The sequence below is a fragment of the Osmerus mordax genome, chromosome 26 (assembly GCF_038355195.1).
Source record: "Osmerus mordax isolate fOsmMor3 chromosome 26, fOsmMor3.pri, whole genome shotgun sequence".
Classification (NCBI taxonomy): domain Eukaryota; kingdom Metazoa; phylum Chordata; class Actinopteri; order Osmeriformes; family Osmeridae; genus Osmerus; species Osmerus mordax.
This window is the reverse complement of record NC_090075.1, coordinates 92,919-154,433: the sequence shown is the minus strand read 5'-3', so window position 1 is coordinate 154,433 and position 61,515 is coordinate 92,919. Positions and strand designations below refer to the sequence as shown.

The 61,515-nt window shown below is 47.2% G+C and overlaps 2 protein-coding genes across 4 annotated transcripts; both read left to right on the top strand.

Annotated features, from left to right (window-relative positions):
- The first annotated feature begins 993 nt into the window (after positions 1 to 993).
- On the top strand, positions 994 to 6,780 carry LOC136935750 (histone-lysine N-methyltransferase SETD1B). Its single transcript, XM_067229417.1, has 7 exons — positions 994 to 1,069; positions 3,135 to 3,265; positions 3,674 to 4,422; positions 5,010 to 5,148; positions 5,376 to 5,493; positions 5,962 to 6,013; positions 6,732 to 6,780. Exons 1-7 carry the CDS (start codon positions 994 to 996, stop codon positions 6,778 to 6,780), a joined length of 1,314 nt encoding a protein of 437 aa, XP_067085518.1.
- Positions 6,781 to 7,570: 790 nt separating this feature from the next.
- Positions 7,571 to 30,742, top strand: arhgef18b (rho/rac guanine nucleotide exchange factor (GEF) 18b). Of its 3 annotated transcripts, XM_067229825.1 has the most exons (25): positions 7,571 to 7,577; positions 7,756 to 7,891; positions 8,202 to 8,394; positions 13,147 to 13,214; positions 13,791 to 13,860; positions 15,179 to 15,377; positions 18,025 to 18,128; positions 18,492 to 18,632; positions 18,902 to 19,152; positions 19,451 to 19,576; positions 19,770 to 19,887; positions 20,175 to 20,432; positions 20,641 to 20,717; positions 20,852 to 21,030; positions 21,141 to 21,214; positions 22,201 to 22,386; positions 23,644 to 23,784; positions 23,914 to 24,029; positions 25,271 to 25,339; positions 25,479 to 25,526; positions 25,989 to 26,282; positions 26,613 to 26,762; positions 27,008 to 27,344; positions 27,869 to 27,994; positions 28,481 to 30,742. In XM_067229825.1, the coding sequence occupies exons 2-25, from the start codon at positions 7,805 to 7,807 to the stop codon at positions 28,657 to 28,659; spliced, it is 3,591 nt and encodes a 1,196-aa protein (XP_067085926.1). In that variant the 5' UTR covers positions 7,571 to 7,577; positions 7,756 to 7,804; the 3' UTR covers positions 28,660 to 30,742. The 3 variants fall into 3 exon arrangements, with proteins under 3 accessions (XP_067085926.1, XP_067085928.1, XP_067085927.1); XM_067229827.1 differs by lacking the exons at positions 7,571 to 7,577; positions 7,756 to 7,891; positions 8,202 to 8,394 and adding an exon at positions 10,585 to 10,696 and having other exon boundaries at positions 13,791 to 13,836; XM_067229826.1 differs by lacking the exons at positions 7,571 to 7,577; positions 7,756 to 7,891; positions 8,202 to 8,394 and adding an exon at positions 10,585 to 10,696.
- The last annotated feature ends 30,773 nt before the right edge of the window (positions 30,743 to 61,515 follow it).

The window sequence follows — 61,515 nt, the reverse complement described above, 5'->3', positions numbered from 1 at the left end:
GCACAGCCAGCGCAGTTCACGATCAATCTGTTTCAGTCAGATGATCTTCTGTTCAACTAAAAGCTTTTTGGTGGGTTAAGCTTAGAATTATTATACAGTCATTGTCTCGAACATATTTGTTTTTGTTTGTTTTGTTTTGTTTGTTTGTTTATTCGCATTTATACACCCCAGAAACTTAATAGTCAATATTATACATTATTCAAACTAAACAACATTTTCCAAGATAAACAAATGAAATAAGTCGACATTTTACCATAAATTATCTATATGAATTATAAGTTAATTACACGTGTGAAACAAAAGTGAAAACAAAAGAGAATCGTTGAAATTTTACCAGAAAATACAAAATGAAACTCATTTTATATAATTGAACATAATAAATACGTGATCGATACTAAATATATTTAACAAATTGCAAAAGAAATGAGTCAAAATGATATACTTGTACTTACTTGAAGACTTGAACATATTTGAACATTCTGACTTAGTTTAAAAATCAACGACAGCTTTTTCTATTTTGTTCTCTTTCCTCTCTTCTCAATTACACACACACACCACACACACACACCACATGCTCCCCTCTCACTCTCTCTCTCACTGTCCTTTTCCAAGATCACCTTAGCACCAAACTGTCGTCCTCTCCTCCCTCTTTCCTTTCTCTTCCCCTTTTCATCAAAGTCCTCTGTTGCCTTCTTTAATGCCATGCTCCCTTCCTCCTCCTATCCCTCTCTAGATCTCATCTCTCCCTTCAGTGTCTCCCTCCCTCTGTCTTTCCTCTTCCCTCCCTTTCTCAATATCTGTCTCTTCCTCCTCCCCTCTCTCTCTTTTTCCCTCTCTCCCTCCTCCCCACTCATGGACCCACTTGTTTTGTGTCACTGCTTCAGTAAGTCCTGATCTGGCTCAAGGATACTCCTCTCTTTATCTCCTTCACTGCCTCCCTCACTCTCTGGACTCAAGTGTATGTAAGCTTTCCCGGCCTGGCTGGCATACCTCATGGCAGACTCTCCCCTCAACAACTCCTGGCCCTTGTTCTCCAAGCTCTGGATGAAACGCTGGTCCTTCAAGAGAGGTACAGTTATGAACTCTCTCTGTTAGAGCTTGTCTCTGTTTCAGTTTATGTTTTGCTCAGATGTTGAGGTGGTGTGACAGTGTTCAGAGAAGTCTTGTTTTGGTTACTAGGTAGGTTCCAGTAACAGGGTTTTAGTACTTGCATTCTAGTAACAGAGCTCTAGGAACAAGATTCTGGGATCAGGGTTCTAGTTACTCTGGTGTCACAGGTGCTCGGCTGCCTGAAGAGCTTCTCTCTGATCCTACTTTTTTTATCCTCCATTGATCTGTATCATCTCTGCTTTTCATAATGTGTGAACTGTTAATAATAATGACAGCTTGGAATGAGCCCACTGCAGGGCTGTGTATGGTGTCAGAACTCTGTTCTGTAAGATGCTGTTCTTAGTGTGTCTTCAATGTGAAGCTAGGAACTTTGAACCCGCTGTATGAATGCAAGATCAAATCTCTTCTGTCTGTAAAGGATATGAGATGAGGCTGTCTGAACCGCACAAACAACACCGTTCCTCTTCCTACGCAGTGTAGAGCCTTCTGCTGGGAATAATACATGGCGACCACAGACTGCTTCATCTAAACACTGAGCTAGAAGCTGGTACTTCTGCTTAATTATTAAAAATTAAACAAAAACCAAGTACACTTGATTAAAAGTAACAGTAAGACTAAGTAAGACATTAAAATTAATGATGAATACACAACCCAGATAAACACAAACTTCAGAGTGTGATTCTGCATGTGTTCCTTGTGTCGACGGTCTCCTGAATGCGTTTCAGCTGCACAGCTCTCAAGGCTCAGCTGTTGGATACATCTCTCCTCTCTCTCTCTCTCCTCTCTCTCATCTCAAAGACTGACGGAGTAGCATGAGCTACAAGTTAGTGATCCAGGTGCATGTTCAGCTAAATACCCCAGAGAAATAAGACCTGTGGAATGATTGTCTAAGAAACACCAGATAATGTTTGCAGTGACAGGAAGGGTCGAGGTGGGATGTTGCTCTCCAGATCTGAATCTGTCTTGTCCTAGCTAGCCATTTATTTATTGAACACCTCAGTCTAATTGTATTTATATTAAACCATAGTGTAACTACACTGTATGTCCCAGTAGCACTGACCTCCCCTCCATCCAAGAGAACCTTAAAAGGACAGCAGCATCAGAGAGCAGGGCTGTGGGGTGAATACACACCACCAGACTCCAGCACTGCTGGTTAGGGTTAGGTCATTTGGTGATTTACATCCAGAAGACACATTATTACTGGAGTTCACACGGTTGTTTGGAGAAGTGCATCTTTGGCTGTGAGGAAAGGAGAGGAGAGGAAGGGAGGGAGATGATGTAAATTGAGGAATCTGTTTATGCATCTGAAATGTAAAGCAGCTTTTTAGGTGGGAGAGGCCAACTGAGGTAATGGTGATCCAGAACTGCCAGCAAAATCTCTCTCTCTGTCACACACACACACATACTCTTTCACACAGACAGTAATCACACACACATAACAAAACGCAAACATTGCAACAAATGCCACCATTTCTTTAACACAGAGAAAAGTACATACACAGTACATTACCAACATAGAGATACATAGAAACACTCCCAGTCCAATGTACACACTGGCTAACACAAACATGGACTAAGATAACCCTATTAGGCATAGTCAGTGGTTAGATTTGGGGTTAAGCAGAGCCGGCCCAAGGCATAAGCGAACTAAGCGGCTGCTTAGGGCCCCCGAGCACATTAAATTACAGCTTAATTTCAAAATGGTATATATTGTGTTAATGGTAATATACAAATCCATAGGGGGCGCCAAATCAATTCTGCTTAAGGCCCCATAAAGGCTTGGGCCCCGGCCCTGGGGTTAGGGTTAGCGTCTGCCGTGTCTGACTGTACGTTTTCTGTCTGAGAGCCTGGGCCTGAAGGGTTAGGGTTATAGGTTAGAGCGATGGGGTTTCATCCATACAGCGGCTGTGTAGTTCATAGACTGTTTGTTGTTAAGTGTTTACAAATGTCAGAAGTTATCTACAAATGGTTCCTTAATGGTGCACTCAGCATATTAATAACTGAAAGTTCCTCATATGTTTCAGCCTCAGAGGGTAAACCATGCACCAAGCCCTGTGCCCCGCACCCTACAACCATCTCTGGGCCAGGCTCCGCCTCCCTGTCGCCAACCTCCATCTCTGAGGACAGCTTCTTCAGCAGCACCAATGAGGACAAGGTACCCAGATAGGCTCCTCCCACTCTGGAGGCCTGTTGACATTAGGAACACACCTAATGATTCACCCTGTTGGCTGGTTCCCTTTTTGGGCTGGTGACAATACAAGAAGTCAACACTCCCACTCGATATACCAATTATTTTGAAGAACAATTGTAATCTAGCAAACAAGTTTCATGTGTCAAAACAAAACAGGATGTTGAAAGAAAGTACATACGCATAAAACACGGTGAAATCCTGGAACTGGAGTTACAGTTACTGATCAGTTGCTGATCTGACAACTGTGAAGGGACTTAGTTTGAGTTTAATCTCTTGTTTCTGTCACTATATTTTTCTCGCGCTTTCTCTCTCTCCTCCACCCCTGCTCCCTCCCCCTTCCTTCTGTCCTCCACCCATCCTCCCTCTCTCCAGGACTCCTGCTCGGAGGAGAGTGATTACGACAGCCCGGGGTGTCCAGCAGACCACAGCCTCCTAGAAGACCTCCTCTGCCTCAACTCTTTCAGAGATTCTGAGTTCTACAGAGACCTGGAGGGAGGAGCTTCGCCCCAGCTCAGCCCCTTTGAGCCCGGCCCCCCCTCTGGCCCGGCCCGCTCCCAGACAAACAGACAGCCTCCCCCTCGCCAACAGAGTCCTGAGAGAGGATCTCCTCCTGTGTCTGTGGTGACCCAGTTCAGCCCCAGATCATTTCAGTCCGGCAGCTTCATGGATACCACAGAGGACCCAGTGGTGATGGTCAGCACTACGGTGTATTTGCATGGACCAGAGACCCCAGAGAGACCAGTGAGACCAGAGAAGCCAGAGAGACCAGTGAGAGCAGAGAAGCCAGAGAGACCAGTGAGACCAGAGAAGCCAGAGAGACCAGGGAGACCAGAGAGACCAGTGAGACCAGTGACACCAGAGAGACCAGTGAGGCTGGTGAGACTCGAGAAGCCAAAGAAATCAGAGAGACTTCTGATATCAGAGACCCCAGTGAGACCAGATGGACCAGTGAGACCAGATGGTCCAGTGAGACCAGATGGTCCAGTGAGACCAGAGAGATCAGAGGAGGAGGGGGAAGTGGTGGCAGACCCAGAGAGCTTCCCCTTCCTGGTGCGCTCCATGTCCACCTCCCGCAGGCACAGCCTGGGGGTCCCTCTGTCTCCTGTGGACCTGGGCCGGAGGTAGGACGCCATCTTGCTTTACATGGGGGAGGGGGAAGCTCAGTGGTAGAGGGGGTAATGGGGATGGGTGTAGCTCAGTGGTAGAGCATTTACCTGCAGATCATAAAGTCTCAGTTTCAAATCTCCCTTGTATGTGGCTGTGGATGAAAACGTCTGCTAAGTGAAAATATCAAATGGCAGCAGCCATGACGCAGAACCAAACTGACACCAATCATACCACTGGGGCTGTCATCAAAGACCACTGGGGTCGTCGCCCTAAATGTACACCTCAGTTTAAGGTCCTCACTCGCAACAACTCGAGCAGCACCAGAATAGCAACTTTGCTACCCCACTAAAAACATATTTCATTAATAAAATAAACTATCCTTTCTATCACAGCACACACACTCAAGTTAACTAGTACAAACAGTACATAAAGTGTGAATTAGTATACCTTACTATACTTAAAGCTGTACTTTCTATATACTAAATGAATAACATGTAAATGTTAAATATTCCCTCTTCAGCATATGCACATCAATCTAGTATCTTATGGACCAAAATAAATCGATTAGTGATGCTTACTGTGGTTCAACTCCCTCTGACAGGTTGAGTCTGGATGCAGCTATGGACAGTGACGAGGAGGGAGAGGATCCCATCCAGCAGGCCTTGCCGTTCCCAGCATGCACTGGGACATGTCTGAAGGAACAGCCAGATGTACCGTGTCTGAGGAACGATGCAGAGATGGTACTGAGGATGATGATGAACATGATGAGGATGATGATGAGGATAGTGTAGACATGGTACCGCTGGCTGGTCTCTACTAATGATGAGGATGATGAGGGTGATGATATAGAGTGGAGAGTTAACAGTGCATATAACCTTATCTTACCTGCCACACAGGTCATTTGATGCTAGCTTACCTGCTAAACAGGTCATGTGAGGTGGTGTTCAGGTGTGTCCTGTATCTCCAGGTGTGTGGGAGGATGCTGTACTCACGCTCGGAGATCCTGGCCACGGAGGAGCGCTCCCATGTGGCACGTGTTTCTTACGTTGTGGAGACGTCCAAGCAGGCCGCCAGAGCAGCCGGAGGTAGGTGTGTGTGTGTGTGTACATATGTGTGTAGTGTATGCATGCATGGTGTGTGTGTGTGCACGATGTGTGTTAGTTCCTATCCTGAAAAAAAGAACACATTTTGAATTATTTTAATTAGGTTGCTTCCTGTTCCCTTCTGATTCCTTTCCTTGGGCTTACTGTGTGGTTATTAGTATTAGAAGTAACAGTAGGTACTTACTGTGTGGTTATTAGTATTAGAAGTACCAGTACTTACTGTGTGGTTATTGATATTAGAAGTAACAGTAGGTACTTACTAACCCTAAGGTAAAGAGAGTTGTACCAAGTACTGTGAGATCTAACTGGTTCTTAACAACTTATACATACAAATAGAGCAGTGCAAAATATGCAGTGTGATTACAGATAGGGAATGAGAACATGCAAAATGCAATTGATTAGACTTAGTGTTAACCCTAATACAGTTGATTGACTGATGTTGTCCTGCAGAGGAGCTGGACCCAGAGGAGAACCTTCACTCTGCAGAGGGACAGAGTCACATGTGAGTCCATACACTCCTCCCTCAGACTGCATCTCTTGTTCCTGTTTACACAGTCACTCTCTACTTTATACAATCTCCCCCACTGGAAGCCCTCTCCAGAGTTAGACACCCCCTATACCCTACATGGATTTTTTAACCTTCTGTATTTCTCCTCTCAGATGGAGAAATACACATGAGAGTATTCTTGATGAACCCAGAAACCTCCCAGTTTGTGTGGGCATGTTTTGCTCCTCTCCTCCCTCTCTGCAGTATCTCCTCCAGCCCTCCGCATGGAAGGCCTTTCCCTGTTCCCTTCTTCTGACATCTCTGCTCTTTGTCATATGTCTTCGGACCTGTCCTCCTCCATTTCTCTCTCTCAGCTCCTTAGATGGCCCTTTACATGTAAATATGTGTGTGTCTGAGTTTGTAGTGTATGAGTGTGTATGTGTGTTTAAGTGTGTGTGTAAGTGTATGTATTGTGAGAGGGAAGCAGACAAGGGAGACTCCTCTTTAAATCACAGGATCTGTGCTGTGACACAAAGCAGAAGATACTCTCCCTGTCCCCATCCCCAGGGCCCAGACCCCCTGTTCCCTCCTCCCCACACACATACCCTCCCAACACACACACCCTCTCCCAAGAGCCCTGCACTGGCCCCAACCCCCCTAAGAGAACTGCTCAGCCCCCCTCCTCCCCAGACCTCCAGCCCCCCACTCAGCCCCCCTGTGTTGTTTGTCTCAGGCTGATGGTACAGAAAGTTCTGCGGGAGCTAAAGCAGTTCCATGGGTGAGTAATCCCATGTCCAATCATCCATCACTTCCTACAACCCACTTAGCCCATCTTTCACACTTACAGAACGGGTTGTGGCCACCAGCATGAGAAAGCACTATAAGTGCTAAAGTGTGTGTATGTGCGTGCATGTGCGTTTATGTTTGTGTGTTCATGTGTGTTTGTGATGGCTCCACGTGTTGTGGAATGAGCATGAGGTTGCTTTACCAGTATGGTTGGCTGCTGCGCTTCTTTATAAACCTGGCTCAGCCAACTGACTCCCAGAGGGAGTCAGTTGGCTGAGCGGTGAGGGAGTCGGGCTAGTAATCCAAAGGTTGCCAGTTCGATTCCCGGTCAGGCCAACTGACGTTGTGTCCTTGGGCAAGGCACTTCACCCTACTTGCCTCGGGGGGAATGTCCCTGTACTTACTGTAAGTCGCTCTGGATAAGAGCGTCTGCTAAATGACTAAATGTAAATGTAAATGTAATAAACCTGGGAATGAGCCAGGCACCTAGTTCACAGCTTCACCACCTGGTTCACAGCTTCACCACCTGGTTCACAGCTTCACCACCTGGTTTACAACATGGCCAACTGTTTGAGAGGCTGCCTGAGATGGCCCAGTCTCAGAACCATGCCTGCACCCCCAGGGTTAGGGTCAGGGTTAGGGTCAGGGTTGGGGGTACAACTGGTCATGAATCAGACAGTGGTGTTTAGAAGATGTCTGATGTGATCTGTTCTCTCAGAGCCAAACACAGGAATACCAGATCAGAAAACAAAGATGCAAGTAATGTCACCTGGTACGAATTCCTCTCCAATGAGTAAGTAGCCATCATGAAGCAACCAATCACATCCTCAGAGTCATTAACAACTCTACATTCAAGGAAGTACCAGTTTGGTTTGATAATAAGCCTAATCCATGTGGTTTGCTTGTTGACATGGCCAGTGACATACATTACAAAATAGAAGACTATCTGTACCTTGTTGTCTTCTTCTAAGTGGTCCACCTACTGTGTCTTCTGGTGGACATGAAGAGGAGGATGAGCGCATGGAGAGGGTGGAGAAGGGGACCAAGGTGAAGCGTACACTGAGCTCTCTGAGGAGCAGAGTCACTGGCTCCTTCAACAAAGACAAGGTGAGCCCTGACCACGATCCCCCCCCCCACACACACAGTATGCAACACATGCTCACACAAATAAACACACCACAACCTTTCAATCCCATCCATCTGAGCAACATGATAGTAATTCCTTACTTTAGCTTCCTTGATGTTTATTACTTTCAGATTTCTTAAAACAGAATGTCCTTTTTCAAACTCACAATCCTCTTCATGCCCTGCTTACACTACATGATACAACTTGTATTATATCTCAGGAGTTACTTGAATTGATTAATTGATTGATTGTCTAAAACATTATTTTTGTTTGTACTTTGTTCCTTTGCAGGGTAAGAATCGAGAGAAAGAGCAACAGAGAGATAAGGAAAGAGAGAGGGAGAGAGAGAGGGAACCCAAAGAGAAAGGTTCTGTCCGTAGCAGCAGTGGTGGCCATCATCTTGTGCCTGGCTCCTTCTCCAGCTGTGCCAACTGCTCTCTGTGCAGCAAGACCCTACAGAGGAAGCATGGCCTGCAGTGCATGAGTGAGTAATCCACTGGTTCACACACATACACCTGCGCTTGTGCACACACACACACAGCTCCGCTTGCACAAAAACACTTGCACTTTCACACACCCCTCAGGGCTTCTCATCACTCATGTCTCTTTTACCACCTCCACAGAGTATGTCTGGTTGAAACAGCATTATAATGTGATTATAATACAGTGCCTTGTGATTATTTGTGAAAATTAATCACATGCAAAGTAAAACATGTGGTGACTCTGGCCACCAGCTAGCCTGCGTCTAGTGGCATCCTGCTTCCCTCTCTTATGATTCCTCCCCCTCTCCTCTGAGGAAGTGATGATGAATCTGTTGCCACTCACTTCCTGTTAACAGCATGCTGTTGTGTAAGGAGGGGCATCCGCTTTTTAGCTAAAGCTTGACCTTCAGCTAGAACCTCTCAGAACTAATCTTCAGCTGTGTCGTCCTGGTTCACATACAGAGTTGACATTCTCTTATAATGTAGCCTCTGTAGAGGTATTCCCTGGACTGATCTCACTCTAATGAGTCTGCATGGAATGTTGGAACGCTATGAATCTATGGTTCTAAAGATTCCAACTGACTCCAGCTGATCTTCTGCTTATATTCTTAAGACACCTTTTCCTCTGTCTGCTCGCGTGCGTCCTAACCTTGCTGATACATACAACTCTCCAGTTGGACCTGACAGTTATACAACTCTCCAATGCATGTGTGTGTGTACATGTGTAAGTGTGTGTGCATGTGTGTGTCTGCATGTGTGTGTGCATGCGTAGGGGTATAACTGTAATGGCCCTATGGAACTGGAGGTTTTGAGTTGGTCTGTTGTCACATGTTTGTTACATCCTCCTCTTCAGAAGGGAGTCTTCAGCGACTTGGCCTTCCCTGTAGGGTCACATGGCCTGTCGTGAGGGTGTGCCTCAGGGGGTCACATGGCCTGTCGTGAGGGTGTGCCTCAGGGGGTCACATGGCCTGTCGTGAGGGTGTGCGTCAGGGGGTCACATGGCCTGTCGTGAGGGTGTGCCTCAGGGGGTCACATGGCCTGTCGTGAGGGTGTGCCTCAGGGGGTCACATGGCCTGTCGTGAGGGTGTGCCTCAGGGGGTCACATGGCCTGTCGTGAGGGTGTGCCTCAGGGGGTCACATGGCTTGTCGTGAGGGTGTGCCTCAGGGGGTCACATGGCTTGTCGTGATCACATCTTACACTGTTCACTGTCCAAGAATGAGGAAATTACCTAGTGTTTGTATTCTCTCCTAGGGATGTGTTACACTCCCATAGAGACATGGGAGGCCATTGTTTATCTTCTGGTAAGAGTTTATGTCTACTGTAGGCTACAACTGTGTAACAGTTTCCTATCGTGCGGGCCAGAAGTAATTTTCTTATAAACCGCTGGTAATGGGATCATTAACTAACCTGTGTACGCTATTCAAGTCTTTATATTTAAGACATTTTGTGACATGTCTCTGGGTTCTAGATGTGTGTTCGAGACCTCAAAACAACTTGATAAATAGGTATAGCTCAGTGGTTTGAGCATTTCCCTGCATTTCAAGATATCCCAGGTTCACATGCCCCCCTGAGTGTTGATTTGGCCCAAAGGGTCTGCTTATTGGATATTAATCATATTTAGTTTTTTCCTTCACGAGTATTCTGATTCAAACTGCAGGACAAAACACAAGATAACCTCAGAAGAAACATTGATCCTAACATCTGACAAAGAGAATATTATGGATGACTGTTTATGTTCGTTTGCTTATGAAACAAGTGCCACTGGTCTTACAAGGCACCACACATTCAGTTACTTAGAACTGAGCTGTCTTGTGATTCTAACATTAACCAGTGACAGAAATACAACACACGCACAGGTCTCTAATCTGTAGTTTTCAATGTTAGTTATTCTGTATATGTAAATGTCTTACTAGGCTTACATTGCTTACCCTTTCTATATTAATAATTGTGTTAGTTAACTGTTTATTTTCGTCATAACCGAACACACATTGCGGTTCTTCACAACCTACACATCAAACATAAGATATGAAGTATGGTCCATCTGACCCACATATTATTGTCATGAGAAAATTAGTGAGTGGCCCTTTAATTTTGAACCCAACCCCGAGAGAATCAGCCTGGAATTAGCCTGTGGAATGCGTCGTTTGTCGTTCCCACACAATGCCTGGAGAGTGCAGGACATAACCCTAACAGAGTAAAGAGTGGGAATACCCTGGCTGTACATTTGATCATTGGAGTGCAATGACTTCAGCGTTTCTCGAAGCCAATAATATTCTCAGCCGAATACTTGTATTCCTATAACGGTAAGCATTCTAAGGATTCATTAGGAAAACCGCTACCCCGTCGTTTCTCGCACTTGTTGCAGAACAGTCACGCTAAGCAAGTGCATCATTAGCCAACTAGAGAGCTAGCCAGTGTGGGGTTCCTCGTTTAGAGCCGCTTGTCCGTGTCCACTTGTAGAGCTACATTTGGTTGGATTAGTTTGATCCCGTGCCCCACCTATACTGTACCATCCTACTTGAAAATCACACTTATTAAATGTATTAATGAACATTCAGTGTGTAAACAAAGCCTGAATCCAAACATTAAAACAGTGGACATTTTATCTAGGTATAAATCTTTCCGGACATAGGCCTGAGCACCTGACAAACAATTGTCCAGTTATTCAAACGAGTTGACCTATCTTGGCTGCAGGCTAGTCTGATGTTAGCCTATGCTAATTGTTCACTAATTGACTGAGTTTTCGAGGTTCGGTTAGCTACATATCATCAGAAGGATTGTATATAGTATGTTAATGTACTTGTGATATCTGTAACTTTGTTTATGCACAGTTGATCCAAAGTAATTTGGTTTACTTTAATTTAAAACCCGCTGGAAAATTAGCCAGATGGATAGCTTGCGGGCTACTGTACCCGGGTGATTTCTGAAAAACATAACAAGCTAGTTAGTCTAACTTGCTATCCTAACTAACTTACATTGGCTAACGTTAGCTTAGTCACTAAAATAGCTACGTGGCTAGAAAAACAATTGTGTATTGTGTAAGCTACCTGGTTAGTATTTGGTTACCATACAACGTGATTTGTTTTTCTCCTTTTCAGAATTTAGTAGCTAGCTAGCCAAAACAATGCTCCGATTCTAGACTTCACCGTTTTAGCAACAGGTGGCTGAGTGTTACAGTATGTCATTTGAATAATGTAAAACGATTGTAGCTAATCTAACAATCTGAATGATGTCAGTCTATTTTAGGTAGTGGAAAACGTTGGTTAACGTAAACCCAATGCAAAAAAAAAAAAAAAAAAAACTAGTTATTTTCCACGTTAGGGTTCGCTACTTTAGTTGGGTGTTCAGTGTCAGTCAACATACAGCCAGCAAGCAGTATGCAGTTAGCTAGTAACTTTAGGCCAAAGTGGTCAACACCATCCCAAACCCACTCTACTGACTGTGTTGCGATCTTGCTGGGTCACATGGTGCTAATTGTGCTTGGCAGGTCTGCCACTCCAGTGGCTCCCAGCCTCACTGTTAGCTCTCAGCTTGTTCACGCACCACTGCGTCCCTGCAGGGCTGGGTCAGGAGCCCACTATCCCTTAAACCAGGGTTCTCCAATCCTGGTCCTCGAGGGCCGCTGTCCTGCATGTTTTAGATGTTTCCCTGCTCTAGCACACCTGTTTCAAATGAATGGGTTGTTATCAAGCTCTGTGAAAACCGGGTAATGACCATTCATTTGAATCAGGTGTGCTGGAGCAGGGAAACATTACATTACATTTACATTTACATTTAGTCATTTAGCAGACGCTCTTATCCAGAGCGACTTACAGTAAGTACAGGGACATTCCCCCCGAGGCAAGTAGGGTGAAGTGCCTTGCCCAAGGACACAACGTCAGTTGGCCTGACCGGGAATCGAACTGGCAACCTTTGGATTACTAGCCCGACTCCCTCACCGCTCAGCCAACTGACTCCCTAACATCTAAAACATGCAAGACAGCAGGCCTCGAGGACCAGGATTGGAGAACCCTGCCTTAAACCTTTCAAACCCTAACCTAACCCTTTCAAACCCTAACCTAACCCTTTCAAACCCTAACCTAACCCTTTCAAACCCTACCCTATACCCTTTCAAACCCTAACCTAACCCTTTCAAACCCTAACCTAACCCTTTCAAACCCTACCCTATACCCTTTCAAGAAAACATCATCCGGGTATTATTTTAACACGAGTCACAACGTAATTGTAAGTCCCTCACCATGGTGGCTGGATTATGAAGTAAGGTAGAAGCTACTGCAGGAGGTATTATGGTATGTGAGAACACAGCGGCGCAGGACACAGAGAACATGGCCTGTTTCATGAACATCAACACAACCAACACACTTAGAAACACATGTGCGCCCATCAATAAAACAATTATGCTTCGTGCCAGACTACACACACATGTTGTTACTTGCCACTCAGAGAGAGGTGTGTGGCCTGGTCGGTATTGACAAGCCCCCCAGATTCAGACAGACTGAATCAGAGCGACACTAATAGCAGCATTAGTCCAGGTTGTTTGTCTGCTCTCCACCCCCTTCTAATCACTCTGTTGTTCTCCTGGCCTGGCCTGCATGGATGCACATGTGCACAGGCTCTTCCAACTGGCTTGTTTTTCTTCTTCATGTATAGGAGGTCTCAGCCTCTTTGGTTCTCTGTGTGTGTGTGTGTGTTAATGTAATGAGCATATTAACTATGCAGCAAGAGAGACCTATGTGTCTTGTCTGTGTTTCAGACTGTGCTGTGAACGTCCACAAGAGCTGCAGGACCCTACTGGCAGAGTGCAGCAACAGCAGGAGCAAGGTAAATAAGCCTGATTACAGCAGGAGCAAGGCAAACAGCCCTGCTTACAGCAGGAGCAAGGTAAATAAGCCTGGTTACAGCAGGAGCAAGGTAAACAGGCCTGCTTACAGCAGGAGCAAGGTAAACAGGCCTGCTTACAGCAGGAGCAAGGTAAACAGGCCTGCTTACAGCAGGAGCAAGGTAAACAAGCCTGCTTACAGCAGGAGCAAGGTAAACAAGCCTGCCTACAGCAGGAGCAAGGTAAACAGGCCTGCTTACAGCACGAGCAAGGTAAACAAGCCTGCCTACAGCAGGAGCAAGGTAAACAGGGCTGCCTACAGCAGGAGCAAGGTAAACAAGCCTGCTTACAGCACGAGCAAGGTAAACAAGCCTGCCTACAGCAGGAGCAAGGTAAACAGGCCTGCTTACAGCACGAGCAAGGTAAACAAGCCTGCCTACAGCAGGAGCAAGGTAAACAGGGCTGCCTAACCAGTTGCTTGGGCCTCAGCTCATGAGGGAGTTTCTGCAGCAAGTTTTTAGTAGACTTTTAATCATGCACGCATCCTAATTTTCTAAATGTTTTGTTTCTCCTTTCAGAAAGATTGTCTTCATAGGACCCCATCCTCAGCTTCACCTAACTTAGGTGAGGCTGAGCACACACACACAGGTACATGTGTGCACACATGCCCTTCCTCACATAAGCAGTGTGTGTGTGAGCGCCTGTATGTCTCACTCCATTTCCCTTAGTGTCAAATTAAAGTAGTCTCCACCCTGCAGCCCAAAGGGGCAGTAGTCTCTGGACTCCAGGTTAGTGAAATGCCCCAGTCACCTCAGCCCCACCTAGTTAAGCCCACCTTAATCAGCATCTTGAGGTGTGGAATGAGATCAGTGGTCAGCACGTCTCTGGAGGTGATCATTAGTTTAGAACTTGCACCCTGGCGTTCCCCTGGAAACCTGGTGTGTAGTCTGCTGTTCTCTTTTCTCCTAGAAGGTTCTAGAATTATCGTCTATTGGCCTTGATTGCTTGACAGATGAGTTAGCTAGTGATTTGAAGGTTAATTCTTCATACTCGGTTAAATGCCAGTAAAAAAAATCCCAACAGATATAATATGTATAACAGATGATGTAAACCCAACAAGCTTTAGAGTTAGAAAAAAAAAAATTCATCTGAAACACGGCTAGCTGAATGTAAACACAGCACCTAGAGCTACTGCTTCTGAAACACGGCTAGCTGAATGTAAACACAGCACCTAGAGCTACTGCTTCTGAGACATGGCTAACTGGCTAGCAAAGGCTAAACAGATCCTGTAGACACCTGCTGAACTACTGTCGCTGGACTCCTGGGGCCCCCTCTTCTCCTCCCCACCCCTCCCCTCCTTTCCTCCTCTCCCACTCTTCTCCTTCCTTCTCCCCTCCCCTCCCCTCCTGTCTGCACTTCTAGAAACCTGCAGGGATGCTCTGATGGACATCTGTGGCCTCCTCTCTTTCTCTGTCTTCTTCCTCCTGTCTCTTTCTTTTCCTCCTCTCCCTGTTCCTCTCTTTCCCTCCCATCCTCAGTTCTCTGACCAATAATCAACCTGTTGTTACTGTGCCAGCTGCTTGAGGGAGGAGGCTTGGGATGAGGGATGGACTAAGAGGGGGGGAGTCTGTGGAAGCTTCCAGAAGAAGTGGCTGGATAGTATATAAACTGGCAGCCGCCCTTCAGTCGGTTAGTTTCCTTCTTCCATGGAGCATGGAGTTAGCGGTTAGCACGGGTGCTCACAAGGGGAAGGGGGGCAGGGGAGCCCGCCACAGGGGTTTCCATCCTCCATCCTCCTCCTGGGGAGTGTCTGGGCGTGTGGGCGTGCGTTTTCTGATGCACCGCGATCTACTCACCTGTCGCTTACTAGGATTGCTGCCTCGGTCCTGGCTGCAGCACTGCTACAGGCGGGGCTCTGACCCACACTCATCCTCTTCCTGCTCACTCCTGTCTCGTCTCCCCTCAGCCCTAAGGGACCGGCACCAGCGGCCCCCGCACAGCCTCGCCGCCCCTCCCCAGGAGCCTGATGGCTGGCAGCGTGCCCCAGGCATGACCCTCACGCCGCCAGCTCCCAGCGCTCATTCTGTCGGTTTAGCCAACTCCAGCAGCGACGCTCAGGCCTTCCCCGGCCTCAGCTTCAGGCCCAGCTACACCCACAGCTCAGGGTCAGTACCTGCCGTATCCTCCCTCTTTCTCTCTCTCTCTCCCCCTGCCCTCCTCCCTCTTTCTCTCTCTCTCTCCCCCTGCCCTCCTCCCTCTTTCTCTCTCTCTCTCCCCCTGCCCTCCTCCCTCTTTCTCTCTCTCTCTCCCCCTGCCCTCCTCCCTCTTTCTCTCTCTCTCTCCCCCTGCCTTCCTCCCTCTTTCTCTCTCTCTCTCCCCCTGCCCTCCTCCCTCTTTCTCTCTCTCCCCCTGCCCTCCTCCCTCTTTCTCTCTCTCTCCCCCCCTGCCCTCCTCCCTCTTTCTCTCTCTCTCCCCCTGCCCTCCTCCCTCTTTCTCTCTCCCCCTGCCCTCTTCCCTCTTTCTCTCTCTCTAACCCTGCCTTCCTCCCTCTTTCTCTCTCTCTCCCCCTGTCCTCCTCCCTCTTTCTCTCTCTCTCCCCCTGCCCTCCTCCCTCTCTCTCTCCCCCTGCCCTCCTCCCTCTCTCTCTCTCTCTCCCCCTGCCCTCCTCCCTCTCTCTCTCTCTCTCCCCCTGCCCTCCTCCCTCTTTCTCTCTCTCCCCCTGCCCTCCTCCCTCTCTCTCGCTCCCCCTGCCCTCCTCCCTCTTTCTCTCTCTCTCTCCCCCTGCCCTCCTCCCTCTTTCTCTCTCTCTCCCCCCCTGCCCTCCTCCCTCTTTCTCTCTCTCTCCCCCTGCCCTCCTCCCTCTTTCTCTGTCCCCCTGCCCTCTTCCCTCTTTCTCTCTCTCTAACCCTGCCTTCCTCCCTCTTTCTCTCTCTCTCCCCTGCCCTCCTCCCTCTCTCTCTCCCCCTGCCCTCCTCCCTCTCTCTCTCTCTCTCTCTCCCCCTGCCCTCCTCCCTCTCTCTCTCTCTCTCCCCCTGCCCTCCTCCCTCTTTCTCTCTCTCCCCCTGCCCTCCTCCCTCTCTCTCGCTCCCCCTGCCCTCCTCCCTCTCTCTCGCTCCCCCTGCCCTCCTCCCTCTTTCTCTCTCTCTCTCCCCCTGCCCTCCTCCCTCTTTCTCTCTCTCTCCCCCTGCCCTCCTCCCTCTCTCTCTCTCCCCCTGCCCTCCTCCCTCTCTCTCTCTCTCTCTCTCTCTCCCGGGTTCCCTTCCTTGTTCCTTGCCTCTCCTGCTTCCTTCTCTCCCAGCCTAACCCTCCCAATTGAATGGGAAAATGTGTCCAAACTTTTGACGGGTACTGTATGTTAGAACATATGTGTGACCAGGCCGTTCTAGTTCTCTAATTCTCAACTGGTGTATGGATCCCTATAGTGTGGTGTGGGTTAGAGTCAGTGTGGTGCGGGTTAGAGTCAGTGTGGTGTGGGTTAGAGTCAGTGTGGTGTGGGTTAGAGTCAGTGTGGTGTGGGTTAGAGTCAGTGTGGTGTGGGTTAGAGTCAGTGTGGTGTGGGTTAGAGTCAGTGTGGTGTGGGTTAGAGTCAGTGTGGTGTGGGTTAGAGTCAGTGTGGTGTGGGTTAGAGTCAGTGTGGTGTGGGTTTGGGATCAGACATCCTGTCAGGTCTCTGCAGCTCCCCAGAGTGTCTCTGCTTTCTGCTTCTTGTCATGACAGTCTCAGCGTGGTGGATGCTGTCCTAGATACCTCAACAGATGTGGATGTATTTACCGTCACAACTATTCCTGGCTCCTCATCCCTGCTGATGCACATCTACTACTGTGGATGGACCAGTTATTTATAGCCGACTTGACAGCTTTTTCATGTCTTTGAATTCCGTCTAGCTAATCTGTTCTCTTGGGCTGTCTCACTGCTGTCACATCATTCTGCTGAAAAGGTAGAACAAGAGAGGTACTGTGGAGAAAGAGGTAGAAGTAGTGAGAGGTAGAATGAGTGTGAGGTAGAGAGAGACGGTCATTGAGGAAGCTGGGAGAGCTCACTGTGTTCTCAGCCTGGAGCGAGGCTCATCTGGCAGTGCCATCATGTAACCCTAACCTCGTCTATCCCTAACCCAGTGCCATCATGTAACCCTAACCTCGTCTATCCCTAACCCAGTGCCATCATGTAACCCTAACCTCGTCTATCCCTAACCCAGTGCCATCATGTAACCCTAACCTCGTCTATCCCTAACCCAGTGCCATCATGTAACCCTAACCTCGTCTATCCCTAACCCAGTGCCATCATGTAACCCTAACCTCGTCTATCCCTAACCCAGTGCCATCATGTAACCCTAACCTCGTCTATCCCTAACCCAGTGCCATCATGTAACCCTAACCTCGTCTATCCCTAACCCAGTGCCATCATGTAACCCTAACCTCGTCTATCCCTAACCCAGTGCCATCATGTAACCCTAACCTCGTCTATCCCTAACCCAGTGCCATCATGTAACCCTAACCTCGTCTATCCCTAACCCAGTGCCATCATGTAACCCTAACCTCGTCTATCCCTAACCCAGTGCCATCATGTAACCCTAACCTCGTCTATCCCTAACCCAGTGCCATCATGTAACCCTAACCTCGTCTATCCCTAACCCAGTGCCATCATGTAACCCTAACCTCGTCTATCCCTAACCCAGTGCCATCATGTAACCCTAACCTCGTCTATCCCTAACCCAGTGCCATCATGTAACCCTAACCTCGTCTATCCCTAACCCAGTGCCATCATGTATGCCAGTTTAGACCTAACCCTAACCCTGTGGTTCTCTGCTTTCAGATCCCTGCCAGGGGATATGGACGAGACTGACGTCTTCCGCCTCAAACGCAGCGACGACGCCGTCTCCCTCGCCCCCTCCACCACAGACTCCACCATCGTAGAGGGTGAGTGCCTTATCACATGGTCACACACTCCTGGAGGACATGAGTGTCTACCATTAGGAGTGCTTATACATGTATACTGTAGTTGTAGCTGTGACTGGTTTAATCTGGCTTTAGTAAGCCACACTGGAGACAGTTAGTTTATGCCCAATAGACACCGTGGTAGTTTACTTCTCCTATGGAGACAGGCTTACCCCTGCTAGGAGACAGGCTTAATTTACCCCTGCTAGGAGACAGGCTTTAGTGTTGGACTGTTGTAGAGAGTGCGTGTGCAAAGGGAGTGGGATGCTATGACTTCAGACACCATTTACCTCTACTTTGTATGACCCTGGTCACCTGGTGATGACCTGCGTGTTGTTGCCTTAGATGCGTACTTCTCGGCCGTGCGTGCAGACCTGGAGACTGATGCTCAGGACCTGGGGGAGGAGTCATGGAGCCAGGCAGTGGACCAGACCTTTGTTAAGAAGCATTCCAAGGAGATGGTGAAGAGACAGGACGTCATCTATGGTCAGTTACTGTCTGTCAGACTCACCTGGTTCAAAACGGGACTTTATATTTGTTGTTAATTTGCAATAACAGTGTACTATGTTTTTAGTTCTGTAGAATACGTAATTACTGTGGACTATAATAGCTAAAACTTCTACCATGAAAAGAGATTTCGAGCAAAGCCTGACTGTCTTTGTGTTTCTGTGTGTATATGTTTGTGTCCATGCGTGTGTGTCTGCATGTGTGTGCGTGCGTGTGTCCCTCCGTGTGTGTGCTGTGTGTGAGAACAGAGCTGATGCAGACGGAGATGCATCATGTGCGGACCCTTAAGATCATGCAGTGTGTGTATGTGAGGGAGCTGAGGGACAGCCTGCAGATGGAGGAGCGCCGGCTGGACTGTCTGTTCCCCCGCCTGGAGAACCTTCTAGAACTCCACACACACTTCCTGTTCCGCCTCAGAGAACGCCGGCGGAACTCCTTGGAGCCTGGCAGCGACAGGAACTACTGCATCCAGAGGCTGGCTGACGTCCTTGTCTCACAGGTAGGACAGGACAAACACCCTACATTCATACACAGAGACATACAAATTCTTATTTTTATATATATATTTTGTATTTTACATATTAAAATTGTTAATTCTTTTTAATTGTTTAGTTCTTAGGATTAATTAGACTACTGTACTACTTTACTTTAAGATCCGTATATATTTGTTAGCACCTTCCTGCCACAGTAAATTCTGTGTTTGTGTAAACCTACATGGCGATTAAAACCAGATTCTGATTCTGAAACATGCATAACTTGCTATTCCCTCATCTCTGGCTGTGATGTGTCCTGGTCAGTTCTCGGGTGAGGTTGGGATCCGCATGAAGGAGAGCTATGGAGACTTCTGCAGCCACCACACTGAGGCGGTCAGCTACTACAAAGAACAGCTGCAGAACAACAAGAAGTTCCAGACCCTTGTGCGGGTAAGACAACCCAGAACATTCCAGAACCCTTTCACCAGGTTGCACATCCTTGTTCCTGGAGAGCTACTTTCCTGTAAGCCCTAATTGACTAGTCCCAGATGGTGTTAACTGTGCAGAGTCAGGGTGGAGAGGTCGTGTGGTCTCACATTTAATGAATGGATGATTATACCTCACTTTTTTATTCTCCTCCCAGAAAATCAACAACTTGTCTATTGTACGGAGGTTAGGGGTGACTGAGTGCATTCTGCTAGTCACCCAGCGCATAACCAAGTACCCTGTCCTGGTGGAACGCATCCTGCACAACACTGAGGGTAGGGAGTTCTAACCTTAACCCTGAACTCTAGCTCACTAACCTTAACCCTAGCCCATTAACCTGAACTCTAACTCACTAACCTTAACCCTGAACCCTAGCTCACTAGCCCATTAACCTTAAGCTTAGCTCACTAACCTTAACCATAGCTCTCTATCCGAAACCCTAGCTCACTACCCTTAATCCTATCTCACTACCCTTAATCCTATCTCACTACCCTTAGTCCTAGCTCAATAACCCTAACCTATAGACCTAGTTTTTAAGTCATGGAAAGTGTGGTGTGTCCAGTGGGTACGGAGGAGCATGAGGAGCTGGCGCGGGCGCTGGCTATGATCAAGGGCGTCATCGTCCAGGTGGATGCGTTGGTCAGCCTCCATGAGAAGGCCATGCGCCTCCGCGATATAGCCAACAAGATGGAGCCTAAGTCCCTGGGCAAGATCAAAGATGGCCGCGTGTTCAGGAGGGAAGACCTGCTGGCTCAGGGACGTCGCAAACTTCTGCATGAGGGCACCGTCACCTGGAAGGCCGCCTCCGGCAGACTCAAAGGTCTGTCTGGGACGAGTGTGTGTGTGGCTCTGACAGGGCTGGCACCCCTGTGTGTGTGTGTGTGTGTGTGTGTGTGTGAGTGGGCTGGAAGTCCTGTGTGTGTGTGTGTGTGTGTGTGTGAGTGTGTGAGTGGGCTGGAAGTCCTGTGTGTGTGTGTGTGTACCTCTGAGAGGGCTGGCAGCACTGTGCTAACACTGGTCTTCTCCAGACATGGTGGCTGTGCTGCTGTCAGATGTTCTGCTGCTGCTGCAGGACAAAGACCAGAGATACGTCTTCTCGACTGTGGTGAGTCCACACACACCCTTATCCACCAGACAGGTTAGACAGTACCTTACTGGGTTAGGGTTAGTACCCTACCCTAGTGTACTTGCTCAGGACCCTACCAGGCCCTAGTGTACTATCTCCAGTGTTTTCCCCAGGACAACAAGCCGTCGGTGATCTCGCTGCAGAAGCTAATTGTCAGGGAGGTGGCCCACGAGGAGAAGGCCATGTTCCTCATCTGCGCCTCGTCCAATGAGCCAGAGATGTATGAGATCCACACCGCCTCCAAGGAGGAGCGCAACGCCTGGATGACCCACATCCGGCAGGCTGTGGAGAGGTACAAAGGGAGGGATGTGTGTGCGTGTGTCAGAGTGTGTGTGAGTCTACAGGTGCATATGTGCACACACATTCAGCCCTTCACACACACCCCCCCCTCTCTCTGTCCAGCTGCCCCCCTTCAGAGGAGAGACTCTTCAGCGAGGAAGAGGAGGCCAGAGCTGCCAGGTTCAAAGACTTCCAAGGTAAACAACATCTACACACCTCTCAACCTTATTTGTACCATGGACCGGTTTCATATTTCCCCTAACTAGGCTTGTAAAAAAGCAGATGCTCGGATACTAAACAAGACTAAAATCTGATTAGATACTCAGACAACGGTATCGATACCAAAAATGCCGTCTTCGCCTCCTCCAGTTGACACACAACTTCACACACAGCGCCGCTGCAGAGAGGCATGCACAGCCTATGGCGTCAGATTTATGTCAAAAGTAGCAAAACCATGCGCAGATATGAACTTTTAACTCGTACAATATAAGTAGTCGCTCACAAATTCAACAACCGAGAGATGTAGCTGACACGCCTTCATACGTTAAATCTGCTCACACAGTGAAATTCTGCTTGTGTGCAATGGGGTTCTGCTCGCGTGCAGTGGGGTGTTCTGCTCGCGTGCAGTGGGGTTCTGCTCGCGTGCAGTGGGTTTTAAAGCTACTGCTTTTTAAAATATATATGAAAAAAAAAGTTCTACTTTAGTTATGTTACAGTCTTCTTTTTTTACTATGTTATGGAGTCAGGTGGCTGAGCGGTTAGGGAATCGGGCTAGTAATCTGAAGGTTGCCAGTTCGATATGGGCCGTGTCAAATGATGTTGTGTCCTTGGGCAAGGCACTTCACCCTACTTGCCTCAGGGGGAATGTCCCTGTACTTACTGTAAGTCGCTCTGGATAAGAGCGCCTGCTAAATGACTAAAAGTAAATGTAATGTTAGACAACTTCAAAGATTTTTTATTTTCCCCGTGTTTCCTGGGTATCGAGTTTGAAATTCTAGTATTGTGACACCCCTAACCATGTGTTCTCTTGATTTCCCTCCATCTGTCCATGTCTCCATATCTTCATCATTCTGTCCCTGCATCCCTATATCTCTTTCTCCGTCCATCTCTCGATCCACCTCTCCCTGTCTTCATCTCTCCATCCCTCTCCCCATCCATGTCTCTGTCCTCCCCTCCCTCCCAGTGCGTCTCAGCCAGAAAGACCACCAGATAGCACAGGGCCTGAGGGAGAAGCTGCAGCTGTTTGCAGACATGGTGGAGTGTGTGTCGTCTCTGGAGGACCCGGGGTCTCGCTCCCGGCTGCTGCTCCGAGGAGACGCCTCTGACCTCCAGCAGGGGGAGCAGCTTCTGCAGGGCGCCATCCATGAAGGTAGGGGGGCGCACTCTAGGGGTGGATAAATCATCCTCAAAAACGATAATACATTTATGAGACTTATTCTCCTTTCTACATATCATTTTACGTGGTTGACGCATGTTTCCGGCCCTCCCTATATGATGCTGTACTAGGTAGAAAATTCCTACTACTGGACCACACACAGCTAGCTAGTTAACTGTTGCCGGCTGTTGTCGTACAATAGTCCTTCGCTCCATGCTGGGTGGAGTAACTACTAACTATTGTTTGGGATTGCTAACCAGAATGAAGGGGAGCCCAATTCCATTTTACAGAGTCTTAGAGCTATGCTAGCAGTACCTTTCACTAAAAACTGACAAGATACAGGGTGTTGATATCACAGAAAACATATATATATATATATATATATAATATGTTAGCATCTTGGCCTGTGCCTGTAGTGTTTTATTCTGGAGTCAATCGTTTAGCAGTTTTAGCTAGGCTAGCTGTCTCCCGAAAGCGAACTAGCTGCTGAACTGAACCAGACTTTTACTGTAGATAAACGCGTGCAGGTTTGTGACTTTGTGATGTAAGCGACATTTGTGACTGGCTAGCTAGCTAGTGTTAGTGGAACTTTTCACCACAAAAAGTTAATATTTCATAAAAAGTCTTGGGTTGCCACCTTTAAATGTGGCAAAATAAAGGACAATTCCGAGTGCGTGTGGAAACAATTGTGTTTCCATGGCTTTGTTAGGGACAGGGTCGCTGTCTCCTTGGTAACGACATGAAGTGGGTCGCTCACTACAAAAGTCTATGCCCTGGCCAGTATGTAGGCCTATTATTTGCAATGAAGTTGTCGCTAATTGCAAGTAATATATAATCGAATAGTTATTAGATGGAACCCGAGACAAAGCATGGTACTCTTTCTGTTCCAACTTCAGTCAGAAGTTTTCCTCATTCACCTCGAAATAAAACATTGATGCAAACCCTAAGCAACGGAACTTTTCAGAGAGTATTTTCATAACAACGCTTCCGGGAACGAGACGCACATTGACAGCTTTCATGTTTACGTAGTGCAAAAACTGAGTGACGTGTTAGGATGTGTATTATTATAATAATAATAATAAATACAAATGTGGGAATGGTAGTTTGCATTGCTAATAGCAAGCACACCTAATTACTACTAGACATGCACACACCTATCTCATATGACACACACATTTCACATGTGTATATACAGATATATTCACCTACATAAGCTACCACCCACTTAATTTCTCTCCTTCTCCAATCCAGTGGAGATGCTACAGAAGCTGCTGCTGTCAGGGGGGAGGGAGGCAGCCGTGTGGCCCTGTGAGGGTCCAGGTTCTGGTGCTCTGCCCAGGAGAGCAGACACCTTCGGAGGTTACGACAGCACGCCCACCCTCCTCAGCAAGAGTGAGTCCTCCACCGGCCCGGCAACCCTGTCTGGTCCCCTGTTGTCACTGATAAGGAGCACAGCATACCTTATGATTCCATAATGGGAAAACGCTGAAGGTTGTCATGCTGTGTGTGTGTGTGTGTCAGACGGAAGTGTGAAGAAGAACAGTTCAGGAGAGGTGCGGTGCAGAGAGCGGAGCCAGAGGGCCAGCTCTGACCCACAGCTGAAGGATGTCTGTGCCGACCAGACCCTGGAGAAGACGGTAACTCACACCACACACACACACACACCTACCCCCCCTTCCAAACACACACACCTACCTACTACACACACACACCTACCCCCACTCACACACACCTACCCCCCACACACCTACCTACTACACACACACACCTACCCCACTCACACACACCTACCCCACTCACACACGCTACCCTACCCCCCCCACACACACACACCTATCTCACACACACACCTACCCCCAACACACACACACCTATCTCACACACACAGACACACACACACCTATCTCACACACACACCTACCCCCCACATACACACACCTACCCCCCCCCACACACACACACCTACCCCACGCACACACACCAACCCCACACACACACCTACCCCACTCACACACGCTACCCCCCCCCCCACACACACACACCTGTCTCACACACACACCTACCCCCAACACGCACACACCTATCTCACACACACACACACCTATCTCACACACACACCTACCCCCCACTCACACACACCTACCCCCCCCCCCCCACACACACACACACACCTACATTACCAAAAGAGTAATGAGTCATTAGGTCACACAAAACATCCTGCTCTACTTCAGACACACACAGAAAGACCCCTGCCCATAACCCTAACTCTCATGTCTAGACCTTTAGATCCATCCCATGTCCGTATGGAACCGTAGAGCTGTCCTCTGGTAGAGCTTGTTTGGGTGACAGATTTCACCAACAGATCACACCTTAAAACTAATTGTTACCCATTTTATTAGCTTATAAAACTTCAGGGAACTATTACATTTATTTTCCATTATTTGTTCATTTGTTGCTTGTTGTGGTTAAAATTTACTTTAAGTTTTACAAAATGTTTACAGAATGCTGCTGGATGTTTCCTGCACTTTTTATGTTGTTGTTATTATTATTAATATTAATGTTGTTATTATTAACAGTTCTCAGAATTAAAGATATGGTTAAAAGAATTTAAAGAGAGTCTTTGTCAGAGGCCTTTTTATTCTTAATTTTGACATTAATTTTCATTTTTACACTAGACATATATATCAGTTCAAAATATCGGTTATCGGTCTACTTGATTTGTAATTACCGGTATAGGTCCTGAAAAACGCATATCGGTCAAACCCTAACCTTGACCACCCTACAGAGGAGCACCTGGACCCCCTAACCTAACCCTAACCACACCACTGCTACTGGGACCTGATACCTCAGCCTGACCCTTGACCTTGTATTTCCACAGGATGAAGAGCCGTCCTCTTCACCTCCCAGCTGGAGCCCCATCTGGTTCAGCAGCTTCCCCGAGGCAGAGGTAGGGGTGCTGTGACCTCTAACCCTCAGATCAGTCTCAACACACACACATATGATTGTCTGTCTTAGCTGTATGTAAACTCTGGTATGTCTCTGTCCCCCTGCCTCTCTGCCCCCCCCCCCCCCCCCCCCCTCTGTAGTTCTTTGACAGAGTGCGGATGCTATCTCAAAAACTCTATAGTCTGCAGGTAAGACCTCTCACAGCAGGGCCAGGCTATAGTCTGCAGGTAAGACCTCTCACAGCAGGGCCAGGCTATAGTCTGCAGGTAAGACCTCTCACAGCAGGGTTAGGGTTAGGAACTACACTGTCCACTCAACTCTTACTTTCTTATGTCTCTCGGTGTGTTTATGTCTCTCTTTTCTCAAGCCATTACATTTTTTATTAGGTAGTTCATGTAGTAAAAAGCTGGATGTCTAGATGGTCTGGCCAGCCTAATCTGTTGCAAGCTGCAAGGCATGGGTATATGCATGGATATGTGCATGGGTATGGGAATGTGCATGGGTACGTACCAGTATGGGTATGTTTACTGATGACTGAAGTTGTAACTAAAATGCCTTATGATTTTGCTGCAAACCTGTTTCCCCACATGGAAAAATACAGGATCTACCTTTCTCTCTCTCTCTTACTCCACCTCACGCCCCTCCCCCAGGCCATCATCTGTCAGCAGGACAGCCACATTGAGCTACAGCGTGCCTCCCTCACCGAGCGGGCCTCCTTTCCGGGCCGTCACCGTGGCAATGTGCTGCTAGAGCAAGAGAAGGCTCGGGCGCTGGCACTGCAGAAGGAGGAGCTGGCCAGCTTCCACAAGCTGCAGGCCCAGCAGCGCCAGGAGCAGGCGCGCTGGCAGAGAGAGAGAGAGAGGCACCGGCTGCAGGCCGACACTGCGGAGACACGCCTCCGGCAGAGAGAGGACGAGTGCCGCAGGATGGAGGTGAGGGTGAGGGTGAGGGTGAGGGTGAGGGCATCTTCGTCATCATAATCACCACCATCACTGTCATAATCACTGTCACCAGATTAAACTTTGTCATTGAACAGCACAAGCACAGTACAATGAAATACAGTTTGCATCTAACCAGAAGTGCAAAAAATTGAAAAGATCACTATCATCATCACTGTCATCAGTCAGAGTTAGTCAGACATGTAATTATCCATCACATAGCACTCTCATCATCATCATCAATGATGAGAAAATAATTGTATTGTACTGGTGTAGTTGTTTGATATAGTTATGGTACTGGCTAGCTATAGCTGCTGTCGCGTGTGTGTGCTACAGGAGCGCCTGGCTGAGGAGAGAGAGGAGCTGGAGAGACAGAGAGAGACCTACCAGCAGGATCTGGAGAGGCTGAGGGAGTCCACCCGGGCGGTGGAGAGAGAGAAGGAGAAGCTGGAGCATCAGAGGAAGATCAAGAGGAAGACTATTGAGGTAGATGATGATGACCTCCCCTTCTCTTCCTCTCTTATCATCACTCTAGATGGAATGGCAGAAGGCTGAATGGGTTTGTGTTAGGGTTACGTTACTGAGTTCCTACGCTGCTCTGTTGACTCTCTTTTCTTCCCTGACCTACATGGGCACATCCTAGCCTACTACATAGGGTTAAACTTAACCCCTAGCCTAGCCTAGCCTCCCTACTTCTCACCGTGTCTCACAGTGCCCTCTCCCCCCACTAGGTGGCGCCTCTCTCTGGCAGCCTGAACGGGGACCTCCTGCTGGGACTGGGGGCCAGTCCTGGTGGAGGGGTGCTGGTGTCTGATCTGTCCCTCCCCCAGAAGCCCCACATCCAGCGTTCCAGCCTATCGGTGTCCCCAGCCGACTACCCCGAGGCGCTGCGGCGCGAGAGCACCCCCCTGGCGGTGAAGACGGAGGTGCCGCTGCACCTGGTCAGCACCACCAACCAGCAGCACAAACAGCTGGGCGTGCAACAGCAGATCCCCACCAAGCTGGCCCTCATCCGGGGGAAGGACAAGCCCAGCAAGGGCAAGGCCTCACACCGCACAGACAGCACAGGTGAGACTGGTGATCACAAGGCCTCACACCGCACAGACAGCACTGGTGAGACTGGTGATCACAAGGCCTCACACCGCACAGACAGCACAGGTGAGACTGGTGATCACAAGGCCTCACACCGCACAGACAGCACAGGTGAGACTGGTGATCACAAGGCCTCACACCGCACAGACAGCCTTGGTGAGACTGGTGATCACAAGGCCTCACACCGCACAGACAGCACTGGTGAGACTGGTGATCACAAGGCCTCACACCGCACAGACAGCACTGGTGAGACTGGTGATCACAAGGCCTCACACCGCACAGACAGCACTGGTGAGACTGTGATCACAGCTGCATACACACTCTTCTGCTGTCACACACACTCCATCTCACGCACTTCAGACAGTACTGGACTGGCCTGTGTGTTTTATCAGCAGCACAAACACACACTTCCTCATGCATACACTCTGTTTATCATTCTTTCTTTTTGTCTTCTCTTTCTCTCCCTCTGTCTCTCCCCTCTTTCTGTCTCTCTGACTCAGCTTCAGTGGATATGAAGCAGATTCTGCCCCTGAAGCTGTCCTCCAGAGAAGACTCTCCTCACCAGAGAACCCGTTGCGCCGTCAGTCCCAGCCAGCAGCTCCCCCTCGCCCACTCCTTCCACATGGGTGAGGCATCATACACACACTCACATGCACACACTCATCCCTCCCACACACACACCTACCCCCCCCACACACACACACTCACCCCTTTACCACTCCTCATCCCTTCACAGGGTTAGTAGCCCAAATACACACTCAAACTCTGCTCCTCCTTCTGGTGCAAAGCCCGCCTCTACTCCCTACCTCTCCCCTGTTCAAGCTCTTAAACCCTGCCATACATCACTCTAATGTGTACCCTTGCTGGCTCCGCTGTTTGAACGCCATAACAATATGGTTTAGCAACGCAGATTGTGTTATTTCTTGTTTGTTCACATGCTTTAACATATCTGCCAGCAGTTTATTTTAATCTGACAAGGCAGCTCTTTTCCTATAAGTGGAGCAGTGAGCTTTATCTCATATTCCTCCATAACCTGGCCAACTGATTGATGGGCTGAATGACTGATTGATTTGTTGACTGATTGTCTGACTGACTGAATGTGTCTTCCCCAGATCTTGTCAGCCCTCCAGACAGTGGACCAGATCCCCAGCCCCCCGACTCCTGCCAGCCTGCCAGCCTCATTCAATCCCCTATGCAGCTCACCCCCCAGCCCCCCTCCCTGAGCACCAGCCTGCCCTCCCCCTACAAGATCACAGAGGACCTTGGCAAGGAGGACGTCATCTTCTTTTGAAGACCCGGAAAGGAGCCGGAACACTGGCCACGTTCATGATTTTCTTCCAAATTATGTCATTCCTGTCCTTAAAAGACTCAGAGGAATCTATTTTTACCTGGGAAACAAAAAAAGTTCAATGAAGTTTCTTCTTTTGTTTTAATTGAACTACAATGAACTAGTTTATATGGAATGATGAGAGACAACTGAAGAGTTAACCTTGGAAGGTTGCTGTCTCATCACTCGTGAAGTGAAAATCCCTCACCACCCAAAGACTTAAATCCTGTGAGAGGAGTTAAAGATCTTATAGGACCTGGGCAGTCATGACCATCGTCATGTGAATAAGGACCTAAGAACCCTAGAGAACTAACCCTAACCATGGTAGTTTAGAGTTTCACTGCTGGAACTTGGAGACTGCAGAACATGACAGAACAACCACAGGAAGTTATTAGCACAGGACTTTCTGACAGTGTGTGTGTGTGAGATGCAGTCTACACACTCCCTTACAGGCAAACCTACATACTCAAATTGATGTTTTTCAGGGGGAGTTGACTTGTAGATAACTTCTCTGTAATGGATAATTTAAATGTTTGGTTTTATGTGTTCTTAATAATGTAATTATTACACAAGACACTGAAGTGAAGCAATCATCCACTGTCTGTTCCAGATACAAGGAGATTTTATCTCATCTTTTTTGTTTGTTTTTTACCAAATCTCAACTTTTTATTCACACCAACATTTGATTGAGAAATCCACATGTGGTTATGTGTTGTATTGACCACCATTTCCAAAAAAATTTTTTTTGTCAGTTTCTCAAACAAACTATTGAGGGTTTGTTGATGAAAATAACGTATCACAGCCTATCCTTAATGATAAACATTTATTTTCAATAGAGAAGATTTGACCTGAAGTCACACATGGAAACATGAGAAGAGACCTGAGGAATCCAGTATGTTACAAAAAGAAGACACATTTATTAGTGACACGATGTGGCATGAGAGATTGGCGAGCTCAGAACAAACGTGGGTCCTCCTGCCTTTCCTCCAGGGGCAGCCAGGGTTTGTTCAAATTTGAGTAACTGTGTGTCTGACGGGATTTCAGTTTGTGACTCAAAGCTTTGACTGATCCTCAGTAATGTCAGGTGTTGTGTTAGCCCCTGACATGTTGTTAGTATGTCTTAATGGTGACATATTGGCACATAGCATGTCCTTAGCATTTCTTAATGGCGAGGTGTTGGCACATGGTTTGGGTGGGTTAGGCTTAACCCTAAATGTGTTGTTAGCATGTCTTAATGCTAAGGTAATTTGTGTCCTTGCTAAACAGACAGCTGTCAGGAAGGAAAGATATCTGTAGATGTCATACAGAGCCCTGCCCTCATAAAGTGAAACAATATGTAAATATGGCTTGTGTAGGTACACATGCCTTGGGGTTTCTGCCTGTCAAAGGGCTGTCCCTTTCCACATTTTGGATTTTTGTCCAAATATAAATTTGGTATGTGAGCTTTTATCACTAGTTGGTGTGAGCAAACACATTTCTTGTTGACATAATGTTTATGTATATATTGTATGTATGTATGTGATGTCATCAGTACGCGCCAACAGTTGCACACGTATGTAAGACAATGGATCTGATTTATGTAGTCTACATGAAGACAATGTAGGTCAGACAATACAAAATGTGTGCCTAGTCTATATGTCTATACACATTTAGATAAAAATTATTTCAGACTTTAGGTACAAAATATTTAATTTCTTAACCTGTGTTTTTGTAAATCATCATGATGATGATGGCAAGGTGCACTTTTACTTTGGGACCTGTGATTCTTTTGTGTGTGTGTTTCATCAGCAGTATGTAGCAGCACTTACTCCTCCAGCTTGTTTGTTTTATCTGGGTTAGGTTGGTCAACCAAAGAGGCAATTGGAGTACATTAGTGATAATGTCAATACGTTCATTTCAACAACAGTTTTATACATGAGGAGGCTGATGGTACAAATTGTCTTAAATATCCTTGTGCTCTACTGAAATGCTGTCTTTGTTAATGTCTTGCTCAAACATGAGAGGAGTGTTTTTGTGCGTATGCAGAAGATTGTATGTTTCATGTTGAAGGTTGAAATGACTAAATGTAATGTAGGTTGTTTGTTACTGTCGTGTTACTATTGTCTTAATGTGTAGTTGTATGAACATACTCCTTCACTCTCATCTATGAAGAAGCAACATAATCTTGTGTTTACATTGCCAATTCCACTTGTCACTTTGGATAGAGAAGTATACTTGAAGGGGAATATGCATGTTTCACAATGCGAAAACTGTTGTCTGTCTTATATCCAGCTTTCTAATGAAGTTAATAGCAGAGCCAGGATGATTTTGTACCATTGTGTTTTATTCACCACCAGAACCAGGAACCTGTGGACATTTGCTGCCTTAGATAAATCTGATCTTTAGTAATGAAATGTCTTAATTCAATAAAATGTCATCAAATGTTTATTTGTAATTTCTACATTTTGTCTCTTATTTTCCCTTTGTCTGGCTTTCCCAATTTGAGTCTTTCTGAGTTAGCAGGTGGTGCATTTCTTGGCAAGACACTATAGCCCTATCCTGAAATGCAACCCCAGAGTTATGGGCCGGACAAAAAGGGAAGACAAATATGGTCAAAAATCTTAAAATCCAATCCAAAACATGCCCGTAGAGGGGACTCTGATGAGCAGACCAGACCTAGTTTGGGGCATGTAGGGCCTTTCTAGGCAGAGTTATGGGCCGGACAAAAAGGGAAGAGAAATATGGTCAAATTTTTATAAATCCAATCCAAAACACGCCCAAAGAGGGGACTCTGATGACCAGACCAGACCTAGTTTGGGGCATGTAGGGCCTTTCTAGGCAGAGTTATGGGCCGGACAAAAAGGGAAGAGAAATATGGTCGAAAATCTTAAAATCCAATCCAAAACAAGCCCGTAGAGGGGACTCTGATGAGCAGACCAGACCTAGTTTGGGGCATGTAGGGCCTTTCTAGGCAGAGTTATGGGCCGGACAAAAAGGGAAGAGAAATATGGTCGAAAATCTTAAAATCCAATCCAAAACACGTCCGTAGAGGGGACTCTGATGAGCAGACCAGACCAAGTTTGGGGCATGTAGGGCCTTTCTAGGCAGAGTTATGGGCCGGACAAAAAGGGAAGACAAATATGGTCATTTTTTTTTCAAATCCAATCCAAAACACGCCCGTAGAGGGAACTCTGATGAGCAGACCAGACCAAGTTTGGGGCATGTAGGGCCTTTCTAGGCAGAGTTATGGGCCGGACAAAAAGGGAAGAGAAATATGGTCGAAAATCTTAAAATCCAATCCAAAACACGCCCGTAGAGGGGACTCTGATGAGCAGACCAGACCAAGTTTGGGGCATGTAGGGCCTTTCTAGGCAGAGTTATGGGCCGGACAAAAAGGGAAGAGAAATATGGTCGAAAATCTTAAAATCCAATCCAAAACACGCCCGTAGAGGGGACTCTGATGAGCAGACCAGACCAAGTTTGGGGCATGTAGGGCCTTTCTAGGCAGAGTTATGGGCCGGACAAAAAGGGAAGAGAAATATGGTCGAAAATCTTAAAATCCAATCCAAAACACGCCCGTAGAGGGGACTCTGATGAGCAGACCAGACCAAGTTTGGGGCATATAGGCCCTTTCTAGGCAGAGTTATGGGCCGGACAAAAAGGGAAGAAAAATATGGTCAAATTTTTAAAAATCCAATCCAAAGCACGCCCGTAGAGGGGACTCTGATGAGCAGACCAGACCTAGTTTGGGGCATGTAGGGCCTTTCTAGGCAGAGTTATGGGCCGGACAAAAAGGGAAGAAAAATATGGTCAAATTTTAAATAATCCAATCCAAAACACGCCCGTAGAGGGGACTCTGATGAGCAGACCAGACCTAGTTTGGGGCATGTAGGCCCTTTCTAGGCAGGGTTATGGGCCGGACAAAAAGGGAAGAAAAATATGGTCAAATTTTTAAAAATCCAATCCAAAACACGCCCGTAGAGGGGACTCTGATGACCAGACCAGACCTAGTTTGGGGCATGTAGGGCCTTTCTAGGCAGAGTTATGGGCCGGACAAAAAGGGAAGAGAAATATGGTCGAAAATCTTAAAATCCAATCCAAAACACGCCCGTAGAGGGGACTCTGATGAGCAGACCAGACCTAGTTTGGGGCATGTAGGGCCTTTCTAGGCAGAGTTATGGGCCGGACAAAAAGGGAAGACAAATATGGTCAATTTAAAACAAAATCCAATCCAAAACACGCCCGTAGAGGGGACTCTGATGAGCAGACCAGACCAAGTTTGGGGCATGTAGGGCCTTTCTAGGCAGAGTTATGGGCCGGACAAAAATGGAAGAGAAATATGGTCGAAAATCTTAAAATCCAATCCAAAACACGCCCGTAGAGGGGACTCTGATGAGCAGACCTGACCTAGTTTGGGGCATGTAGGGCCTTTCTAGGCAGAGTTATGGGCCGGACAAAAAGGGAAGACAAATATGGTCAATTTAAAACAAAATCCAATCCAAAACACGCCCGTAGAGGGGACTCTGATGAGCAGACCAGACCAAGTTTGGGGCATGTAGGGCCTTTCTAGGCAGAGTTATGGGCCGGACAAAAAGGGAAGAGAAATATGGTCGAAAATCTTAAAATCCAATCCAAAACACGCCCGTAGAGGGGACTCTGATGAGCAGACCAGACCAAGTTTGGGGCATGTAGGGCCTTTCTAGGCAGAGTTATGGGCCGGACAAAAAGGGAAGAGAAATATGGTCGAAAATCTTAAAATCCAATCCAAAACACGCCCGTAGAGGGGACTCTGATGAGCAGACCAGACCAAGTTTGGGGCATGTAGGGCCTTTCTAGGCAGAGTTATGGGCCGGACAAAAAGGGAAGAGAAATATGGTCGAAAATCTTAAAATCCAATCCAAAACACGCCCGTAGAGGGGACTCTGATGAGCAGACCAGACCTAGTTTGGGGCATGTAGGGCCTTTCTAGGCAGAGTTATGGGCCGGACAAAAAGGGAAGAGAAATATGGTCAAATTTTTAAAAATCCAATCCAAAACACGCCCGTAGAGGGGACTCTGATGACCAGACCAGACCTAGTTTGGGGCATGTAGGGCCTTTCTAGGCAGAGTTATGGGCCGGACAAAAAGGGAAGAGAAATATGGTCGAAAATCTTAAAATCCAATCCAAAACAAGCCCGTAGAGGGGACTCTGATGAGCAGACCAGACCTAGTTTGGGGCATGTAGGGCCTTTCTAGGCAGAGTTATGGGCCGGACAAAAAGGGAAGAGAAATATGGTCGAAAATCTTAAAATCCAATCCAAAACACGCCCGTAGAGGGGACTCTGATGAGCAGACCAGACCAAGTTTGGGGCATGTAGGGCCTTTCTAGGCAGAGTTATGGGCCGGACAAAAAGGGAAGAAAAATATGGTCAAATTTTAAAAAATCCAATTCAAAACACGCCCGTAGAGGGGACTCTGATGAGCAGACCAGACCAAGTTTGGGGCATGTAGGGCCTTTCTAGGCAGAGTTATGGGCCGGACAAAAAGGGAAGACAAATATGGTCAATTTAAAACAAAATCCAATCCAAAACATGCCCGTAGAGGGGACTCTGATGAGCAGACCAGACCAAGTTTGGGGCATGTAGGGCCTTTCTAGGCAGAGTTATGGGCCGGACAAAAAGGGAAGAGAAATATGGTCGAAAATCTTAAAATCCAATCCAAAACACGCCCGTAGAGGGGACTCTGATGAGCAGACCAGACCAAGTTTGGGGCATATAGGCCCTTTCTAGGCAGAGTTATGGGCCGGACAAAAAGGGAAGAAAAATATGGTCAAATTTTTCAAAATCCAATCCAAAGCACGTCCGTAGAGGGGACTCTGATGAGCAGACCAGACCAAGTTTGGGGCATGTAGGGCCTTTCTAGGCAGAGTTATGGGCCGGACAAAAAGGGAAGAGAAATATGGTCGAAAATCTTAAAATCCAATCCAAAACACGCCCGTAGAGGGGACTCTGATGAGCAGACCAGACCTAGTTTGGGGCATGTAGGGCCTTTCTAGGCAGAGTTATGGGCCGGACAAAAAGGGAAGAGAAATATGTTCGAAAATCTTAAAATCCAATCCAAAACATGCCCGTAGAGGGGACTCTGATGAGCAGACCAGACCAAGTTTGGGGCATGTAGGGCCTTTCTAGGCAGAGTTATGGGCCGGACAAAAAGGGAAGACAAATATGGTCGAAAATCTTAAAATCCAATCCAAAACACGCCCGTAGAGGGGACTCTGATGAGCAGACCAGACCAAGTTTGGGGCATGTAGGGCCTTTCTAGGCAGAGTTATGGGCCGGACAAAAAGGGAAGAGAAATATGGTCGAAAATCTTAAAATCCAATCCAAAACACGCCCGTAGAGGGGACTCTGATGAGCAGACCAGACCAAGTTTGGGGCATGTAGGGCCTTTCTAGGCAGAGTTATGGGCCGGACAAAAAGGGAAGAAAAATATGGTCGAAAATCTTAAAATCCAATCCAAAACACGCCCGTAGAGGGGACTCTGATGAGCAGACCAGACCAAGTTTGGGGCATGTAGGGCCTTTCTAGGCAGAGTTATGGGCCGGACAAAAAGGGAAGAGAAATATGGTCGAAAATCTTAAAATCCAATCCAAAACACGCCCGTAGAGGGGACTCTGATGAGCAGACCAGACCAAGTTTGGGGCATGTAGGGCCTTTCTAGGCAGAGTTATGGGCCGGACAAAAAGGGAAGAGAAATATGGTCGAAAATCTTAAAATCCAATCCAAAACACGCCCGTAGAGGGGACTCTGATGAGCAGACCAGACCAAGTTTGGGGCATATAGGCCCTTTCTAGGCAGAGTTATGGGCCGGACAAAAAGGGAAGAAAAATATGGTCAAATTTTTAAAAATCCAATCCAAAGCACGCCCGTAGAGGGGACTCTGATGAGCAGACCAGACCTAGTTTGGGGCATGTAGGCCCTTTCTAGGCAGGGTTATGGGCCGGACAAAAAGGGAAGAAAAATATGGTCAAATTTTTAAAAATCCAATCCAAAACACGCCCGTAGAGGGGACTCTGATGACCAGACCAGACCTAGTTTGGGGCATGTAGGGCCTTTCTAGGCAGAGTTATGGGCCGGACAAAAAGGGAAGAGAAATATGGTCGAAAATCTTAAAATCCAATCCAAAACACGCCCGTAGAGGGAACTCTGATGAGCAGACCAGACCTAGTTTGGGGCATGTAGGGCCTTTCTAGGCAGAGTTATGGGCCGGACAAAAAGGGAAGACAAATATGGTCAATTTAAAACAAAATCCAATCCAAAACACGCCCGTAGAGGGGACTCTGATGAGCAGACCAGACCAAGTTTGGGGCATGTAGGGCCTTTCTAGGCAGAGTTATGGGCCGGACAAAAAGGGAAGAGAAATATGTTCGAAAATCTTAAAATCCAATCCAAAACACGCCCGTAGAGGGGACTCTGATGAGCAGACCTGACCTAGTTTGGGGCATGTAGGGCCTTTCTAGGCAGAGTTATGGGCCGGACAAAAAGGGAAGACAAATATGGTCAATTTAAAACAAAATCCAATCCAAAACACGCCCGTAGAGGGGACTCTGATGAGCAGACCAGACCAAGTTTGGGGCATGTAGGGCCTTTCTAGGCAGAGTTATGGGCCGGACAAAAAGGGAAGAGAAATATGGTCGAAAATCTTAAAATCCAATCCAAAACACGCCCGTAGAGGGGACTCTGATGAGCAGACCAGACCTAGTTTGGGGCATGTAGGGCCTTTCTAGGCAGAGTTATGGGCCGGACAAAAAGGGAAGAGAAATATGGTCGAAAATCTTAAAATCCAATCCAAAACAAGCCCGTAGAGGGGACTCTGATGAGCAGACCAGACCTAGTTTGGGGCATGTAGGGCCTTTCTAGGCAGAGTTATGGGCCGGACAAAAAGGGAAGAGAAATATGGTCGAAAATCTTAAAATCCAATCCAAAACACGCCCGTAGAGGGGACTCTGATGAGCAGACCAGACCAAGTTTGGGGCATATAGGCCCTTTCTAGGCAGAGTTATGGGCCGGACAAAAAGGGAAGAGAAATATGGTCGAAAATCTTAAAATCCAATCCAAAACATGCCCGTAGAGGGGACTCTGATGAGCAGACCAGACCAAGTTTGGGGCATGTAGGGCCTTTCTAGGCAGAGTTATGGGCCGGACAAAAAGGGAAGACAAATATGGTCGAAAATCTTAAAATCCAATCCAAAACACGCCCGTAGAGGGGACTCTGATGAGCAGACCAGACCAAGTTTGGGGCATGTAGGGCCTTTCTAGGCAGAGTTATGGGCCGGACAAAAAGGGAAGACAAATATGGTCAATTTAAAACAAAATCCAATCCAAAACATGCCCGTAGAGGGGACTCTGATGAGCAGACCAGACCAAGTTTGGGGCATGTAGGGCCTTTCTAGGCAGAGTTATGGGCCGGACAAAAAGGGAAGACAAATATGGTCAATTTAAAACAAAATCCAATCCAAAACACGCCCGTAGAGGGGACTCTGATGAGCAGACCAGACCAAGTTTGGGGCATGTAGGGCCTTTCTAGGCAGAGTTATGAGCCGGACAAAAAGGGAAGAGAAATATGGTCGAAAATCTTAAAATCCAATCCAAAACACGCCCGTAGAGGGGACTCTGATGAGCAGACCAGACCAAGTTTGGGGCATGTAGGGCCTTTCTAGGCAGAGTTATGGGCCGGACAAAAAGGGAAGAGAAATATGGTCGAAAATCTTAAAATCCAATCCAAAACACGCCCGTAGAGGGGACTCTGATGAGCAGACCAGACCTAGTTTGGGGCATGTAGGGCCTTTCTAGGCAGAGTTATGGGCCGGACAAAAAGGGAAGAGAAATATGGTAGAAAATCTTAAAATCCAATCCAAAACAAGCCCGTAGAGGGGACTCTGATGAGCAGACCAGACCTAGTTTGGGGCATGTAGGGCCTTTCTAGGCAGAGTTATGGGCCGGACAAAAAGGGAAGAGAAATATGGTCGAAAATCTTAAAATCCAATCCAAAACACGCCCGTAGAGGGGACTCTGATGAGCAGACCAGACCAAGTTTGGGGCATGTAGGGCCTTTCTAGGCAGAGTTATGGGCCGGACAAAAAGGGAAGAGAAATATGGTCAAATTTTAAAAAATCCAATTCAAAACACGCCCGTAGAGGGGACTCTGATGACCAGACCAGACCTAGTTTGGGGCATGTAGGGCCTTTCTAGGCAGAGTTATGGGCCGGACAAAAAGGGAAGAGAAATATGGTCGAAAATCTTAAAATCCAATCCAAAACACGCCCGTAGAGGGAACTCTGATGAGCAGACCAGACCTAGTTTGGGGCATGTAGGGCCTTTCTAGGCAGAGTTATGGGCCGGACAAAAAGGGAAGACAAATATGGTCAATTTAAAACAAAATCCAATCCAAAACATGCCCGTAGAGGGGACTCTGATGAGCAGACCAGACCAAGTTTGGGGCATGTAGGGCCTTTCTAGGAAGAGTTATGGGCCGGACAAAAAGGGAAGAGAAATATGGTCGAAAATCTTAAAATCCAATCCAAAACACGCCCGTAGAGGGGACTCTGATGAGCAGACCAGACCAAGTTTGGGGCATATAGGCCCTTTCTAGGCAGAGTTATGGGCCGGACAAAAAGGGAAGAAAAATATGGTCAAATTTTTAAAAATCCAATCCAAAGCACGTCCGTAGAGGGGACTCTGATGAGCAGACCAGACCAAGTTTGGGGCATGTAGGGCCTTTCTAGGCAGAGTTATGGGCCGGACAAAAAGGGAAGAGAAATATGGTCGAAAATCTTAAAATCCAATCCAAAACATGCCCGTAGAGGGGACTCTGATGAGCAGACCAAGTTTGGGGCATGTAGGGCCTTTCTAGGCAGAGTTATGGGCCGGACAAAAAGGGAAGACAAATATGGTCGAAAATCTTAAAATCCAATCCAAAACACGCCCGTAGAGGGGACTCTGATGAGCAGACCAGACCAAGTTTGGGGCATGTAGGGCCTTTCTAGGCAGAGTTATGGGCCGGACAAAAAGGGAAGACAAATATGGTCAATTTAAAACAAAATCCAATCCAAAACATGCCCGTAGAGGGGACTCTGATGAGCAGACCAGACCAAGTTTGGGGCATGTAGGGCCTTTCTAGGCAGAGTTATGGGCCGGACAAAAAGGGAAGACAAATATGGTCAATTTAAAACAAAATCCAATCCAAAACGTGCCCGTAGAGGGGACTCTGATGAGCAGACCAGACCAAGTTTGGGGCATGTAGGGCCTTTCTAGGCAGAGTTATGGGCCGGACAAAAAGGGAAGACAAATATGGTCAATTTAAAACAAAATCCAATCCAAAACACGCCCGTAGAGGGGACTCTGATGAGCAGACCAGACCAAGTTTGGGGCATATAGGCCCTTTCTAGGCAGAGTTATGGGCCGGACAAAAAGGGAAGAAAAATATGGTCAAATTTTTAAAAATCCAATCCAAAGCACGTCCGTAGAGGGGACTCTGATGAGCAGACCAGACCAAGTTTGGGGCATGTAGGGCCTTTCTAGGCAGAGTTATGGGCCGGACAAAAAGGGAAGAGAAATATGGTCGAAAATCTTAAAATCCAATCCAAAACACGCCCGTAGAGGGGACTCTGATGAGCAGACCAGACCTAGTTTGGGGCATGTAGGGCCTTTCTAGGCAGAGTTATGGGCCGGAAAAAAAGGGAAGACAAATATGGTCAATTTAAAACAAAATCCAATCCAAAACATGCCCGTAGAGGGGACTCTGATGAGCAGACCAGACCTAGTTTGGGGCATGTAGGGCCTTTCTAGGCAGAGTTATGGGCCGGACAAAAAGGGAAGAGAAATATGGTCGAAAATCTTAAAATCCAATCCAAAACAAGCCCGTAGAGGGGACTCTGATGAGCAGACCAGACCAAGTTTGGGGCATGTAGGGCCTTTCTAGGCAGAGTTATGGGCCGGACAAAAAGGGAAGAGAAATATGGTCGAAAATCTTAAAATCCAATCCAAAACACGTCCGTAGAGGGGACTCTGATGAGCAGACCAGACCAAGTTTGGGGCATGTAGGGCCTTTCTAGGCAGAGTTATGGGCCGGACAAAAAGGGAAGACAAATATGGTCGAAAATCTTAAAATCCAATCCAAAACACGCCCGTAGAGGGGACTCTGATGAGCAGACCAGACCAAGTTTGGGGCATGTAGGGCCTTTCTAGGCAGAGTTATGGGCCGGACAAAAAGGGAAGACAAATATGGTCAATTTAAAACAAAATCCAATCCAAAACATGCCCGTAGAGGGGACTCTGATGAGCAGACCAGACCAAGTGTGGGGCATGTAGGGCCTTTCTAGGCAGAGTTATGGGCCGGACAAAAAGGGAAGACAAATATGGTCAATTTAAAACAAAATCCAATCCAAAACATGCCCGTAGAGGGGACTCTGATGAGCAGACCAGACCAAGTTTGGGGCATGTAGGGCCTTTCTAGGCAGAGTTATGGGCCGGACAAAAAGGGAAGACAAATATGGTCAATTTAAAACAAAATCCAATCCAAAACATGCCCGTAGAGGGGACTCTGATGAGCAGACCAGACCAAGTTTGGGGCATGTAGGGCCTTTCTAGGCAGAGTTATGGGCCGGACAAAAAGGGAAGACAAATATGGTCAATTTAAAACAAAATCCAATCCAAAACATGCCCGTAGAGGGGACTCTGATGAGCAGACCAGACCAAGTTTGGGGCATGTAGGGCCTTTCTAGGCAGAGTTATGGGCCGGACAAAAAGGGAAGAGAAATATGGTCGAAAATCTTAAAATCCAATCCAAAACAAGCCCGTAGAGGGGACTCTGATGAGCAGACCAGACCTAGTTTGGGGCATGTAGGGCCTTTCTAGGCAGAGTTATGGGCCGGACAAAAAGGGAAGAGAAATATGGTCGAAAATCTTAAAATCCAATCCAAAACAAGCCCGTAGAGGGGACTCTGATGAGCAGACCAGACCTAGTTTGGGGCATGTAGGGCCTTTCTAGGCAGAGTTATGGGCCGGACAAAAAGGGAAGAGAAATATGGTCGAAAATCTTAAAATCCAATCCAAAACACGCCCGTAGAGGGGACTCTGATGACCATACCAGACCTAGTTTGGGGCATGTAGGGCCTTTCTAGGCAGAGTTATGGGCCGGACAAAAAGGGAAGAAAAATATGGTCAAATTTTAAAAAATCCAATCCAAAACACGCCCGTAGAGGGGACTCTGATGACCAGACCAGACCTAGTTTGGGGCATGTAGGGCCTTTCTAGGCAGAGTTATGGGCCGGACAAAAAGGGAAGAGAAATATGGTCGAAAATCTTAAAATCCAATCCAAAACACGTCCGTAGAGGGGACTCTGATGAGCAGACCAGACCTAGTTTGGGGCATGTAGGGCCTTTCTAGGCAGAGTTATGGGCCGGACAAAAAGGGAAGAGAAATATGGTAGAAAATCTTAAAATCCAATCCAAAACACGTCCGTAGAGGGGACTCTGATGAGCAGACCAGACCAAGTTTGGGGCATGTAGGGCCTTTCTAGGCAGAGTTATGGGCCGGACAAAAAGGGAAGACAAATATGGTCAATTTAAAACAAAATCCAATCCAAAACATGCCCGTAGAGGGGACTCTGATGAGCAGACCAGACCAAGTTTGGGGCATGTAGGGCCTTTCTAGGCAGAGTTATGGGCCGGACAAAAAGGGAAGACAAATATGGTCAATTTAAAACAAAATCCAATCCAAAACATGCCCGTAGAGGGGACTCTGATGAGCAGACCAGACCAAGTTTGGGGCATGTAGGGCCTTTCTAGGCAGAGTTATGGGCCGGACAAAAAGGGAAGACAAATATGGTCAATTTAAAACAAAATCCAATCCAAAACACGCCCGTAGAGGGGACTCTGATGAGCAGACCAGACCAAGTTTGGGGCATATAGGCCCTTTCTAGGCAGAGTTATGGGCCGGACAAAAAGGGAAGAAAAATATGGTCAAATTTTTAAAAATCCAATCCAAAGCACGTCCGTAGAGGGGACTCTGATGAGCAGACCAGACCAAGTTTGGGGCATGTAGGGCCTTTCTAGGCAGAGTTATGGGCCGGACAAAAAGGGAAGAGAAATATGGTCGAAAATCTTAAAATCCAATCCAAAACACGCCCGTAGAGGGGACTCTGATGAGCAGACCAGACCTAGTTTGGGGCATGTAGGGCCTTTCTAGGCAGAGTTATGGGCCGGAAAAAAAGGGAAGACAAATATGGTCAATTTAAAACAAAATCCAATCCAAAACATGCCCGTAGAGGGGACTCTGATGAGCAGACCAGACCTAGTTTGGGGCATGTAGGGCCTTTCTAGGCAGAGTTATGGGCCGGACAAAAAGGGAAGAGAAATATGGTCGAAAATCTTAAAATCCAATCCAAAACAAGCCCGTAGAGGGGACTCTGATGAGCAGACCAGACCAAGTTTGGGGCATGTAGGGCCTTTCTAGGCAGAGTTATGGGCCGGACAAAAAGGGAAGAGAAATATGGTCGAAAATCTTAAAATCCAATCCAAAACACGTCCGTAGAGGGGACTCTGATGAGCAGACCAGACCAAGTTTGGGGCATGTAGGGCCTTTCTAGGCAGAGTTATGGGCCGGACAAAAAGGGAAGACAAATATGGTCGAAAATCTTAAAATCCAATCCAAAACACGCCCGTAGAGGGGACTCTGATGAGCAGACCAGACCAAGTTTGGGGCATGTAGGGCCTTTCTAGGCAGAGTTATGGGCCGGACAAAAAGGGAAGACAAATATGGTCAATTTAAAACAAAATCCAATCCAAAACATGCCCGTAGAGGGGACTCTGATGAGCAGACCAGACCAAGTGTGGGGCATGTAGGGCCTTTCTAGGCAGAGTTATGGGCCGGACAAAAAGGGAAGACAAATATGGTCAATTTAAAACAAAATCCAATCCAAAACATGCCCGTAGAGGGGACTCTGATGAGCAGACCAGACCAAGTTTGGGGCATGTAGGGCCTTTCTAGGCAGAGTTATGGGCCGGACAAAAAGGGAAGACAAATATGGTCAATTTAAAACAAAATCCAATCCAAAACATGCCCGTAGAGGGGACTCTGATGAGCAGACCAGACCAAGTTTGGGGCATGTAGGGCCTTTCTAGGCAGAGTTATGGGCCGGACAAAAAGGGAAGACAAATATGGTCAATTTAAAACAAAATCCAATCCAAAACATGCCCGTAGAGGGGACTCTGATGAGCAGACCAGACCAAGTTTGGGGCATGTAGGGCCTTTCTAGGCAGAGTTATGGGCCGGACAAAAAGGGAAGAGAAATATGGTCGAAAATCTTAAAATCCAATCCAAAACAAGCCCGTAGAGGGGACTCTGATGAGCAGACCAGACCTAGTTTGGGGCATGTAGGGCCTTTCTAGGCAGAGTTATGGGCCGGACAAAAAGGGAAGAGAAATATGGTCGAAAATCTTAAAATCCAATCCAAAACAAGCCCGTAGAGGGGACTCTGATGAGCAGACCAGACCTAGTTTGGGGCATGTAGGGCCTTTCTAGGCAGAGTTATGGGCCGGACAAAAAGGGAAGAGAAATATGGTCGAAAATCTTAAAATCCAATCCAAAACACGCCCGTAGAGGGGACTCTGATGACCATACCAGACCTAGTTTGGGGCATGTAGGGCCTTTCTAGGCAGAGTTATGGGCCGGACAAAAAGGGAAGAAAAATATGGTCAAATTTTAAAAAATCCAATCCAAAACACGCCCGTAGAGGGGACTCTGATGACCAGACCAGACCTAGTTTGGGGCATGTAGGGCCTTTCTAGGCAGAGTTATGGGCCGGACAAAAAGGGAAGAGAAATATGGTCGAAAATCTTAAAATCCAATCCAAAACACGTCCGTAGAGGGGACTCTGATGAGCAGACCAGACCTAGTTTGGGGCATGTAGGGCCTTTCTAGGCAGAGTTATGGGCCGGACAAAAAGGGAAGAGAAATATGGTAGAAAATCTTAAAATCCAATCCAAAACACGTCCGTAGAGGGGACTCTGATGAGCAGACCAGACCAAGTTTGGGGCATGTAGGGCCTTTCTAGGCAGAGTTATGGGCCGGACAAAAAGGGAAGACAAATATGGTCAATTTAAAACAAAATCCAATCCAAAACATGCCCGTAGAGGGGACTCTGATGAGCAGACCAGACCAAGTTTGGGGCATGTAGGGCCTTTCTAGGCAGAGTTATGGGCCGGACAAAAAGGGAAGAGAAATATGGTCGAAAATCTTAAAATCCAATCCAAAACAAGCCCGTAGAGGGGACTCTGATGAGCAGACCAGACCTAGTTTGGGGCATGTAGGGCCTTTCTAGGCAGAGTTATGGGCCGGACAAAAAGGGAAGAGAAATATGGTCGAAAATCTTAAAATCCAATCCAAAACACGTCCGTAGAGGGGACTCTGATGAGCAGACCAGACCAAGTTTGGGGCATGTAGGGCCTTTCTAGGCAGAGTTATGGGCCGGACAAAAAGGGAAGAGAAATATGGTCGAAAATCTTAAAATCCAATCCAAAACACGTCCGTAGAGGGGACTCTGATGAGCAGACCAGACCAAGTTTGGGGCATGTAGGGCCTTTCTAGGCAGAGTTATGGGCCGGACAAAAAGGGAAGACAAATATGGTCGAAAATCTTAAAATCCAATCCAAAACACGCCCGTAGAGGGGACTCTGATGAGCAGACCAGACCAAGTTTGGGGCATGTAGGGCCTTTCTAGGCAGAGTTATGGGCCGGACAAAAAGGGAAGACAAATATGGTCAATTTAAAACAAAATCCAATCCAAAACATGCCCGTAGAGGGGACTCTGATGAGCAGACCAGACCTAGTTTGGGGCATGTAGGGCCTTTCTAGGCAGAGTTATGGGCCGGACAAAAAGGGAAGAGAAATATGGTCGAAAATCTTAAAATCCAATCCAAAACACGTCCGTAGAGGGGACTCTGATGAGCAGACCAGACCTAGTTTGGGGCATGTAGGGCCTTTCTAGGCAGAGTTATGGGCCGGACAAAAAGGGAAGAGAAATATGGTCGAAAATCTTAAAATCCAATCCAAAACACGTCCGTAGAGGGGACTCTGATGAGCAGACCAGACCAAGTTTGGGGCATGTAGGGCCTTTCTAGGCAGAGTTATGGGCCGGACAAAAAGGGAAGACAAATATGGTCAATTTAAAACAAAATCCAATCCAAAACATGCCCGTAGAGGGGACTCTGATGAGCAGACCAGACCAAGTGTGGGGCATGTAGGGCCTTTCTAGGCAGAGTTATGGGCCGGACAAAAAGGGAAGACAAATATGGTCAATTTAAAACAAAATCCAATCCAAAACATGCCCGTAGAGGGGACTCTGATGAGCAGACCAGACCAAGTTTGGGGCATGTAGGGCCTTTCTAGGCAGAGTTATGGGCCGGACAAAAAGGGAAGACAAATATGGTCAATTTAAAACAAAATCCAATCCAAAACATGCCCGTAGAGGGGACTCTGATGAGCAGACCAGACCAAGTTTGGGGCATGTAGGGCCTTTCTAGGCAGAGTTATGGGCCGGACAAAAAGGGAAGACAAATATGGTCAATTTAAAACAAAATCCAATCCAAAACATGCCCGTAGAGGGGACTCTGATGAGCAGACCAGACCAAGTTTGGGGCATGTAGGGCCTTTCTAGGCAGAGTTATGGGCCGGACAAAAAGGGAAGAGAAATATGGTCGAAAATCTTAAAATCCAATCCAAAACAAGCCCGTAGAGGGGACTCTGATGAGCAGACCAGACCTAGTTTGGGGCATGTAGGGCCTTTCTAGGCAGAGTTATGGGCCGGACAAAAAGGGAAGAGAAATATGGTCAAAAATCTTAAAATCCAATCCAAAACACGTCCGTAGAGGGGACTCTGATGAGCAGACCAGACCAAGTTTGGGGCATGTAGGGCCTTTCTAGGCAGAGTTATGGGCCGGACAAAAAGGGAAGAGAAATATGGTCAAATTTTTAAAAATCCAATCCAAAACACGCCCGTAGAGGGGACTCTGATGACCAGACCAGACCTAGTTTGGGGCATGTAGGGCCTTTCTAGGCAGAGTTATGGGCCGGACAAAAAGGGAAGAGAAATATGGTCGAAAATCTTAAAATCCAATCCAAAACAAGCCCGTAGAGGGAACTCTGATGAGCAGACCAGACCTAGTTTGGGGCATGTAGGGCCTTTCTAGGCAGAGTTATGGGCCGGACAAAAAGGGAAGACAAATATGGTCAAATTTTTAAAAATCCAATCCAAAACACGCCCGTAGAGGGGACTCTGATGACCAGACCAGACCTAGTTTGGGGCATGTAGGGCCTTTCTAGGCAGAGTTATGGGCCGGACAAAAAGGGAAGAGAAATATGGTCGAAAATCTTAAAATCCAATCCAAAACACGCCCGTAGAGGGGACTCTGATGAGCAGACCAGACCAAGTTTGGGGCATGTAGGGCCTTTCTAGGCAGAGTTATGGGCCGGACCAAAAGGGAAGAGAAATATGGTCGAAAATCTTAAAATCCAATCCAAAACACGCCCGTAGAGGGGACTCTGATGAGCAGACCAGACCAAGTTTGGGGCATATAGGCCCTTTCTAGGCAGAGTTATGGGCCGGACAAAAAGGGAAGAAAAATATGGTCAAATTTTTAAAAATCCAATCCAAAACACGCCCGTAGAGGGGACTCTGATGAGCAGACCAGACCTAGTTTGGGGCATGTAGGGCCTTTCTAGGCAGAGTTATGGGCCGGACAAAAAGGGAAGAGAAATATGGTCGAAAATCTTAAAATCCAATCCAAAACACGCCCGTAGAGGGGACTCTGATGACCAGACCAGACCTAGTTTGGGGCATGTAGGGCCTTTCTAGGCAGAGTTATGGGCCGGACAAAAAGGGAAGACAAATATGGTCAATTTAAAACAAAATCCAATCCAAAACATGCCCGTAGAGGGGACTCTGATGAGCAGACCAGACCTAGTTTGGGGCATGTAGGGCCTTTCTAGGCAGAGTTATGGGCCGGACAAAAAGGGAAGAGAAATATGGTCAAATTTTTAAAAATCCAATCCAAAACACGCCCGTAGAGGGGACTCTGATGACCAGACCAGACCTAGTTTGGGGCATGTAGGGCCTTTCTAGGCAGAGTTATGGGCCGGACAAAAAGGGAAGAGAAATATGGTCGAAAATCTTAAAATCCAATCCAAAACACGCCCGTAGAGGGGACTCTGATGAGCAGACCAGACCAAGTTTGGGGCATGTAGGGCCTTTCTAGGCAGAGTTATGGGCCGGACAAAAAGGGAAGAGAAATATGGTCGAAAATCTTAAAATCCAATCCAAAACACGCCCGTAGAGGGGACTCTGATGAGCAGACCAGACCTAGTTTGGGGCATGTAGGGCCTTTCTAGGCAGAGTTATGGGCCGGACAAAAAGGGAAGAGAAATATGGTCGAAAATCTTAAAATCCAATCCAAAACACGCCCGTAGAGGGGACTCTGATGAGCAGACCAGACCAAGTTTGGGGCATGTAGGGCCTTTCTAGGCAGAGTTATGTGCCGGACAAAAAGGGAAGAGAAATATGGTCGAAAATCTTAAAATCCAATCCAAAACACGCCCGTAGAGGGGACTCTGATGAGCAGACCAGACCAAGTTTGGGGCATGTAGGGCCTTTCTAGGCAGAGTTATGGGCCGGACAAAAAGGGAAGTCAAATATGGTCGGAAATCTTAAAATCCAATCCAAAACACGCCCGTAGAGGGGACTCTGATGAGCAGACCAGACCAAGTTTGGGGCATGTAGGGCCTTTCTAGGCAGAGTTATGGGCCGGACAAAAAGGGAAGAAAAATATGGTCAAATTTTAAAAAATCCAATTCAAAACACGCCCGTAGAGGGGACTCTGATGACCAGACCAGACCTAGTTTGGGGCATGTATGGCCTTTCTAGGCAGAGTTATGGGCCGGACAAAAAGGGAAGAGAAATATGGTCGAAAATCTTAAAATCCAATCCAAAACACGCCCGTAGAGGGGACTCTGATGAGCAGACCAGACCAAGTTTGGGGCATGTAGGGCCTTTCTAGGCAGAGTTATGTGCCGGACAAAAAGGGAAGAGAAATATGGTCGAAAATCTTAAAATCCAATCCAAAACACGCCCGTAGAGGGGACTCTGATGAGCAGACCAGACCAAGTTTGGGGCATGTAGGGCCTTTCTAGGCAGAGTTATGGGCCGGACAAAAAGGGAAGTCAAATATGGTCGGAAATCTTAAAATCCAATCCAAAACACGCCCGTAGAGGGGACTCTGATGAGCAGACCAGACCAAGTTTGGGGCATGTAGGGCCTTTCTAGGCAGAGTTATGGGCCGGACAAAAAGGGAAGAAAAATATGGTCAAATTTTAAAAAATCCAATTCAAAACACGCCCGTAGAGGGGACTCTGATGACCAGACCAGACCTAGTTTGGGGCATGTAGGGCCTTTCTAGGCAGAGTTATGGGCCGGACAAAAAGGGAAGAGAAATATGGTCGAAAATCTTAAAATCCAATCCAAAACACGCCCGTAGAGGGAACTCTGATGAGCAGACCAGACCTAGTTTGGGGCATGTAGGGCCTTTCTAGGCAGAGTTATGGGCCGGACAAAAAGGGAAGACAAATATGGTCAATTTAAAACAAAATCCAATCCAAAACATGCCCGTAGAGGGGACTCTGATGAGCAGACCAGACCAAGTTTGGGGCATGTAGGGCCTTTCTAGGCAGAGTTATGGGCCGGACAAAAAGGGAAGAGAAATATGGTCGAAAATCTTAAAATCCAATCCAAAACACGCCCGTAGAGGGGACTCTGATGAGCAGACCAGACCAAGTTTGGGGCATATAGGCCCTTTCTAGGCAGAGTTATGGGCCGGACAAAAAGGGAAGAAAAATATGGTCAAATTTTTAAAAATCCAATCCAAAGCACGTCCGTAGAGGGGACTCTGATGAGCAGACCAGACCAAGTTTGGGGCATGTAGGGCCTTTCTAGGCAGAGTTATGGGCCGGACAAAAAGGGAAGAGAAATATGGTCGAAAATCTTAAAATCCAATCCAAAACATGCCCGTAGAGGGGACTCTGATGAGCAGACCAAGTTTGGGGCATGTAGGGCCTTTCTAGGCAGAGTTATGGGCCGGACAAAAAGGGAAGACAAATATGGTCGAAAATCTTAAAATCCAATCCAAAACACGCCCGTAGAGGGGACTCTGATGAGCAGACCAGACCAAGTTTGGGGCATGTAGGGCCTTTCTAGGCAGAGTTATGGGCCGGACAAAAAGGGAAGACAAATATGGTCAATTTAAAACAAAATCCAATCCAAAACATGCCCGTAGAGGGGACTCTGATGAGCAGACCAGACCAAGTTTGGGGCATGTAGGGCCTTTCTAGGCAGAGTTATGGGCCGGACAAAAAGGGAAGACAAATATGGTCAATTTAAAACAAAATCCAATCCAAAACATGCCCGTAGAGGGGACTCTGATGAGCAGACCAGACCAAGTTTGGGGCATGTAGGGCCTTTCTAGGCAGAGTTATGGGCCGGACAAAAAGGGAAGAGAAATATGGTCGAAAATCTTAAAATCCAATCCAAAACAAGCCCGTAGAGGGGACTCTGATGAGCAGACCAGACCTAGTTTGGGGCATGTAGGGCCTTTCTAGGCAGAGTTATGGGCCGGACAAAAAGGGAAGAGAAATATGGTAGAAAATCTTAAAATCCAATCCAAAACACGTCCGTAGAGGGGACTCTGATGAGCAGACCAGACCAAGTTTGGGGCATGTAGGGCCTTTCTAGGCAGAGTTATGGGCCGGACAAAAAGGGAAGACAAATATGGTCAATTTAAAACAAAATCCAATCCAAAACATGCCCGTAGAGGGGACTCTGATGAGCAGACCAGACCAAGTTTGGGGCATGTAGGGCCTTTCTAGGCAGAGTTATGGGCCGGACAAAAAGGGAAGAGAAATATGGTCGAAAATCTTAAAATCCAATCCAAAACAAGCCCGTAGAGGGGACTCTGATGAGCAGACCAGACCTAGTTTGGGGCATGTAGGGCCTTTCTAGGCAGAGTTATGGGCCGGACAAAAAGGGAAGAAAAATATGGTCAAATTTTAAAAAATACAATCCAAAACAAGCCCGTAGAGGGGACTCTGATGAGCAGACCAGACCAAGTTTGGGGCATGTAGGGCCTTTCTAGGCAGAGTTATGGGCCGGACAAAAAGGGAAGAGAATTATGGTCGAAAATCTTAAAATCCAATCCAAAACAAGCCCGTAGAGGGGACTCTGATGAGCAGACCAGACCTAGTTTGGGGCATGTAGGGCCTTTCTAGGCAGAGTTATGGGCCGGACAAAAAGGGAAGAGAAATATGGTCGAAAATCTTAAAATCCAATCCAAAACACGCCCGTAGAGGGGACTCTGATGAGCAGACCAGACCTAGTTTGGGGCATGTAGGGCCTTTCTAGGCAGAGTTATGGGCCGGACAAAAAGGGAAGAGAAATATGGTCGAAAATCTTAAAATCCAATCCAAAACACGTCCGTATAGGGGACTCTGATGAGCAGACCAGACCAAGTTTGGGGCATGTAGGGCCTTTCTAGGCAGAGTTATGGGCCGGACAAAAAGGGAAGAGAAATATGGTCGAAAATCTTAAAATCCAATCCAAAACACGCCCGTAGAGGGAACTCTGATGAGCAGACCAGACCTAGTTTGGGGCATGTAGGGCCTTTCTAGGCAGAGTTATGGGCCGGACAAAAAGGGAAGACAAATATGGTCAATTTAAAACAAAATCCAATCCAAAACATGCCCGTAGAGGGGACTCTGATGAGCAGACCAGACCAAGTTTGGGGCATGTAGGGCCTTTCTAGGCAGAGTTATGGGCCGGACAAAAAGGGAAGAGAAATATGGTCGAAAATCTTAAAATCCAATCCAAAACACGCCCGTAGAGGGGACTCTGATGAGCAGACCAGACCAAGTTTGGGGCATATAGGCCCTTTCTAGGCAGAGTTATGGGCCGGACAAAAAGGGAAGAAAAATATGGTCAAATTTTTAAAAATCCAATCCAAAGCACGTCCGTAGAGGGGACTCTGATGAGCAGACCAGACCAAGTTTGGGGCATGTAGGGCCTTTCTAGGCAGAGTTATGGGCCGGACAAAAAGGGAAGAGAAATATGGTCGAAAATCTTAAAATCCAATCCAAAACATGCCCGTAGAGGGGACTCTGATGAGCAGACCAAGTTTGGGGCATGTAGGGCCTTTCTAGGCAGAGTTATGGGCCGGACAAAAAGGGAAGACAAATATGGTCAATTAAAACAAAATCCAATCCAAAACACGTCCGTAGAGGGGACTCTGATGAGCAGACCAGACCAAGTTTGGGGCATATAGGGCCTTTCTAGGCAGAGTTATGTGCCGGACAAAAAGGGAAGAGAAATATGGTCGAAAATCTTAAAATCCAATCCAAAACACGCCCGTAGAGGGGACTCTGATGAGCAGACCAGACCAAGTTTGGGGCATGTAGGGCCTTTCTAGGCAGAGTTATGGGCCGGACAAAAAGGGAAGAGAAATATGGTCGAAAATCTTAAAATCCAATCCAAAACATGCCCGTAGAGGGGACTCTGATGAGCAGACCAAGTTTGGGGCATGTAGGGCCTTTCTAGGCAGAGTTATGGGCCGGACAAAAAGGGAAGACAAATATGGTCGAAAATCTTAAAATCCAATCCAAAACACGCCCGTAGAGGGGACTCTGATGAGCAGACCAGACCAAGTTTGGGGCATGTAGGGCCTTTCTAGGCAGAGTTATGGGCCGGACAAAAAGGGAAGACAAATATGGTCAATTTAAAACAAAATCCAATCCAAAACATGCCCGTAGAGGGGACTCTGATGAGCAGACCAGACCAAGTTTGGGGCATGTAGGGCCTTTCTAGGCAGAGTTATGGGCCGGACAAAAAGGGAAGACAAATATGGTCAATTTAAAACAAAATCCAATCCAAAACATGCCCGTAGAGGGGACTCTGATGAGCAGACCAGACCAAGTTTGGGGCATGTAGGGCCTTTCTAGGCAGAGTTATGGGCCGGACAAAAAGGGAAGAGAAATATGGTCGAAAATCTTAAAATCCAATCCAAAACAAGCCCGTAGAGGGGACTCTGATGAGCAGACCAGACCTAGTTTGGGGCATGTAGGGCCTTTCTAGGCAGAGTTATGGGCCGGACAAAAAGGGAAGAGAAATATGGTAGAAAATCTTAAAATCCAATCCAAAACACGTCCGTAGAGGGGACTCTGATGAGCAGACCAGACCAAGTTTGGGGCATGTAGGGCCTTTCTAGGCAGAGTTATGGGCCGGACAAAAAGGGAAGACAAATATGGTCAATTTAAAACAAAATCCAATCCAAAACATGCCCGTAGAGGGGACTCTGATGAGCAGACCAGACCAAGTTTGGGGCATGTAGGGCCTTTCTAGGCAGAGTTATGGGCCGGACAAAAAGGGAAGAGAAATATGGTCGAAAATCTTAAAATCCAATCCAAAACAAGCCCGTAGAGGGGACTCTGATGAGCAGACCAGACCTAGTTTGGGGCATGTAGGGCCTTTCTAGGCAGAGTTATGGGCCGGACAAAAAGGGAAGAAAAATATGGTCAAATTTTAAAAAATACAATCCAAAACAAGCCCGTAGAGGGGACTCTGATGAGCAGACCAGACCTAGTTTGGGGCATGTAGGGCCTTTCTAGGCAGAGTTATGGGCCGGACAAAAAGGGAAGAGAAATATGGTCAAATTTTTAAAAATCCAATCCAAAACACGCCCGTAGAGGGGACTCTGATGACCAGACCAGACCTAGTTTGGGGCATGTAGGGCCTTTCTAGGCAGAGTTATGGGCCGGACCAAAAGGGAAGAGAAATATGGTCGAAAATCTTAAAATCCAATCCAAAACACACCCGTAGAGGGGACTCTGATGAGCAGACCAGACCAAGTTTGGGGCATGTAGGGCCTTTCTAGGCAGAGTTATGGGCCGGACAAAAAGGGAAGAGAAATATGGTCGAAAATCTTAAAATCCAATCCAAAACACGCCCGTAGAGGGGACTCTGATGAGCAGACCAGACCAAGTTTGGGGCATGTAGGGCCTTTCTAGGCAGAGTTATGTGCCGGACAAAAAGGGAAGTCAAATATGGTCAATATAAAACAAAATCCAATCCAAAACACGCCCGTAGAGGGGACTCTGATGAGCAGACCAGACCAAGTTTGGGGCATGTAGGGCCTTTCTAGGCAGAGTTATGTGCCGGACAAAAAGGGAAGTCAAATATGGTCAATATAAAACAAAATCCAATCCAAAACACGCCCGTAGAGGGGACTCTGATGAGCAGACCAGACCAAGTTTGGGGCATGTAGGGCCTTTCTAGGCAGAGTTATGGGCCGGACAAAAAGGGAAGTCAAATATGGTCGGAAATCTTAAAATCCAATCCAAAACACGCCCGTAGAGGGGACTCTGATGAGCAGACCAGACCAAGTTTGGGGCATGTAGGGCCTTTCTAGGCAGAGTTATGGGCCGGACAAAAAGGGAAGAGAAATATGGTCGAAAATCTTAAAATCCAATCCAAAACACGCCCGTAGAGGGGACTCTGATGAGCAGACCAGACCTAGTTTGGGGCATGTAGGGCCTTTCTAGGCAGAGTTATGGGCCGGACAAAAAGGGAAGAGAAATATGGTCGAAAATCTTAAAATCCAATCCAAAACACGTCCGTATAGGGGACTCTGATGAGCAGACCAGACCAAGTTTGGGGCATGTAGGGCCTTTCTAGGCAGAGTTATGGGCCGGACAAAAAGGGAAGAGAAATATGGTCGAAAATCTTAAAATCCAATCCAAAACACGCCCGTAGAGGGGACTCTGATGAGCAGACCAGACCAAGTTTGGGGCATGTAGGGCCTTTCTAGGCAGAGTTATGTGCCGGACAAAAAGGGAAGAGAAATATGGTCGAAAATCTTAAAATCCAATCCAAAACACGCCCGTAGAGGGGACTCTGATGAGCAGACCAGACCAAGTTTGGGGCATGTAGGGCCTTTCTAGGCAGAGTTATGTGCCGGACAAAAAGGGAAGTCAAATATGGTCAATATAAAACAAAATCCAATCCAAAACACGCCCGTAGAGGGGACTCTGATGAGCAGACCAGACCAAGTTTGGGGCATGTAGGGCCTTTCTAGGCAGAGTTATGGGCCGGACAAAAAGGGAAGTCAAATATGGTCGGAAATCTTAAAATCCAATCCAAAACACGCCCGTAGAGGGGACTCTGATGAGCAGACCAGACCAAGTTTGGGGCATGTAGGGCCTTTCTAGGCAGAGTTATGGGCCGGACAAAAAGGGAAGAGAAATATGGTCGAAAATCTTAAAATCCAATCCAAAACACGCCCGTAGAGGGGACTCTGATGAGCAGACCAGACCAAGTTTGGGGCATATAGGCCCTTTCTAGGCAGAGTTATGGGCCGGACAAAAAGGGAAGAAAAATATGGTCAAATTTTTAAAAATCCAATCCAAAGCACGTCCGTAGAGGGGACTCTGATGAGCAGACCAGACCAAGTTTGGGGCATGTAGGGCCTTTCTAGGCAGAGTTATGGGCCGGACAAAAAGGGAAGAGAAATATGGTCGAAAATCTTAAAATCCAATCCAAAACATGCCCGTAGAGGGGACTCTGATGAGCAGACCAAGTTTGGGGCATGTAGGGCCTTTCTAGGCAGAGTTATGGGCCGGACAAAAAGGGAAGACAAATATGGTCGAAAATCTTAAAATCCAATCCAAAACACGCCCGTAGAGGGGACTCTGATGAGCAGACCAGACCAAGTTTGGGGCATGTAGGGCCTTTCTAGGCAGAGTTATGGGCCGGACAAAAAGGGAAGACAAATATGGTCAATTTAAAACAAAATCCAATCCAAAACATGCCCGTAGAGGGGACTCTGATGAGCAGACCAGACCAAGTTTGGGGCATGTAGGGCCTTTCTAGGCAGAGTTATGGGCCGGACAAAAAGGGAAGACAAATATGGTCAATTTAAAACAAAATCCAATCCAAAACATGCCCGTAGAGGGGACTCTGATGAGCAGACCAGACCAAGTTTGGGGCATGTAGGGCCTTTCTAGGCAGAGTTATGGGCCGGACAAAAAGGGAAGAGAAATATGGTCGAAAATCTTAAAATCCAATCCAAAACAAGCCCGTAGAGGGGACTCTGATGAGCAGACCAGACCTAGTTTGGGGCATGTAGGGCCTTTCTAGGCAGAGTTATGGGCCGGACAAAAAGGGAAGAGAAATATGGTAGAAAATCTTAAAATCCAATCCAAAACACGTCCGTAGAGGGGACTCTGATGAGCAGACCAGACCAAGTTTGGGGCATGTAGGGCCTTTCTAGGCAGAGTTATGGGCCGGACAAAAAGGGAAGACAAATATGGTCAATTTAAAACAAAATCCAATCCAAAACATGCCCGTAGAGGGGACTCTGATGAGCAGACCAGACCAAGTTTGGGGCATGTAGGGCCTTTCTAGGCAGAGTTATGGGCCGGACAAAAAGGGAAGAGAAATATGGTCGAAAATCTTAAAATCCAATCCAAAACAAGCCCGTAGAGGGGACTCTGATGAGCAGACCAGACCTAGTTTGGGGCATGTAGGGCCTTTCTAGGCAGAGTTATGGGCCGGACAAAAAGGGAAGAAAAATATGGTCAAATTTTAAAAAATACAATCCAAAACAAGCCCGTAGAGGGGACTCTGATGAGCAGACCAGACCTAGTTTGGGGCATGTAGGGCCTTTCTAGGCAGAGTTATGGGCCGGACAAAAAGGGAAGAGAAATATGGTCAAATTTTTAAAAATCCAATCCAAAACACGCCCGTAGAGGGGACTCTGATGACCAGACCAGACCTAGTTTGGGGCATGTAGGGCCTTTCTAGGCAGAGTTATGGGCCGGACCAAAAGGGAAGAGAAATATGGTCGAAAATCTTAAAATCCAATCCAAAACACACCCGTAGAGGGGACTCTGATGAGCAGACCAGACCAAGTTTGGGGCATGTAGGGCCTTTCTAGGCAGAGTTATGGGCCGGACAAAAAGGGAAGAGAAATATGGTCGAAAATCTTAAAATCCAATCCAAAACACGCCCGTAGAGGGGACTCTGATGAGCAGACCAGACCAAGTTTGGGGCATGTAGGGCCTTTCTAGGCAGAGTTATGTGCCGGACAAAAAGGGAAGTCAAATATGGTCAATATAAAACAAAATCCAATCCAAAACACGCCCGTAGAGGGGACTCTGATGAGCAGACCAGACCAAGTTTGGGGCATGTAGGGCCTTTCTAGGCAGAGTTATGTGCCGGACAAAAAGGGAAGTCAAATATGGTCAATATAAAACAAAATCCAATCCAAAACACGCCCGTAGAGGGGACTCTGATGAGCAGACCAGACCAAGTTTGGGGCATGTAGGGCCTTTCTAGGCAGAGTTATGGGCCGGACAAAAAGGGAAGTCAAATATGGTCGGAAATCTTAAAATCCAATCCAAAACACGCCCGTAGAGGGGACTCTGATGAGCAGACCAGACCAAGTTTGGGGCATGTAGGGCCTTTCTAGGCAGAGTTATGGGCCGGACAAAAAGGGAAGAGAAATATGGTCGAAAATCTTAAAATCCAATCCAAAACACGCCCGTAGAGGGGACTCTGATGAGCAGACCAGACCTAGTTTGGGGCATGTAGGGCCTTTCTAGGCAGAGTTATGGGCCGGACAAAAAGGGAAGAGAAATATGGTCGAAAATCTTAAAATCCAATCCAAAACACGTCCGTATAGGGGACTCTGATGAGCAGACCAGACCAAGTTTGGGGCATGTAGGGCCTTTCTAGGCAGAGTTATGGGCCGGACAAAAAGGGAAGAGAAATATGGTCGAAAATCTTAAAATCCAATCCAAAACACGCCCGTAGAGGGGACTCTGATGAGCAGACCAGACCAAGTTTGGGGCATGTAGGGCCTTTCTAGGCAGAGTTATGTGCCGGACAAAAAGGGAAGAGAAATATGGTCGAAAATCTTAAAATCCAATCCAAAACACGCCCGTAGAGGGGACTCTGATGAGCAGACCAGACCAAGTTTGGGGCATGTAGGGCCTTTCTAGGCAGAGTTATGTGCCGGACAAAAAGGGAAGTCAAATATGGTCAATATAAAACAAAATCCAATCCAAAACACGCCCGTAGAGGGGACTCTGATGAGCAGACCAGACCAAGTTTGGGGCATGTAGGGCCTTTCTAGGCAGAGTTATGGGCCGGACAAAAAGGGAAGTCAAATATGGTCGGAAATCTTAAAATCCAATCCAAAACACGCCCGTAGAGGGGACTCTGATGAGCAGACCAGACCAAGTTTGGGGCATGTAGGGCCTTTCTAGGCAGAGTTATGGGCCGGACAAAAAGGGAAGAGAAATATGGTCGAAAATCTTAAAATCCAATCCAAAACACGCCCGTAGAGGGGACTCTGATGAGCAGACCAGACCAAGTTTGGGGCATATAGGCCCTTTCTAGGCAGAGTTATGGGCCGGACAAAAAGGGAAGAAAAATATGGTCAAATTTTTAAAAATCCAATCCAAAGCACGTCCGTAGAGGGGACTCTGATGAGCAGACCAGACCAAGTTTGGGGCATGTAGGGCCTTTCTAGGCAGAGTTATGGGCCGGACAAAAAGGGAAGAGAAATATGGTCGAAAATCTTAAAATCCAATCCAAAACATGCCCGTAGAGGGGACTCTGATGAGCAGACCAAGTTTGGGGCATGTAGGGCCTTTCTAGGCAGAGTTATGGGCCGGACAAAAAGGGAAGACAAATATGGTCGAAAATCTTAAAATCCAATCCAAAACACGCCCGTAGAGGGGACTCTGATGAGCAGACCAGACCAAGTTTGGGGCATGTAGGGCCTTTCTAGGCAGAGTTATGGGCCGGACAAAAAGGGAAGACAAATATGGTCAATTTAAAACAAAATCCAATCCAAAACATGCCCGTAGAGGGGACTCTGATGAGCAGACCAGACCAAGTTTGGGGCATGTAGGGCCTTTCTAGGCAGAGTTATGGGCCGGACAAAAAGGGAAGACAAATATGGTCAATTTAAAACAAAATCCAATCCAAAACATGCCCGTAGAGGGGACTCTGATGAGCAGACCAGACCAAGTTTGGGGCATGTAGGGCCTTTCTAGGCAGAGTTATGGGCCGGACAAAAAGGGAAGAGAAATATGGTCGAAAATCTTAAAATCCAATCCAAAACAAGCCCGTAGAGGGGACTCTGATGAGCAGACCAGACCTAGTTTGGGGCATGTAGGGCCTTTCTAGGCAGAGTTATGGGCCGGACAAAAAGGGAAGAGAAATATGGTAGAAAATCTTAAAATCCAATCCAAAACACGTCCGTAGAGGGGACTCTGATGAGCAGACCAGACCAAGTTTGGGGCATGTAGGGCCTTTCTAGGCAGAGTTATGGGCCGGACAAAAAGGGAAGACAAATATGGTCAATTTAAAACAAAATCCAATCCAAAACATGCCCGTAGAGGGGACTCTGATGAGCAGACCAGACCAAGTTTGGGGCATGTAGGGCCTTTCTAGGCAGAGTTATGGGCCGGACAAAAAGGGAAGAGAAATATGGTCGAAAATCTTAAAATCCAATCCAAAACAAGCCCGTAGAGGGGACTCTGATGAGCAGACCAGACCTAGTTTGGGGCATGTAGGGCCTTTCTAGGCAGAGTTATGGGCCGGACAAAAAGGGATGAAAAATATGGTCAAATTTTAAAAAATACAATCCAAAACAAGCCCGTAGAGGGGACTCTGATGAGCAGACCAGACCTAGTTTGGGGCATGTAGGGCCTTTCTAGGCAGAGTTATGGGCCGGACAAAAAGGGAAGAGAAATATGGTCAAATTTTTAAAAATCCAATCCAAAACACGCCCGTAGAGGGGACTCTGATGACCAGACCAGACCTAGTTTGGGGCATGTAGGGCCTTTCTAGGCAGAGTTATGGGCCGGACCAAAAGGGAAGAGAAATATGGTCGAAAATCTTAAAATCCAATCCAAAACACGCCCGTAGAGGGGACTCTGATGAGCAGACCAGACCAAGTTTGGGGCATGTAGGGCCTTTCTAGGCAGAGTTATGGGCCGGACAAAAAGGGAAGAGAAATATGGTCGAAAATCTTAAAATCCAATCCAAAACACGCCCGTAGAGGGGACTCTGATGACCAGACCAGACCTAGTTTGGGGCATGTAGGGCCTTTCTAGGCAGAGTTATGGGCCGGACAAAAAGGGAAGACAAATATGGTCAATTTAAAACAAAATCCAATCCAAAACATGCCCGTAGAGGGGACTCTGATGAGCAGACCAGACCTAGTTTGGGGCATGTAGGGCCTTTCTAGGCAGAGTTATGGGCCGGACAAAAAGGGAAGAGAAATATGGTCAAATTTTTAAAAATCCAATCCAAAACACGCCCGTAGAGGGGACTCTGATGACCAGACCAGACCTAGTTTGGGGCATGTAGGGCCTTTCTAGGCAGAGTTATGGGCCGGACAAAAAGGGAAGAGAAATATGGTCGAAAATCTTAAAATCCAATCCAAAACACGCCCGTAGAGGGGACTCTGATGAGCAGACCAGACCAAGTTTGGGGCATGTAGGGCCTTTCTAGGCAGAGTTATGTGCCGGACAAAAAGGGAAGTCAAATATGGTCAATATAAAACAAAATCCAATCCAAAACACGCCCGTAGAGGGGACTCTGATGAGCAGACCAGACCAAGTTTGGGGCATGTAGGGCCTTTCTAGGCAGAGTTATGTGCCGGACAAAAAGGGAAGTCAAATATGGTCAATATAAAACAAAATCCAATCCAAAACACGCCCGTAGAGGGGACTCTGATGAGCAGACCAGACCAAGTTTGGGGCATGTAGGGCCTTTCTAGGCAGAGTTATGGGCCGGACAAAAAGGGAAGTCAAATATGGTCGGAAATCTTAAAATCCAATCCAAAACACGCCCGTAGAGGGGACTCTGATAAGCAGACCAGACCAAGTTTGGGGCATGTAGGGCCTTTCTAGGCAGAGTTATGGGCCGGACAAAAAGGGAAGAGAAATATGTTCGAAAATATTAAAATCCAATCCAAAACACGCCCGTAGAGGGGACTCTGATGAGCAGACCAGACCTAGTTTGGGGCATGTAGGGCCTTTCTAGTTAGAGTTATGGGCCGGACAAAAAGGGAAGAGAAATATGGTCGAAAATCTTAAAATCCAATCCAAAACAAGCCCGTAGAGGGGACTCTGATGAGCAGACCAGACCTAGTTTGGGGCATGTAGGGCCTTTCTAGGCAGAGTTATGGGCCGGACAAAAAGGGAAGAGAAATATGGTCGAAAATCTTAAAATCCAATCCAAAACACGTCCGTATAGGGGACTCTGATGAGCAGACCAGACCAAGTTTGGGGCATGTAGGGCCTTTCTAGGCAGAGTTATGGGCCGGACAAAAAGGGAAGACAAATATGGTCAATTTAAAACAAAATCCAATCCAAAACATGCCCGTAGAGGGGACTCTGATGAGCAGACCAGACCAAGTTTGGGGCATGTAGGGCCTTTCTAGGCAGAGTTATGGGCCGGACAAAAAGGGAAGAGAAATATGGTCGAAAATCTTAAAATCCAATCCAAAACAAGCCCGTAGAGGGGACTCTGATGAGCAGACCAGACCTAGTTTGGGGCATGTAGGGCCTTTCTAGGCAGAGTTATGGGCCGGACAAAAAGGGAAGAAAAATATGGTCAAATTTTAAAAAATACAATCCAAAACAAGCCCGTAGAGGGGACTCTGATGAGCAGACCAGACCTAGTTTGGGGCATGTAGGGCCTTTCTAGGCAGAGTTATGGGCCGGACAAAAAGGGAAGAGAAATATGGTCAAATTTTTAAAAATCCAATCCAAAACACGCCCGTAGAGGGGACTCTGATGACCAGACCAGACCTAGTTTGGGGCATGTAGGGCCTTTCTAGGCAGAGTTATGGGCCGGACAAAAAGGGAAGAGAAATATGGTCGAAAATCTTAAAATCCAATCCAAAACACGCCCGTAGAGGGGACTCTGATGAGCAGACCAGACCAAGTTTGGGGCATGTAGGGCCTTTCTAGGCAGAGTTATGTGCCGGACAAAAAGGGAAGAGAAATATGGTCGAAAATCTTAAAATCCAATCCAAAACACGCCCGTAGAGGGGACTCTGATGAGCAGACCAGACCAAGTTTGGGGCATGTAGGGCCTTTCTAGGCAGAGTTATGTGCCGGACAAAAAGGGAAGTCAAATATGGTCAATATAAAACAAAATCCAATCCAAAACACGCCCGTAGAGGGGACTCTGATGAGCAGACCAGACCAAGTTTGGGGCATGTAGGGCCTTTCTAGGCAGAGTTATGTGCCGGACAAAAAGGGAAGTCAAATATGGTCAATATAAAACAAAATCCAATCCAAAACACGCCCGTAGAGGGGACTCTGATGAGCAGACCAGACCAAGTTTGGGGCATGTAGGGCCTTTCTAGGCAGAGTTATGGGCCGGACAAAAAGGGAAGTCAAATATGGTCGGAAATCTTAAAATCCAATCCAAAACACGCCCGTAGAGGGGACTCTGATGAGCAGACCAGACCAAGTTTGGGGCATGTAGGGCCTTTCTAGGCAGAGTTATGGGCCGGACAAAAAGGGAAGACAAATATGGTCAATTTAAAACAAAATCCAATCCAAAACATGCCCGTAGAGGGGACTCTGATGAGCAGACCAGACCAAGTTTGGGGCATGTAGGGCCTTTCTAGGCAGAGTTATGGGCCGGACAAAAAGGGAAGAGAAATATGGTCGAAAATC

Bases quoted from the DNA above. Each gene is read 5' to 3' on its own strand.
- LOC136935750 (XM_067229417.1), top strand. From the start codon at position 994: ATGGCAGACTCTCCCCTCAACAACTCCTGGCCCTTGTTCTCCAAGCTC. The intron at 3,266-3,673 runs GTACCCAGATAG...CCCTCTCTCCAG, and splicing joins GCAGCACCAATGAGGACAAG to GACTCCTGCTCGGAGGAGAG. The intron at 5,149-5,375 runs GTACTGAGGATG...CTGTATCTCCAG, and splicing joins TGAGGAACGATGCAGAGATG to GTGTGTGGGAGGATGCTGTA.
- arhgef18b (XM_067229825.1), top strand. From the start codon at position 7,805: ATGGAGAGGGTGGAGAAGGGGACCAAGGTGAAGCGTACACTGAGCTCT. The intron at 20,433-20,640 runs GTCTGTCTGGGA...GGTCTTCTCCAG, and splicing joins CGCCTCCGGCAGACTCAAAG to ACATGGTGGCTGTGCTGCTG. The intron at 21,215-22,200 runs GTAAACAACATC...CCTCCCTCCCAG, and splicing joins CAGGTTCAAAGACTTCCAAG to TGCGTCTCAGCCAGAAAGAC.